At 39.2% G+C, this 60,948-nt stretch overlaps 1 protein-coding gene across 1 annotated transcript; it reads left to right on the top strand.

Annotated features, from left to right (window-relative positions):
- The first annotated feature begins 2,905 nt into the window (after positions 1-2,905).
- LOC146315502 (VPS10 domain-containing receptor SorCS3-like) lies at positions 2,906-59,672 on the top strand. Its single transcript, XM_084736017.1, has 27 exons — positions 2,906-3,691; positions 24,175-24,242; positions 29,744-29,843; positions 30,006-30,164; positions 30,321-30,394; positions 31,254-31,318; positions 31,941-32,059; positions 35,989-36,078; positions 36,351-36,530; positions 38,256-38,402; positions 39,302-39,404; positions 40,433-40,509; positions 40,626-40,717; positions 41,511-41,618; positions 42,594-42,711; positions 43,551-43,684; positions 44,262-44,375; positions 44,651-44,822; positions 47,255-47,441; positions 47,744-47,877; positions 49,908-50,031; positions 50,343-50,455; positions 51,575-51,709; positions 52,857-52,956; positions 53,865-53,970; positions 54,072-54,232; positions 59,324-59,672. Exons 1-27 carry the CDS (start codon positions 3,029-3,031, stop codon positions 59,386-59,388), a joined length of 3,708 nt encoding a protein of 1,235 aa, XP_084592143.1. The 5' UTR covers positions 2,906-3,028; the 3' UTR covers positions 59,389-59,672.
- Positions 59,673-60,948: the final 1,276 nt, after the last annotated feature.

Here is a 60,948-nt window from a genome sequence, read left to right on the forward strand (position 1 = left end):
TCTGGGTGATGGCCATTATGGTTCCTGCTACTGCCTATGCGTCCGCTCCGCCGGGATCACTGAAGTGTTGGAACTAACAAGCTTGGGATGCAGACAGCGGATGCACAAATGGGATTTTGTCCTGAAAGCTTTAGAGTTCGCTCTGTGTCTTCAGTAGAAACAGGAGAGAGGATAGTGCCGTTTGCAGGGACTGTCTGAGTTATGCGCCACCAGAATGAGATGATTACATCTGATAATCTTGCTAATGATCTACACTGGGGAGGAGAGCACATAAAATTGAATGAGCTACACCGATGTACACAGTTTTCAGTCTTGTCCTCTCATCTCTCTTTTTCTCTTATTCTCTTTCACTGTTGCTCAGATTTATCCAGAATCCGAGATGTTCTCCACCCAGAAAGATATGCAATATTCCTTGTCATAGTTTAAGCACACGCAGGATGTGGGGCACAGTCACATTAAAACTCTCCCCTCAGATATTTCCTCTCATATAAAAACAAGTCTCTTTCTCTTCCTTTCTCTCTTTGGGTCTAACACACACACACACACACACACACGCATGCACACGCTTACGCACAAACACACTAAAACCTGCACAATGCTCTCCGGGCCCAAGGTTAGTACAGATTAAAAGATGTGTCATTGATGGAAGAGGCTCCTCCTCCCTCCTCTGCCTGTCACAGTGTGTTTGGGAACAACCCACTTCATTTTAGCAGCATAATGGGTAAACAGAGTGTGATCAGTCCAATTACCCCCTCATTGCAGAGGCGTTCTGGTGGGATTGGCCTGTAGAGAGAGTGAGCTGTCTGGGGTGCGGCGGCGTTGCAACAGTAGCACCTGCTGCCCGGAGCCCTCACTTGTATGAATCTCAATTTGTTTGTACAGACGTGCCAAAAAACCGGGGGACCAAGAAGTGAGCCCTCACAGGAGGAAGGCACTACAGGCTAACCTTCTGATTGCTGTTTTCACTTCAATGTCTAAGGACGTGTGCAAGATCAGAAGGTGCCGTATTCAGCAATGAATTCATGTCAGTATCAGTCCTTCCAGTGGTTTGTTGTGTGCTTGGTTCTTTCTGGGCAGCTTTCAAGGATGGAGAATGTTCTTATCTGCCCATATGTTTTACAGCTCAGTAGATGCACGATCTTGAAGCAGAGAGTTCATCCACAATACAGTAACAAGCTGCACTCCCAAATATGAATTCTGAAATTATATATGATATATTTTTACCTGTTTTGGGTGCCACTATGGTGGATAAAATGTGATAAAATGTCCTCTAGGGTGCCCCTCCAGTGGACTACTAGGTTCCTTTCCAGAGGAGAAAACATAACGTGCCACACAGGCTGCCTACATTTAAGAAAATATTTTTTTTCCCTGTGTGTTTTGTTACAGAAGTGTAGTAGTTGTTGTACTTTAAGTCAATTCATAAAACAAATGGCACTGGTGGCCTGCTACATACAGCTGGTGCCCTTTTTATTTTTTTGGCCCTGCCTCTCAGACAGCCAGAGTCTGCCACTGTTCACTATCAAATGAAGACACAGGACAGTTGGCAACAGTAATATTTCCCTCTTCACTTTTAGAGTTTGCCTCATAATTAACAGTGAGGACTACTTGACACACTCATGCCAAGTTTCGAAGTTCATTCTGACTATCTGCAGGTGCCGGATTGGTTTAACCTTGACAGAAAGCAGTAATTGCTCAAACTTTATCTTAACACATGTTACATATGCCTTCACATTACAGGGACATATCTGGTTACATTTTTCATCCTGTTCTTGTGATCTAAAGATGTGCTTGTCGTCCTTGAAGAAGATGGAAATCCTTCAATTCCCTTTATGGTTCTCCCTTGGGCAGCAGTCTGGCAGCTGATGTGAACGTATCTAACGTGTGTTTTAGCTCCTTATCAGCAGGCATCATAATAAGTTTTTCAAGTGAAAAAAATACAGCTTTTTTTTTTTTTTTTAGACAAGACTGACATACAATTTCTGCAACCACTGACACAGAGCTCTGTCAGCAGGATGTAGGAATTGCCTTTCAGGATTCATTTGGCTCCACTAATTGAAACTAATACCTTTCAAATAGCATATTGATTCAGAGAAAGCTCAATTTTTCCAATTGTGCACTGTAAAAATGAATGAATAACACAAAATGTGAAGGTGCCAAGATTAAAACAGACTTGTTGGAGGCTTGTTTCCTGAGTGGCAACAGAAGTCATGAAGATGACAGCAAACATATCATATTGTGACTTCAGAGCACCTCTTGTCTCCTGGGCTGTTGTGCAGCAGAAGGCCTGAGGCGCGTTGTATTAGTGGCCTAATTAAGGAAAAAAAAAAAAAGTCCAATAGTGTCACCATGAATACAGTCACAGCAGAAAAAAACTGCACCTCTGCAGCCCCGCACATCAAAACGATATCAGCAACACGTCTGGATGTTTATCAGGAAGTCCAACTGAATCTCCCCAAAATTCACTCGCATACATGCGCACGGGCGTGCACGCAGCTGACAGGTGAATCCAGTGTTGATTGATGCAAGCAAATGATGTTTTTTTCCTGTCGTGTCAGATGCAAAACGTTGCCACGGCGTGAGCAAAACACTGTTCTGCAAAAGCACAAATTACTTTTGCTGTCAACCATTCCGAGTCAATCAAGAGCTGTTTTGGATAACTTTTACAGGTTTACACAAATAGCCTGAGACGTGACTGAATAAAAACTCCGCCGTTCCAGACAAAAAATAAAAGCGAGGAATAATTCCAAAGTGATTTCTTGTGATTTCAGCATATTTTTTCTCCAGACATTATCATGAACAATGAGCTCAAGCCGCTCCTGCAGTCACTCTCCGTCGGCGCGTTTGCCTGATGCGCAGCGCCTCCCCAACTGGTCGCTCACTTTGACAAATTCCTGGACGTGAGCGGGTCTGCTGAATGGCTTCTTGCTCGTAAAGATGATACCTTGAATATTTTACAAGTTGAATAGCTCTGCCACATCTTTTTTTTTTCTTCCTCTCCACTGGTAGATTATCAGTTTGGAGGAACACAATGGGACTGTGGTCATTTTGGAGTTTTTGTCTTTTGGCTTTGCTGTACCTCTTTCACCCCAAGTTTGTGGCTCAAGCGGAAATAACTTCTCTCGGAACAAACGACAGATTTTATCGTCTGGAGGTAACACCAGTGGAGGCAGGAAAAGTCTCACTCAAAGTCGGCGATGGCACAAAAGTTTTAAGCGCTTTTGAAAAGGAAGCAGCCGAAGCTTTGAAACCGAACAATAGCAAGCAAGTGGGGGATGAAACACAGACTGGACTGGAGGATGAGGCACCGGTCGGCATCAAAACGGCACCAAACTATCACAAAATACCTGGCAAAAAGTGTTGTAACGTTTCCGAGGATAACCAAAGACGACGCACGGCGAATATAATGTTAGAAAACACATTTTCGGACACGAGAGAGAGGGCAAAAAGGAGCACAACATACACGGAGAATGTGGATAGGAGTGTGAGTGGAGAAGCGCAGTCAAGAGAGAGGTTTGTGGAAACTGCCCAAGGTGTTTCGAACTCCAGAGCCGAGTACCGGCGCACAGCGGACGAAGCCAGAGGGTCTAACCCGAGGCAAAGTGAGCCGCACCTGGACACTTCCACTTTTGCTCTGTCGGGAGACTCGGCACACAACCAGGCGATGGTGCACTGGTCCGGACACAACAGCAGCGTGAGTTTCAGTTTCACAAAAACACTTCATCATATCATCAAGATTTTAGAAAACGTGTATTCACCAAACACTTAGCCCAATGCCTTTTTTCTCTGTGGAATGCATATTTTGAACATTTTTAAATAGATTTACATCAATCTGTCACATTTTTACGCACAGCTGTCTCAGCGCGCACGAGGAGAATTCTCCCCTATAAACTAAATATTTCAGTCTAACAGTCTTGAACCGAACAGTGCGTTCTTTCCTCCTCTCATAATCATGATTATTTGTGGTTATTGCCCACACAGAGGTTATGACTATGCGCATTGCGTGGCTGTTTGTTTGGGCGCCTGACGGATGTGATTGTGCGCTCGCAGGATTCCCTCTTGAAGTTGAATCATTTATTTCAACAAAGTGTTTGTCACCTGAACTTTAAATTAACAGTTCACCTCGCAGGTAAATATATCTGACACTGAGCTATGGGAAGGCGCAGGCATTCTGGCAGCAATCACAACACATTAATTATTTATGAAATAATCAAGTAATGTCTCTCAGGAAGGTGCAGTAGCTACAATTAAAAGGAATGTGTCCAACCTGACCCTTGATGTGACGCTGATGAGACGCAGTCTGACCTTTTGGCAAATGAACCGTGCCTTCATCACTGGCATTTGACTCACACTTTGTTGATAGTTGTCTAATTGCCTGGATGAATACAACATAGCAATGTGTTTGTTGTTGAAATGTTGCCAATCTTTGTACTTCAGAACAGGTTGTTTTGAATGTGCACAACTTAAATGGATGACAAGACATTGCAGCAACCACCCAGAACACCCCCCACCTCCTCACACACACACACATTCACACACCACAGCTGCACACACACGTGCGAGCGTGCGCACACACACACACACACACACACACACACACACACACACACACACTGTGTTTTACCAACACAAAGACAAAGCCATGGAGATTTTATCTCTTACTTTACATATGCAGCATGCAAAGGTGTTTGCAAGCTCTGGCGTTTATCAGACATAAAGATCTTAAAACTACAAACAGCCGTGTACAAAAGAAAGGAGCTACTCTGCCTCTTTGTTCTTCAGGTGATTCAGATCACCTCAGTTTGCTGGGCGAAAGGGTGTGTGGCAGCAACATTAATCTGGGACCACATCAGAAGATTTTTGTCCTAGAAACACAGCAAATATTCATACCTTATACAAAAAAATGCAGATAAATTTCACTGGATGGATTGTATCTTCTTACCTGCTGACATTTTTTGTTTGGTTAAATGTCATATCATGTCATAATGTCAGCACCATCACAGACTTGGACAGAAATAAACCAGAAATGCACTTAATAAAATCTGATTTGTGGGCGTGTATCGTGAAATATGTTGTCGGTTTGAGACGTCTTCACCAACGATGGCCTTTTGTACTGCAGGACACTGTTCACTGGATCATCACTGATGGGCTTGTCACTGCAGCCAGTCAACATCTGAGATTTATACAGTCTGAACCCCTGTCTGCCATCCCCAAAAGTGCGACTGGAACTGCAGAGTTTTAAATTGATGGCATTTTATGACTAGATGTTAGAGCTCAGGCTATATCAGATGTAAATGACTGATAATAAATCCAATCTAAAAGGGACATTTGAAGGAAAATTACTTCATTCCTGTGGTCTAGGGTAGTAGTTCTCTCAAATATTCACTTCTAGACTTTTGCCTGTGATCTGGCCAAGATGTAAAATCCCATTGGGAGTGAAATGAAAAAGATGTAGAAGGTGATGGTGAAAGTGCCAGCAGGGGATCTTCAGAGTTCAGATGTGATAAAAGAATTTCATCGTATAAAACCTCAAATCTGTCCACAAATCACTCTCCCAACTGTTATTTGATTTCTGTGCGATTGTCTGAGACATCAAAGCCTGGAGTCATAGCTCTCCGGTCTCTGACTTTAAGAGAAGATAACATTGATTGGGCTCGACCATGGGAATAAAACATATACTGCACGGATTCCTTTTTAAATCCATGCTTCTTAACTACATGTAGTATTGATTGGCTGTGCAAGTTTCATGCTTCTTAAATGTGTCCTGAATGTGAATGATGATGGAGATATACAGGTTCATGATTTGTAATGATGTGTGCCATAAACATGAGCAAAAATAGACAGGAAATTCATTAAAAATACTAATAAATACACTTGGCTAGGGATGTCCTCTATGGCAAATCAATATTTCAGTCCTTTGCCTCACATGGGTGTTCAAGCTGTGATATGACTGTGTTGGTAATCTTTTTAAACAGCCATTGCAGCACATCCTACACTCAAGGGATGCAGAGTCCCCCCCGCTTCCCACCCCACTGAAGGCAAAAGTCTTAGTGTGCAAGCCAGCTGGTGATCAGGGAGTTATTGGCAGCAAAATGATTTTAGGCTCCTGATTGACCATTTTTGCAAGCTCCTCACAGACAGCTGACCAAACTAGGACACTGTGTTGAAGGCGAGGACCGTTAATGAGCGCCTTTATAATATTGACATCACTTCCCCTGAGCTGCTGCCTCAGAAATGATACTGTATGTTGGTGTAAATAACATTCACCTACTGTACTGGTCATCTTCAATGGCCTGCTATTAGAGGCCTGCTCTTTGAGGAGCTGGACATTGATGAGGCCAGCTGTTCGTCCTGGCTGCGGAGTAAATCTCATTGGATTTTTTTTTGTTATGTCTCGTCTGAGGTGGCGAGAGTCAAAACCAATCTGTCAGCTCTGTACCGTCGTCTTTTTCTGCTGCGACTGACTCGGGGAATCAGACAGGCCTCCTGGGCCACGTTGTCCGCATGCTTAATCAGAACGAGGCAGTTATTGTTGCACATAATCTCATCGGTATAAATAGACAATAAAAAAGAGGAAATGGCACGGCCCTGGGGGACAGTTGTGTTTAAAACCGGTTCATTAGATAGACAGCCATTCCATTTAACATGCCAGAGCCGGTTGCATAGAAACTCCTTGATCCATAAAATCAAATGGAATGGGTTTCCAATCCACAGAGGTGTTTGACCGGAGTTTGCGGGTGTTGTAGGATGATGAAAAGTGCATTAAAAAGCTGCCACTGCTGAGGTGTTCGGATATTACAAAGGGGAAAGTTTCAGTGTGGTTTTGTTTTTCTGATAATTTTCCCACATTTCTCTTTAATATTCTACACACATAGGTGCATTTTCAGTTATAATTTGGGGCAAGATCCCTTTAATAAAGAAGTCACATGGTGTTCAGTCAAAGGGGCTGATGTGTGACCTTGTAAAACCTTTTATTCATGCACTTTTCATCATCCTCTGCCCCCCTGGTTGCTAGCTAAGGGGATTTTGATCAGTCCGACGTTTGATGAAAATCAAAAGTGGTTCACATTTTAACATTTCAGTACAAATTGTTTCTCTCCTGTGACACACTTTGTATTAGAATGTTCTGCAGCACCTCCTCATTTCAGATAACCTTTTCAGTTTTTGTGTGTTGTGTGGCTGCAACTAAGCATTATTTTCATTTTCATTTAATCTGTGGATAATTTTCCCAATTAAGGGGTGTAACGATACATTGATCTGGATCAATATATCAATTCAATATTTAACGATCCAGCATGATTGATGTAAAGTGAAAATGTCAGTCTATATCACAGTCTTTAAGATACGCCTTTATTTTGAAATTGTCATGTTTGTGTCACAAATGTCTGGAAGAGTTCATTCAAAAATTTGTTAAAATCATAATTTAGTTGCTTTTTGTGAGTTGACATAAATGTAACTGAATTTGTTAAACTGACATAAGATATTGTCTGATATCGATTGCAGACCCCTGAATTAACTGAATCGAAATCGTGACAGACTTTGTGATTCCAGCAAATATTGTATCGTTGTTCAGAGAATCAAAATAATATTGTATTGTGATAAAAAACTTTGATTTACAAGTCAGAAAATTACTGAAAAATTGATCAGTGTTTCCCAAAGCCCAAGGTGACGTCCTCAAATGTCAGTTCACCACCATGAATGAGTAAAGAAACTAGAAAATATAAGATGCTGGAATCAGAGAATTATTTATTTATTTATTTTTTAAATACTCAAGCCAATTAATGAATGATCAAAATGGTAGATGATTAATTTAATAATCGGTTCATGATCATAGTGCAGAGTTCAACGTTGATGTTCATGGGTCGGATATCTACTTGCCCAAAGTAAATTTTTACTTGCCCCTGTGCAGATTCTTTCATTAACAGTTATTAAATAACAATAGCTATTAAATAAATAGCAAAGACTAATGTTATTTGTCATGATTAATCTCAGGCTCTAATGTCTATAAGATGTCTAGTCTAATAGTGAAAAATGTCCATCCTGCTCTTTTAGAGTCCCATGTGATGTTAAAAATGTCTCGTTTTGTCAGTCTAAAACAAAAAGACATTTGTTTTAATTTCATAATAAACAAAGAAAACCGGGAGATATCCATATTTGAGAAGGTGAAAACAGCATTTTTTTTGCCATTTTGCATGAAAAATTACTTAAACAATTAATCAATGATCAAAGTAGTTTCATAGTTTCTTCCATTTGCCTGGTCAAGCAAGTGTGTTGCCAGATTTACTTGCCTGACATGGCATTTTACTTGCCCCGGGCAGCCCTGTAGTCTATAGTGTCCTTCTGATTTAGCTGACATGTCAGTTAAGTTTGGAATTTTTTTTTACTAAATATGGATTTTAAAGTGGTTGCCAAATATGAAGGTTATTTTTGTCTACCAGCCGTTTTCGTCCTTTACCTGCGTGTCCCTCGAGGTGTCAGCACCATAAGTCTCTTCATTAATCCAGCCCGTCTTCAGCCTTTAGGGGTGCACTGTCCACTGATGTGATTGTAAGATGCTGATAGAAACTGCAGCAATCCTGCGTGTAAGTGGTAGGCTGCTGGTAGCTACAGCGAAAAACAATTGCTCAGGAGCCTGGATGGGCACTTTTTAAAGGTTTGCTGAGGAAAAGGTGGCATTTGCCATTGTTTTTTTATATATAAATATATATATTTTGCCTCTGTTTTATTTTATGGCACACCGGATACAAGTTTCACCCGCTCTGTAGTAATAATTCAGTGAAATCCCAGTTTTTACTCCTCAAATGACATGCATGTGTGCCCTTTTTTCATGAATCATTTGTGCTTGGGGACCATAATGCATCACATCAACATAGGCTCTCAGCACTTCCTCAGCCGATACACTGTAGTTTTGCCTCACAAAGTGCATTTTGAGTAGCAAGTAAAGGCCTGGCATCACTCGTATGTTCAAGCACAGTGTCGCTGCTTGACTCCTCTCTGTCTCATATCTTTTTTAACACACTTACACACACGCACACTTATATTTCAATTTTAATCAAAGTGACAAAGCGGGTGCAGCATAATATTTGACAGGTTTGCATGTGATTAATTAGTTTAATAACTCGTGCAGTGTGGGTGACACATACTATAGCCGTGATTTAGTTATGAAAACAAATTTATGCATTTTCTGATTGGGAAAATCAGAAAAAAATGAAATTCAAATTGGGAGAAGACTTCTTTATTAATCACCGTGGAGATAAGAGTTAACACAATCTGTGGCACTTAATAAAAAGAAGTTTTTATGCCTAAAGGTCATGGCTGATTTTGTTTAGTTCTGTACTTTCTTGACTCTTAATATCCGGCAAACCAAGAGACCCCGGTTTGGTAGCATTATGCGTTGAGCCTGGCTGGGCCTTGAAACAGCACATAGCCTGGAGCAACACAGCAGTTACTATCATGTTTAAAGATGACTGGGATTGCTCAGGTGACAGTCGGCTTAAATAATGGCTTGACTTGGCAGTTTACAGTGACAGGAATGTATTAGCTGGAGTAGGAAATGGTTTTTCCTATCTACTGAGATAGAAAAGACCCAACTAAAGGGCCACACACACACTGCACAATCAATGGCGATGATGGAAAACTTCCAAACACAAAATGACACGTACAGAATACTCAGTCAATGGGTATCCTGGAACAAATCCTTTAAAATGACTGGCTGCTTTTGCTTTGAACCAAAAAAAAAGAAATTGAGTTATAGTCAAAACCAGAAGCTTCATAAATGGACACATAAATATGGACAAAATATAGCAGTTATTCAGAAATTATGACAACAAAATTCATCAAAATCCTTGCCGAGGTGAGATTTGACAGAAACTACACATCATTTCCATGAGTTAATGATTGAATTGGATTGACATCAATAAGAATGTCATGAGACTGTAAATTATTTCAACAGCTAAGCATTGAATTTGAAATAACATCTAATTGTATTCCAGCTTTACTACTGCTGCCACCACACTCACACCCCCTCTAAAGTTGAAGCCAGTAGTCTTTAATTCGTGATTTCATGCTGTGCTTTTCTACTTGACACTCTCTGATGGTTAAATAGTGCTCTTCATCACCATCTTTGATTATGTTCCCATTCATTTTTTAGCCTTCTCTGCTGTATTTTCTTGCTATTCCTTTCAATGTTTCAATTTTTCCACACAGAAGTAATTGAAATTTCATCTTACATGATGTTCTGGAAACATTTCAGAAAGTCTAGATGGAGTGCTGCAGCTGTCAAGACGGTACGCAACAAAAATTAATCTGATACGGATCAGCCAGTCTCTGAAATTATTATGCTGGGAAATTGGTAGCTCTATGATGATCCAGTGAGCTACTTTTCATCACCAAACCCACAAACAAACAGAGAAAATAGCAAAACAAAAATCTCAAAATTTCCCAGTATACACAGTTCAGGTTAAAGGGCATCTCTGTAAAAGAATAAGGTAAAACTTTATAATGCAGAGCAAATTTATAGTGTAATCATGTTGTATGAATTGTAAGATACCAATAACATATTTGCCGCTACGTGCTAGTGCTTAAATGTAAGTATAGAGGAAGTGAAAACAACTGTGGGCAACAGAGGAGTAAAACTTTGACATTTCAGACAAAAGGAGAGATAATACTTCATTATTTATTATGTATTTTATTGTATATTATGGTATGTTTGTGGTATGGTTCAAAGATTTCTGGTACCAGTACCAATATCTAAGGTTCAGGTCCTGAATAATACTTTCTCCAATACCAAATCCTTTTTACCAAAAAGAAAGTTATGTTACAGATTATGGTACAATTACTCACTTTAAATAAAGAGGCTGTTAATGGCCTGCTGACAGTGATGATATTTACTCCTTAGGTACTGAAATCTGGTACTGAATGACAAGGCATTTTTTGGTACTATAAAGAACGAGAAAATCTTGATATGAAACCATGTGAAACCAAAAACCAATGTTGATTGTGATGTATATAAAGTAGTTTTAATGCCCTTATTTTAAAAGACTGCCCTGATGTTGCATATTTGTCATAGCTAACTTGACCGCTGAGTCCTGTACATGCAAAGCTGATGCGAAAGGACTACCTACAGTGTGCCATTTTTGTTTCATAACCCGCCCTACTCTGACTCTGATTGGCTACTCAGGCATGAGGAGTGTGATTGGGTAGGGTTACGGTAAGAATATCAGGATAAGGCAAACAGAGTCATATCACCTACAGCGTCATAGTTTGAAGCGTAGTTTTGAATAAGCAGCAGTATTTGACAGGCTCGAAGTGAGAACACGTTGAAATTACACTGTAAATCACAGGCTCTAACTGTGTTACCAAAAATAATTATGATGCATAATTTTTCTAAAGAACATGAAATCAAATAAACCCTTGATGAAAACAAAAAAAAGGAATTATTTAACTATGACCCACATTATTAACCCTGTCTTATAGAAGTGGTGTTCATATACAACTCATTTGCTGCAGCAACTACATTTTCATCCTTGATTATGTTTCCCATCAGCACAATGAGGAAAAACCGTTAATTAATGTATCAGGCAAGTAGTAAAAAGATTATTCTGAACATATCTGCAAAGTGTTCAGTCACATCCTTTTAATTTGCTTTCATTCAATTTCCAATCGTAGCAACGGAAGAATGCTGAAACTTTTTAATGGTTATTTTTTGGCCCTCAGAACACTTAGTTAAGCTGAGGGAGAGGTGGTGGTCTTGGTTAAATATTGAAAAAGTTGTCAGTGATTAGAAACACATCGTATTCATTAGTAATAATCAAAGCCGTGCTCTTTCCTAACCCTATCAACAGAGCTTTTGTTTTCTAAATCTACCCACATGTGGGAGTCAGGATGTAAACCCCGACAAAAGTCCTGCGCTTTCAACGCCCACCAGTGTTGCCAGACGTAATGCTATCAGTAATGGACATTATTAGGTTTTCCTTGCGGTGGGAAGGATTTGTGCCCCTCAGAACTCTGTTCAGTTCTGAGGATGAACACGACTGCAAGACGAAAAATAAGGTTCGGCTCTGTTTTATTAGTGTAATTAGGTGAACCCAAAACCATGGTGAAAGTAATGAAAAATTATCTCCACCATGTCTTTCAGATCACGTAACATTAAACATAAAAAGTCATCACTTATATGAACAGATGTAAGCTTTTACACGGCCTTTATCACACAGATATGACTTTGTAACCAAAGTTTCAGCCCTCTTGTAATGAGCTGAAGTGACATTTGGTTTTGTCGGTCATCAGTTATCAGTCACTGCGTGTGGAGCCCATTGAACTCAGTGCCCTGTCAGTCTGAATCATAATACCTGAAGAGAAGAAAGGGACAATTCAATGGATCTTTTGTCTGGGGAAACAGCCCGAATCGTACCAATAGTAGAAGTGCACTGATCCACTTTCTCCTTTCTAATCTGATTCTGATACCTGAATTTGGATATCTGTTGATACCGGTACTCTAACACAGTGGGTTCTCAAACTTTTCTGGTCACGATCCCCCTGAATAATCAGGTTAATGTTGGTGACCCCCCAGTGTTCCTGAGAATCTTTAGGTATTACTTTATGGCACATGAAAGCTACAAAACTCATATTTTTGAGGGTTTGGCCCTCATGTTGAAAGTCCTTTAGGGGTCAAGCTGCTTCCTGGCTCTCATTCTGTGTTGCTCGCCACAATATTTTATTCTGTTTTGTTCTCCACAACATCTAGTGACCCCCAGAAATGATCTCACAACCCCCAGGTTGAGAACCACTGCCCAAACACATCAGTTTAGTCCTTTTCTGTGTTCTGAGACTAAATATATAAGTAAGTACCTGTCCAGTCAGTCAAATGTTCTTAGCTCACTCAGTTGTAGATTGTCTCATGTTACATCATGGTGGGTTCACAAGCTCTACCTGTACGGCTAATTCATAGGATTCTGGGAGACAAAAAAATATGGGGACTTGATATCTTTGAAGAACTGTTTAAAGGACAAATATGTAGCAATATGCAAAAATGAGTCCTGTGGTCCAGAAAGCAAGTTGGAGCCACAGATTGTATATTCAGTAGGTTGAAGCCTTGTTTCATAGACAATCTGTGATTGAAGCAATTTGTTTTCCCCTGCCCTCTCCTCCCCAGGCTTGAAGAAGCTCAGGCAGGCTGCAGGAACTCTGCAGGAGCGCAAGACGAGCGCAACAAATGATGAGCGCAACATTGAAATTTGACAATAACAAGCAATGTCAAGTCCTAAACTGTCGTTTGAACAGCTGTTTATAACTGTCAGTTGTCCGTCTATGTAATGCTAAGCCCGTAATCCTGAAAACAAAAGCCCACTCTGAAAATACACACTCTGGAGTAGGAGTTGAGGACTGCCTGCCAGACTATATTGCTCGTTATAAACATCTACTCCTTCTAATAGATGATTAATGATTTCTAATGACTCATAAACATACACTAACTGATTTGGCAAACAGTGAGCATTAATTTAAGTGTGAAATGGGTAAACAATAACACAAGGTATGTGCTAGAATAGAAATTTCAAAGGACAGTAGAGTTATCGTCAGAGAAGTATTTCAACTTAGCATGTTTCCTTAATTTCTGATGACATACCATGGGCATTTTATGATTAATTGCAGCAAATATATTACAGATTTCCCCTTTAATTATCTATTAATCAATTTGAACTATCTGGCTATGGTCTTAAAATTGGATTATTATATGTTTATAATTCATACAAACGTCAGACTATGTGATCTGGATTGGTCCATGGATTGAGTACATGTCAATTGCATCAGTATCAGCACCCAATACTGATAATGGATTGGAATGTTCCCAAATCTAATAAAGAATAACAGTTTTTACCAGGTCGATCAGCTGGAAAATCACCCAATCTGGCAACACTAAGGCCAGTCTCAACCTTGACTGCCTCCCTATGACTTCAGTTCAATTCAAGACCATTCGTTCCCAATAAAACATGTTCCTACTAAACATAATTCTGGAGGCATTTATGTTTCCCTCTAACTGGCAAAACAAATAAGTAGTGGACTATATAAACGCAATCTGTAGGAGGAGTAGAAACCCCAAACTAAATGTTGACTAAACTTTACAGAGTAGCCAGTCTCTTCCCCTACACATTATGTAAAATGCAAATAAGTGATGAGGGGGGAAATTACAAAATGGAAATATGTGTGACACATTTAGCTCCTGATCTCCGAGTCTCACAGCACTTTTGGCAGCAAAGGGGGTAATTTGAGGTGGAGGGTTTCTCTCTTCCAAACTCTCAATTTGGACCCACTACCGCCTTTGGCTCCAGCTCAGACCCCTGCAGGCAGAAGCCGAGCCATTAGGAGCCAAAGCTGTGAAGGAACAGAAGAGACTGGAAGAAATGTCTGAATGGTGGTGTTCACACTGCTCAAAGTTAGTTTTCCAAAATGCTAACTAGTGTTCAAAATGATAAAAAAAAAAAAACTGTTTTCATATTATCATATTTCACACAGGTAATTTTCCAATCTCTGTTGTAGTCCACGGCTCAGTGAATAACAGGATTACGCACGAAAAGTAGAAGTAGTCATGCTACTGTACCTCCAACCTCTGAACACTAAACATGAACAAAGAGAAAACAAAAAAACCTGTAAGAGTAAAATGCTAATTATGTATTTTTGGCGCTCCACACTGCTTACAATGCATCAAATTAATTTTAAATTGCATGGGATGTGACTAAAACTTTGTCAAATGTGTCAAAACATTCAAATGACTTTTATTTCCATCAGATTTGTCCTTGAATGCTGCGTTCCTTGTTTTTCACCTCTTGTGCAGTGCATTATGCCTTGACGTTAACATCAAAACACAGAGGAAAAAATATTTCTATACCAACTCCATTAAACACAATCCATTGACTTTCTTTCTTTAAAGACATGAAGCAGACCAAACAAAATGTTTTATCCCACTAATGGCAAACAGTATGGTTTTCTTCATTGTTGTTAGCAGCAGAGAGACATAACGTGCCCTCCTCACAATAGAGCAGTAGTCGAAGTGAAGCCCTTTTATAGTCCGCCCATTTTCATTAATTTCCCCCCCATAATGGGTCGAATTGATTGCTGGAACCTCTGAAGCTCAAAGCATCAGGGCTATATGACCAAAGCTCAGGAGTCGGGAGGATAAGCAAACACACAGACAGCAGACTAATGCACAGGGGACATTTCACTGAGGTTTACTTGATGAAAGCAGCATCCCTGGAGTATGTTTTCACCCACAAAAGTACAAACAATCAATTTGGTCCACAGATAAGATGAGGACAGAGTAAGGCCTCTCTTCGACCGAGCGCGCCATTTCTCTTAAAAGCAGTTTGTCTTTACTGCTAAGTGCTCTACTTTGGAGACGTCCTCCCTCACAGAGCCACAATCAAGATGTTGTGTTTTTATCCCTCCACCCACTTCTTGATTTTGCCCTCGCTGCTGTCAAGCCTTAAAGAAATTTATGCAAATTTGCAACCAATACTGTATTTCTTTTCTCTGCAGGTGTTTGCATCAGATAATTTCTAATGGATGCATGAATATATTAATCTTTAATCTTATGAAGAAAAAAAAAGACGTTCCAATTTACGTCTACAGTTTCAGATGTGTTGTGACACTAAAAGTTTTATACCTCATCTTGATACACAGATTACTGCTCTTGTGTGGTTTTCTAAATCAAATCTGACTTCACAAAGGACACAAAACAATCTTTTTTTCTTGTGCTTGGCTGCTGATCTTTGTCCTGCATGTTACAAGAAATGAAAATTAAAAGTGATAGTCGACAACGGACCTGAAATGTTCGCAGTGTGGGTAGGAGATCTAGGACATTAATTAGCCAGTTGACTTAAAGAAAACACAGTGTTTGTCAAATTACTCAAGTGACTCTTCCTTGCCCTTGGCTTCAGTCTTCCTTCCCTTAATGAAGTCGAGAATGTAATGAGCTTAACAACGAATGAAACAGGTTTTTATTTTTATGTCCTCAGGACTGCACGAACGAAATGTAGTGTAGTGAGGTGAACAATGGAGTCCCAGCCTGCTCTCCTCACATTGATATGCCAGCTTTTGGTGTCTGATAATGGCCAGGATGCATTAGGGGACCTCCATGGATCTGCATTATTTGGTAGACTTGGCACTTCCCACTGTGTTCTACGTTTTTTTTACCCTGCATCCTCTTCCAAACCACTTCTTCTGCTTCTTATTCAAAGCAGTAATGGCAGGGAGTCATTTTTTGGGTTTTCAGCATTTTGACACAGGTATTAAAAATTATTTAAAAGCTGGATCCTGGGCTATTACAGAGTCTTGCTCTCAAATGTCTTTCTTTATGGTTTATAGGCTGCTATTTTAAGTACTGTAGAAATTTTAGAATATATTGTATTCATGTTATTGTAATTAATTTGTTGATCTGTGTATATATCCCTTTTAATAGTATACTGTATGTCAATGCCTCCAGGAGGCAATTTTGTCCAGTCACTGCAGCTTTTCTGCAAATCATCGTAGCTTCCCGCAGCACCAATAATAGCAGGCTCCTGAGCAAACGTAATACTTGTGTGGCTCGATGAACCAACTCAGTGTTTTATTATTTATTTCATTTTTGTTTTGGATTTTTTCATTTTATCAAGGGTACTGAAATGAACACAAGGTTTGTCATTGTTAATGATATTTATCAATGCTCTGTGCACTTTTAAATTTTATAATTTTGTGCTTGTTGCTTGACTAAGGTCTTTTTGGATTACTTCTACATTTACAAATAAAGCATATTTTGTTAGATGTTTTTGTAATCCTGAGCCATTTTGGTAAGGTTACTTGAAAGCGAGTGAGCGAGCACAGACCAACAGACATCAACTGTGTGTAATAAAACAGACACCTGACAGTAAAAAACACGGACAGAGGAGATAAAAACATAAAGATTCAGTGTGCGAGACTTTTTAGACCGTCTTTCTCTTTGCTCTCCTGCACACACGAGCTCAGTATCATAACACTCGCTTGTTGGAGGGGGACAGAAAGGAGGCTCACCACCATTGGGCCGCGGTTAGCGTGATGTGACTGCAGCCCGCTTGGAGGTGAGTCGGGCTCGTGGTTCATGTCGGGCGTGGCTCACTGTGAAATAAGCAGTCATGAAAATGTAACTCAGCGGCAACACGGTTTGACTCGCGCGGCTAAAAATGTTAGTACAAAAGCGTCTGTAATTGTGTGTCATTTACTTAACCTGTAAACAGCGCTGTGGGCTCCTCCATGGTGCTGCTGCACACAGGTTTACAAGCAAACATGAAGATAAACCCACTTTTTAATCCCCAAACTTTAAAAAACAAACTCTGAGCTCTCATCTGACTGGTCAGCACATTTGTAATTGTTTCATGTATCACTGCTGCAGAGGGGCTGAAAGGCAGGAGTAAAAATAAATCCACTTTTTCATCTCAGAAGTTTCAAAAACAAATGCTGAGCTCTGGTCTGTCCCGTCCGCAGCTCCATGATTTCTTTGTTGATGCTGCAGAAGGTTGAAGCAGGAGTGAAGATAAATCCTCTTTTTAATCCCAAAAGTTTGAAACATACACCCTGAGTTCCTCTCCTGCCAGTAAAGTAGCCGGCATCACAGCGACTCCGGTGTTAGTTTCCTCCAGAAGCGCCAGTCTGCCGCCAGCCCTTCACTGCAGAGCTCCCCAACTCCGAGCAGCTGTCTGTCGGCTCTGTGTCTCAGCTTCGCCCGGCCCTCTCGTCACTTGGCAAAACTCCGCGATTCACGTGAACACAACTGAAGGTGAACTCAGAAGTAACCAAGTGAGTTGGCAACCTCCTGGGTTGAGCATGTTGCTCATTAGGCTCTAAATTATTACCATCTATTTATTATAATGCCGTTTTATAGTGACTTTTTCTGCAGTAGTTTCCGTCATTCACTCAGGTCTCACTGAAGGAACGTGCACATGCAGTTGCACTAGTAGGAGGAGTCCCGCAGGTCCTAAAAGACCTGTTATTGGTTTAAGTCTACCGTCACGGGGCAGATTCTCTAAATGCTGAAAACTGCGCCACAGAGGAGGTGCATCGTAGATCCAGCGCCTAACATTAGCTTCTGGATGGAGAAAGTCATTACATCCCTCATTCGACTTCTGGGTGTGTATCTTACTAATTACAAATCTTCCCAGTGTCAACTTTCTTGACCTGTAAAATTATCTTTTAAATTGACAAACATCATATGTATAACACAATTCAAATGGGATCAAAACAATGATTTGTCTGATATTTTTTCTGAAGTAATGTCTCATGTTGGTCCACAGGAAGGGGCGTGACTTTCACCTTGTTTATCAACCACATCATAATTATTGGGTTCATGGTTGCCAGCTTGGTGACTTATTCACTACATTTAGCGACTTTTAAGACTTATACAGACCCTAAAAAATGACGAAAGTGACAAATTCAGCACCTTAATCAGACCATCAGGCGAAAGGCAAGAAATATATTCAAATATATTGCATTGTAATTCATTCCCATGCATGCTGCTCAGTGTAATGCAGTCCACGGCTCTTCTGCCCACAGCACCGGGGTCTCTTCCTCTCTTCCTGCGCTGTGCCCAGGCAGTCAGGTGTGGCGTATGGGGCAGCCAGGTTTGAGCTTCTCTTTCACTCTTTCCCTCCAGATCTCTGGACATCTAGTTAGTTTGATCTTCTTCCTCAGTTCATGGATTTTTTAAAAAACTTTTTTACTTGAAATGTACAGTATGATGTCCAAGTAGTGACTTTGTGATTATCTGGCTAAAGATCTCTTTATCTTTTATATGGCTTAAAATGATCTGTCCCTTACTGTGACTGACACAACCACCTGTTACGGTGGATCGCCCTCAGTGTTTTACTCTGTCAAAATGACAGATGGCCTTCAGATTTTTCTCTTATCGTTAAAGAAATTCAGTCAATGATGGAAAGTATTTGGTTAGCACAACTTCTGGTTTATTACCCTCCTGATATTTGATTTACAATGTCTGTGGTATAGTCCGACTGATATAACTTTTGAGGCTGATGCTGATACAGTTCAAGAACCCACTGGCTATCATCTGACGATGATTTAGCCTCTGGGCTGACTTCCGGTGCAAGCAGCGGATATCAGGGTAACGAATATTCGACAATAGGCATTATCACATGATAGCAAATGGTTTCCAAAGCTTCATTTCAGCCAAAGTGTTTCGCCTCTCCTGCTCTTCACACAGACTGTTTATCTGCATGCAACCGAAGCCCACTCAAACATGATCAATACTAACTACAAATGCAAACCAGAATGCTTATGATGCTAAAATCTCACCCTGACCAAAGATTTTCCTAGTTGTTAGTTCAAGCCAATAGTCAACTAGTCATTGCAAGTTTATGAGGTTAATTTAATTATTTAAATATTTGGTGTAGCGGCAACTCACCTATGCAAACAGCAAAAAACGTTAATGACCTTGAATGTGTCGGAAGAATTAGCAAAGAGACTAAACATTTTGTTAATTTCTTTCAACAGTCCTCGTCATAGCTGCTGTAATGCTGAGTCACATTAGTGCTCTATTCCTGGGCGTCAAACTGCCCTCTGTTGGTCTTAGAGGTTGTATCGCAATCTAATAGGACCGCTAACTCAGCTAATGGCAGCTAATGGCACAGTTAGAAGCAGTGCACCAGTGATTACAGTGTTACAAGAGAATAGATCAGTGTTGGGCAGACGGCAAAGCATGTTTTTTTTTTCCTGTGATGAATGAAAAGATGAAAACGGGGTTGACTAAGACTCAGTTTAGTCAACTATTAGGGGGAAGCCCTACCAAATAGCAATTGTTTGCAGCAACAACAGCTATTTATATAACAGTCAAACTTCATTTACTCGCCAAGAGCTGCCTCCGGACAGCCATGCTGGTTTTGACTATTTCTATAACTTATTTCTATGCTGCCTAATTTGGCTTCTTGCCTTCATCCTCTCATGTCGGACTGAGGGCACACTGGATGCTACAGTGACTTCCTGCTCTTGCACAAAGTCCATTATTTTCTCTCTTTTAGCTCTGTTTTGTTCTCTACCAACTCCTGAGGAAAAATATTTGGCTCTATAGCTTCTAAATGCTTCACTGTATTCACCAGCTAGTCATAAACTGTGTAAACTGTCTACTTTGGTGCTGAGCAGTTATTGTACAGTGGGTTTTTAGAACTTTTTTTTTTTTTTTTTTTTTTTTTTTCACTGAAAACAGCTGCCAGTGAAGGTAACAGTGAAATTGCTGGTCAGACTGCTAAACAATGAACTGAAACTTTCTATAGCTCTGTAGAGCTGAAGGTCACTGCAGATTCAACCGCTTTAAAAATTGTTACCAAGATGCGACACAGGGATGCAGCAAACTACTCTGATCTCTTTGAGGCAATTTTATGCTTAAATAAAGTAATTACTGTTATTGTTATTACTATAAATTATGAAATTATTAAGTGTGCAGGGCACGAAAAACACAAACATACATAAACATGCAGAAACATGCACTTACTGTACACTTAAAGAACAACTCAAGGCTTGTCGGGTTGTGTTTAATTCAACAACTTGATGGATTCAAAGCCCGCCTTTACTCTGTTTGTCAAATCGGAAAAGGTCACAAAAACTGACCTTGAGATAGCTGACAGAAGGTGGCATATTTGAGTAAAAAAAAATCAGCTTTTGAAAGCTTGTATTTAGGAAATGATTTAATTAGTGTTGACACATTTCAGCGAGTTGTCAGACATTTTGATGTTGTGGTTGGTAAATAGACAAGGGTGACTCCCGGGAGACAACTCTCTCTGTGTGGATGTGTTTACCCTACAGTACAATATACAAAAAGCTTATGTGTATTCATGAGAATGTAAATGTGTATCACTGAAGCGGTGAACTTTTCACAGGATGCTAAAGGTAAAAGAAAAATAGAGATATGTGTCAATGCTTCTCAGAGCTTGAGCCGTTAGCCATGTTATTACAAAGAGCCTTACATCATTCACTGTTATCAACTTTGGGGGTCCCTTGGAAATTAATTTAGATCCTTCAGTTGTACCCTCCGGTTATGTTCAAAAACAGTACCAGATCTACATGAAAGTGGCTGCATTTCTCACATTTCTAAAGCGTGTTCCTTCTTGCCGGGATGTGTTCCTCCTGAGAAGGAAAGAAACAACAATCTGGAGGTGAGATGTTTCGAGTAAGGATCCCTTTTTTCTCCCTCAACTACCCAATTAAACAAAAATAATGTTTGAGGGGAGCCATCTTAATGATGCTTTACTGTTGGATGAATAAGCAACAGGTTCCATTTGAAGTATGGTGTTAGAAAGCACAATAAAAGTGCGCCGTTGTGCAATCTTTTTCATTTTATTAATAGCCGTATTGCAGTACAGTACACAGAGATGATTCATATCTAAATTGCGAGCTGTGTAGAAAATTTTCTGCCCACCATCATGGTTTTAGGATGCCTCTCACGTCCCACTGAAGCACTCTAAAAATTTGAGCATTTATCTTTAAAAAAAAAGGGGAGAAAAAACAGGTTGATATGGAATTTCTAAAGATTTGATTTGGTCCAACAGTCCGTGTCCATGAATGTGCAGTGTGCATATGCTGCATGCTCGAATGCTTGTGGAAGTGGAGTGTGGATGAGACACTTGCGTCGAGCTGACACAGTATATCACAATGACTTTATGGCTGTAACACTTTTTCAGTCAGAATCTTCACATGGATAAACATCACCTGACTGTGATGTGCCTTTTTTTAAAATATTTTTTTCCTTGTGAAATAGGCTGTATGCAAAGAAAAACACAGCAAAAGAAAGTACCTGGAGAGCGCGTTTTTAAGAGTAAGAAAGAAAAAAAAATCAAAGACAGAGAGACTGAAAGGATGAACGAAAGAAAGAGGGAAAGAAAATGAAAATAAGGGAGGCAAAGAAGGGAAAGTAAGCGACAAGAATAAAATGTTGGGATAAAAGGATGACTAAACCCAACTCCTCGGAGGGTGAGAGCCAATCTGAAAAATGATTGGTTGACTTTCCCGGGGCAAAGCTCTCTTTGCTCACATCAATAAAACATAAACATGAATAAATGCACTGCTTTTGGCCTTGCGGGGTCCTTACTTAATTTCATGTATGCAAGTGAGCGATGATATGCATGGAGAATTGTATTTACCTAGAAGGCTCAAAATAATTCTGGAAGCCATTTTGTGTTTGTTTGTTCCCCAGTATTTACATAAATGCAAGGCTGAACCATAAACTCTTAAAAAATGCGTTTAGTCCAACTTCATTTGTGGTGGAAGTCGCGCATCTGGCATGCACGTCATGTGTGCTCCCCCTGCTCGTTGTCTCAGCATTTGCATGTATAGCGGTTGCTCCCTATTGACGGGAGCCACAGATGCAGAGCCTATCAATAATGCTGAAGACGTGGGAACACACAGTCTCCAGTGATGTACTCTTGATGTATCCACTTAGGGACAAATCATCCAAACAGTCATCTGCCTCACTAGTCCGTTGGTCCCTGAGGTAGATCTTCACTGACCCAATTCAATGGGTCAGCTTTTGTTAATGAGCCAACCACACAAACACGTTGACAACAGTCAAGACAGAGCTCCTAATGGCAATTACAGCTCGGGTGCTAAGAGGCTTTTTTGTTGTTTTGCCATTTGGGGCTATTTTTAGAGTCTGTTTTACATCCTCAACTAAACTGGTGAACATTTGATTAAATTGGATCCATGTACAAAATGGTGCAAGTGATTGAAGCGCTTAGAAGTGTGAACATTTATTCGTCGTTCGCTCAGTTAATTTGCAGCGTTGGATATTTGAATCCCTTTGGTTTGGGAATGAACTGCCTCTAGTTTGACACTGATAAAATCAATTCCAGATTCAATTTACCTCGTAGTATTTATAATGTCCCATGACACGGAGCCATTGTTGTTAGCAAAAGAGAAGCGAAGAGACAAACGACCAACAGTTTGGCAGAGTTTTTCTCTCCTATCTATTTTTCAAAGCAGGCAATTAGGCCAAACATCACAGCCATTTAACTAAGTCTGTACTCCAAATTGATTCGGACTCCAGCGTTGGACCTCGCAGACATGGTGCATTTAGTTATGCAAATGCTTATCTCTCTGTGTGATTGGTTAATTAACCTGTAATGCAGATAGTCCCGGCCATGCACAGTGGCTGTTTGATGGCTAAATTGTGGGTCAATTGGGTTTTTAACATTTTCAAAGCAGACTTAGAGGCATGTCTTTGTTCCTCTGAGTCTTGTGTGGCTTTTCTCGGTTTAATGACTCGTTCCTCGGGTCCCATAAGGTTAATGTGTTTAAACTCACTGTAATTGAGCTTTTGACCTATCTTTCAGGCTTTTTAAAAATTCGTCATATTATGCCATGTTTCTGCTCCTTATTGTTATTATCTACCGTTCCTTCCCCCTCCCTCCATACCCTGCCCCAAACTCACCCTCCTCCAACCCCCCTTTTCTATCCTGAGTTATGAGCATCCCCATGGGAAGTCATTTATAATGCCATTGGAGTGACAATAATTCGTTTGCACACCATTTCACTCTGCCCTCTGCGCCTTGGCAGGCTTTTATGGGCTACATTTTTGTTTCCCGAGAAACACATTGTCCAACGCATCCTCAGAGAACACGCAAAAAGCATTTAGCCGAAACTGGAGCTGGACGTCTTCCAATGAGTAAAATAAGTGACATAACATCTTCCACCAACATTTGAGATCAACATTTGTTAGTGCTTTTCGAGCTAAACTGCGTCACTATTCTGAAGGTAAAAAGAAAGACAGAAGTTAAGAAACAAAGAAAAAGAAATGGGGATTGAGAGAGGGTGGTGCGGTGCAGCCAGCGACTACATTTCTTTTCATTGTTCAGTGAACAATTATGTTCAGATTTTGCTGTCATGTAGGTATCATTCCACATGAGATACAGACACAAGTCTTGACAGCCCGCGTGGATTTTTTTCAGATCCTGCCACCAGCAGACTGACATCCCTTGACAACATGAGGATAACTTGTCACTGGGATAACACACTGTATTAGGCTGATATTTATTAGTAAAGGGATGTAACAGACATGTTGCATTCATTCCACATCATTAAGGAGCAGACAGGTAATGTATGCCGCTGAGGCACTTATGCAAAGGCTTTTTAGTGCAGACGTTGGCATGTAATTACATATGTCTGTTGCTGTTATAGGTGATCCTGATCTTGACTAAGCTGTATGACTTCAACCTGGGGGCTGTAACTGAGAGCTCACTCTGGAGGTAAGTCTTTTTTTAATCACCGCTATTTTTCCTTTCCTGTCTAAATAGAAAAGGTTATGGCATCACTGCAAGAATTTTATAAAAATGCAAAAGCACAGTCCCTAAAAACAATAAGAATAATATATTCATAGAGAGTGCAGTATACTGTGAGCATGATTTATAGCGTTCTCCTCGCTAGGATATGAACAATCAAGTTACACTGGAAGCCAATATAAAGTATGTTTTAATAAAGCAATGTGAAGTAGTTGAGAATGAAGCATCTTCCTCTTTGCTTCCTGCAGTCCCATAAATAACACGACGGAGACTGCAAGAACCGTTTAGAAAAGGCCCTACCTATTTTCTGTCCATCATCAGCAGAGAAACTTTTTGAAAGATAATCTGAGGGATTCTTTGTTTGGATCTGTGCCTCTTTTCCTCTGACCTAGAAACTTCCTGATGGAGTTTTTGATTGATTGTCATCTGTAACCTTTTGTTTCAGAGGCAATTGACATGCAATTGCTACTGTATAGCTGTAGTAATTCCATTCAGTAGGGCTATGTATTGAGAGGTGAGTTACGGTGCCCTGTCAGGTCATAAATAAGAATGGAATTCATTAAGGATTATACCATAGAGCCCAATCCAGCCTGTGATATGGCTTTTTTCTCACCTCTCCCATAGCCTGCAGAGAACTCATTTCATTCTGAAATACACACGAAAAAGAGACCATCAGTCCGCCAAGCATAGAGTTTCAAATTAATATCTGTTTCACCAGAGGCGCCGCTAAGATTTACACCCGACTTGACACGTTTTGAAATCCCATATTGTGTACAGGAGGTCTTCCATCATCAAGGTGTCTGCTTAACAATGGCACCACGAGTAAATTAGAGTGTACCTCGGGGGGTTCACCAAGGCTTTTAGTATGGGTATTAGAAAAGCAGAGATTTGAATGTTATGAAAAGAAACGGGAGTAAATGATTTCTGTGATAACACAATAAATGATTTATGACTACAGCTCCAGGCCACTGTTGGTGGCAAAATGCAATGTGCAGATCAATGGCTGACTTGCAGAACCCATCTAAACACACATCAAGTCCCTTTTGTGTTTAGAGATGGCTGCCTTTTCAGCTAAAGAAACTTCACAACATAATTACATCATTTAAGTGGCTTTCTTCCACAGTCACAGTCAAAGACAGATATGCCAACTGAAAGGAGTACTTAAGCACAAATACGAATGTGTTTAGAGGTAAGTCTTTGAAAACAATGTCAACAGCAAATGGGACGATTCAGATTAATACACAGACAATGATAGCAGACACCGGGTATCTATCCAATTATGCAGTGAAATTACATTCAGAGGCACTCAGGTAGAACCGAGAGCGTGGATTGGCTGTTTGTAGCGAGGAGAAATATGAAGATTGGGATGACAAACACATCTACCCTTGTCGTGGGATGGCAGTTCTGTGAAGAGCAAGTATATTTAATATGTTGCGACACACCTTAAATGTCTTATTCATACACAGCCTATTCAAAGCTATAATATGTAAAGACTAGACATATTTTAGACATATTTTGTTGGGTTGTGTACTTACAATATCCTAAATGTTTTCAACAGTTTTCAAACAGAGAAATCCATAGTTTATTCAAGGTAATGAGTCAGGGTTGGAAGGGTTACTAACCTCATCCAAATATCATAAAATTAAAGTAATGTAACTTGATTACTGTAGCAGTAATAGTAGTATTTAGCTAACTGGATTTTTGTGTTGCTAATGTTAGTTAGTTTATTACCTGTAAATGTTATGTAAATTTAATTTTTAATGTAAATTAAATGTTGCATCCTCAATGATCACAACAGCATTTTTAAAGGTGGAAGGCAGAACTGTCATTGTACTGGGATTTTTGGTCCCTTTTTTTTAATTTAAAGACAAAATACTGTTGAAATTTCCACCCAGTGAAAGTTTTTTTTTCACTAGAGGACTTGATAATGACTGTAAGATTAGCTGGTTTCACTGGAGACCAGAGTGATGCCGTGAGACCTATTAAATATTGTAATGTGTGCATATTGTGCATGGTTCTTTATTTTAAACGTTCTTTAAATTCATAATTCTGCTAAGCCCCATTTTTACTAAATGTATCTATAATCTGTTTATGAAATACAGTTACCTTTTTTTGTATCCTAATTACTTAATCCCATTACATGTGATCCATTCCTGGTGAAGGTGCATTTCCTGCTTGCCATTGTTAGCTAGTTGCTAGTTGCTATAACTTCCAGGGAAATTGGCGATATATCAGATACATCAGAGAGTGAGAAAGGAAGACGGCGCATGTGATATTACGTAGCATGAATAAAACTTTAATATTACCTTGTCTATGAACATGATTTGTGCCTGAGTCACGTCACATAGATTTTCATCAGTTATGGTGGCTGTGATACATGAAGATAACAACTGCCATGATCCCACACCACCTCACACACTACATCTTTTGTTGTTGGTTTCATGACAGAGACCCCTAGCAGTAAATCCTACGTGTGCTTTTAGGTAACAAAGGACTAGAACTGGGTCATTTTTGTTTCTTGTTTTACCTGTTTTTCAAAACAGATTTCATTTCCACCTTTATTTTTTCACCCTTGTCTTGATAATTTGTAACACTATAGCCACAGAACTCCTCACTTAAGCTTTTGCTGCTGAAAAGAAGACTGAAGACAAGAGGATGAAACTAAATATCTAACTTCGATGAAAAAAGAGAAAACACAAAGGCATTCACTAATTACGTATGATAGGGGATTTCACGACTGCATTTAAAATTCTTTTCAATGTACAAACATCTATATTTATCACTCAAACTGTTGTTATATTCAAGGACTATGCTTGTGTTGGATTTTTTTTTAGCCATTTAACTACAAACTGCATATACTTTACGTACTTACCTTCCTGCTGACCATTTTCCAGAGCATACCTGAAGTTCATGAATTGATTTTCTACCTTGCAGGCAGCCGCTGGTTTCATTCCATTTCAGTGTAGCATGAAAATCAGCCTGAAAATACTTGAGACTTGCTTGACATGTATTAAGTGAATGTTTAGTCTGCATAATGTGTGTGTCAGAGCCACATTATTGCTAAATACTATTGTAGTTGCAAGTGAGAAGTGCCTAATAAATATGTCAACCTTTATAATGCAGAAAGCTTGCATTATGCTTCTTTTGATATCCGTATTTTCTTGTTGGTTGTCAAAATGTGATTGCAACGCTCTGTGAATGCTTTTTTAATGTAGTTGCAAGGAGGAGTTTTCAGATTATCCCCTCTGTGTTAATGCATTACCACACAATGACAACACACTTTTTTCAAAATATTATAATATGCTAAAGGTACCCTGTGGAGCTTTCTTGTAAACATAGTTATGTGGTGTGTATCCTTCCTCATAAATCATTTCCAAAGTCGATTTTTTTAAACTTGCATTCATACCCTGTGTCTACATTGGTTAGGAGTCTTCCCTGTCTTTTGCTGGTGCATGGTTACATTTCTCGGAGGGTGATTTCCATCAGTTGTTGATCAGTGGAATTACACCGATGGCCTGTACTGTAGCTCCCCTTTCCATTTGACAGACATGGCCAGTCTTTGTGGTAAATGTTTTTATCTGTTTTGACTGCTGCTTCACCTCGACATCTTGATCTTCTGTGTATTTTACTGCTTGGATGTGCTATACATTTGCATTAAAGTCTGGTTTTAGATGTGCATCCTCAAATGCAAACTGCCCACTGTTCTGATGGCCCGTTATTCTGAAACCCCAATAGAAAAATGTTCCATTGAACCAAAAGCCCATTCAACAGCCCATTATCCTGAAAACAGAAACCTATCATTTCAAAGGCCTCTTCTTCCAAAGATACACACTCTTTTTTTTGCCCCAAATATGTTAATAATAATAATAACTTTATTTGTATAGCACTTTTCATACAAAAGGAATTGTAACACAAAGTGCTTTACAATCATAGCTAAGAGAATACCCCCCCACCCCCAACCCCGCCCACACACCCACACACAGGATCACACAAACCCATACAATCAGCACTCATGTTACATCATGATAATGAGGAAATTAGATAGAAATTATGTTGGTGTATTTCACCATTGACAGTATATTAAATAATGGATGGCGCATCTGTGACATCACCCATATGTTTCTGAAGAGCCATTTTGAAGGTCACAGTGTGGTGGTTGGCTAATCCAAAAATGGACAACAAGGTAGAGCTAAGGAGTCAGAATGAAGCAGCTTCCTAGCAGCAAATTATCTGTGATGGTGTCCACCTGTCACTCAAGCCAGTAAAACATCTTTCAGTCTATTGGGGTTTCGGAATTACGGGCTGTCTAACCAACGGCATAGCAACCTTCAAACAGGCAGAGAGTGTTGCCAACTTTACAATTTTCTTACTATATTTGCTGACTTGGCAAGACAGTCGCCAGTATTTCTAAGTGAACGTGCAGTTGACCAATCTTCAGCCAGACAGAAATATGAATAAGTAGTAAATGCGGTTATATCGACCAATGCCTGATCTCTGGCCCTTTGTACTTCTCCTTATTTTCTCTAAAAGATTTACTTGAATATTTAGAGTCGGGTTATTCCAGTGTTTGGATACTCTCTGTTTATCGGCGGTGGAGTCAGGATGTCTGAGGGGAAGGTTCAAAACAAAGAGAAGGGCACATATTAGAGGTATATTTAGATGCATACTGATATTATGAAAGTATTATCATAATAATACACAATGTTAATTACATTTAGCTTGACTTGACATGTTAGCGCGTGGTGTAAACTTGTGACATCTAACAACTTTTCAAGCAGGCTTTAGATTTCCATTGAACATAGCCAGAAACACTACTTGTAGAGTAGATAGATACAAACAAAATGGGAACAAACTCATCAAAACATCTCAGCAGTGGTCAAAAACGCCACATGATTCCTTCAACAGTAATTTATTTAAGCTGTCTGTACTGTCTGCACATTTTATAAAAAAAAATATCTCTGCAACCTTAACTCAGTATTTGAAAAGGCTGCTTTTTATTCAAACACCAGCATGTGCTGAAAAATGTTGGTTGAATAAAGAGCAGACTCTTCCATAAGTGACTGCGATTTTCTGAGTTATGTTTTTGCATTCGGACCTTTTTATAATTTGAGCATCTACGGTCAAAGACTAGTGGAGTAATGACAGCACACTTTTTCACTGCAGCACATTTCATGCGGGACTGCGAAAAAAGTGCCTTTACAAGAGCAACAAAAACAAAAATAAAACATTAGCATGAAGCAAGTCTCGCTCTGAAAGTTGATTTTCATTCCATTCCAAGCAAAAGGCTGCCCGGGTGGTAGAAAATCAATCTGAAAAACGTATGGTGTGCTTTGGAGATGCAGTCACGTAAAGAATAACTGATTTGCAGTTAATGGGCTAAAACATGCCAAACCACTGGTATGGTGCTCTGTTGCAGGCAGGTCTCTAATGGATTTTTTTCATCAGACATGTTTTCTGTTTGTGTACAGATCCAGCGATTACGGAAGCACCTACACCAAACTCAATGACAAAGTGGGCTCAAGGACAGTTTTAAGTTACCTCTACGTCTGCCCTACCAACAAACAGAAGGTCAGCATTTCTCTGTTGCTTTTATCTCTCTATCTGATCTCTTAAGCTTGACATCAAATTATAGTTGTTTTTTTTTCTTTTAAATTGCTACCAAATGACGGTATCTCTGTCTCTCCCCCCCATCTTAATGCCGTATCCCTTGTCTGGGCCTCTGTACTTTAGATAATGATGCTTAGCGACCCAGAGGTAGAGAGCGCTGTTCTCATCAGTTCAGATGAAGGGGCAAGCTTTGAGAAGCATCCCATTAACTTCAATATCCTGAGCCTGCTCTTCCACCCTGCACAGGAGAACTGGATTCTGGCTTACAGTCACGACAGCAAGGTAGCTACTGAGTGAATCCACAATGAACTTTAAAGGCGGAAATAAGATCATATATGATGCTGAATCCATACTACTGTTTTTAAATGTTGTTTTGCCGCTCGTTATCATCCCTAAAACTTGAAGTGTGATGAAGACCGGCCTAATTTTATCTTGCAGCTGTACAGTTCGATGGACTTTGGAAGGAAGTGGCAGCTCGTTCACGACAACGTGATGCCAGGCCGATTCTACTGGTATGATTATGAAGCTCCTATTTTTGAACTGTTTCGTACAGTGATTGATTGTAATTTGCATAATGATAGTGTTCATGACCCTATGCTGTCAGAAGGATCCAGTGACCTCATGTCAAAAGCAGATCTCTCCCATGGCAGTCAAGCATAAAGCTGCTTATATCCATGTCACGTAGACCTGAAGGAATATTGCTTCTTTTTCCATAGCACAAACATGACATGCTGTTTTTGTTGTCGCTGTCATTTAGTAATCTCGACTGCTTGGGCACACGGCAGTGAATATTGATGTGAGCCCGTTTATCCCTGCTTGTCATGGTATGTGTCAGACCCAAGTGTGTTTTTTAGCCGGGGAAAGAAAGGACATTGGTTGGAGGACATCCTCTCCACATGCATGAACAGCGAGACGTTTGATAAATAAGAGCAGCGCAGCGGGTATAGTGGCACCCGAAACAATGCATTATTTGTGCTCTTGAAAACCATGTCTTCATGCAGATTATGTCAAATACTTATTTTTCAAAATGGTGTTGCCAGCCACCCACTATTTCATAACTGCACACATTTGCTTTGGTAGATATTTATGGAAATAGCTGATGTTTTATTATCCCTCCTTCTTATTGTTTCCTCTGTTGATTCTTTGGTGAATTGAGAGTAATTGCCACTGGTGACGCAGATTCTACACTGACTGATTGAGAAAAAAACATCTTGCTATGGTTTTCACACAATAGGGGTGTCCATCTGCAGCTGTGATACTCACCCTGGCCTCCCCCTCTCTCGTATCTCATTCTCATTTTACCTTTCTTTTTTTCTTCTTCCACCTCTCTCTCTGCTCCTCTCTATCTTCTCCTCCTCCCGCTCTTTCAAGGGCGGTAATGGGGCTGGACAGAGAATCAGATGTGGTCCACATCGAGACGCGCATCGCGAAAGGCCGTGAGTGCTGCACTCCAGTCCACCGCAGTAGCAAGACCCACAGGACCCTTTGCCTCTCATTTAGAGCGAGGTCACAGGGAAGATGAGACCCGTTCTGCTCTTCAGATTGGTCCCTGAAGTCTAGTAAAGCAGAATAGGTGTCTCCTGACAAAAACAGAGAGTTTTAGTGGGTTGATGGATGTTTCTTCTCCTTAATCTATCCCCTGTGTCTCATAGGCGAACCTCAACTCCCCTCTTCTAAACAGCATGGTATATTCTGTCAAACCAATTATAAGGTTTTCTTGCATTGGAAAAGATACTCATATTGCTCCTGTGGTGAGAAAATCTAAATGTGAATTAGCATACAGACTCTTCTTGTCTCAAACAATAATATCCTGAACCTTTTGTTGTAGTGTGTCAGTGCAAGAACTTCTTCTGTAATAGTCTTGGATTTCAGCTAATTTGGAGTGCAATATTGCGGTTGAATATTTTCTTCATTATTTATACCAGCTGTCTCAAGAAGTGTGAACTTTAAAGTATATTTAGCATATGCATACTGTATAGCAGCTCAAGTGCATACAAAGTACTTTAAGGTAAATGGTTGTAATTTACTTCTCATTGATTTCCTTTCGCCTCGTTCCAGGTGCCCAGTACGTGAAGTGCAGAGCCCAAAGATGCACAGAAGGCAACAGACAGTACCTCTTCCCTGGATATGTAGACACCAACTCACTGGTCGTGCAGGATGAATATGTTTTCACACAGGTTTGCATCGTAGTATATTAGTTTTTTTCACTTTATAATAACCATCGTCAATAAATGGTAAATTGATTAAACTTAAGTTAATAGTATTTCACTGTTACCAGACCTTCAAATAATGTTTATATAATAAATAAACCATTTATTATTTACTACTAGTACTCTTTATTAACCATTTACAAAGTTTTAAAAATATCAGTTGCACCTTTATAATGCCCATCTAAATAATGTTTCTGCATTACACGGTATTTATTAACTATTCACAAACAAATTAACATCACTTGTAAGTTTACAGTAACCATCCAGATAATCTCCTACACTTAAAACTATGATGCTTAAGGTACCCTTCGCAATATCTTTTTCCCAGGATGGTGAAGGCATAAGCTGCCCTACTCTACCTATGACTGGCTTACCCTGATATTCTTACCCTAACCCTACCCAGTCTCACTCGTCATGCCTAAACCTAACTAACCCAAACCGACGGAAGCAACAAGTTCTAACCTATCAGAGTCAGAGATGTGTGGGTCATCATTTCACTACCCTGGGGGAAAAAATTGGCATACCACACAAAAATTAATATATGATGTTCGGGTAGACTTTAAAAATAAAGGCAGAAAAACTGCTTGAGTAGTGTTAGGAAAAGATTGTGGTTTGGGTTAAAATAAGTACTTTATGTAAGTTCATGTATGTAACGTAACACACAAGTTGCCTACGTGCATAAGATAGTAGTATCAACTGCAGCTTTATATTAATCCAGCCAAATAATGTTTATTGCTTTGTGACTGAATATACATAAACAGTTTACAAAGTAATTATTAACCACTAACAAAGTGTTAACTAATTATTTTATATTACACAAACTGATTATATGAGATGACAAGTTATAGCATAACTAATAGTCAGTAAACATTAATTATCATTTCATTATTTATTAACTGTGAAAAAATGATTCAGCATCATTTGTTAATGATGGTTATAATAAAGTGTGACAGTTGCATATTTTTTCATCCCTTCACACGAGGCTTCTGTCTCCGTGAACTTTGATTTTCTTGGTCTTTTTGTTCTTCTTATTTTGGTCTGTTGTGCATCCATTTCATGATTTTCCATCAAAACCAACGTAATGGCTTTCCCTAACACACCTGTTCCCCACTGGCCCAATGTGTGTTTTGATTATGTTTTGTCTCGTTCATGTCAAGGCACACTCAGTGTTTGAGTTTCCAAACAGACATGCTCCATGCCTGAAAAATGTGTTTGCTCGCAGAGAGCACACAGCAGAGGAACTGTGAATAGACAGGTTGGTGTCCTTATTACCATTCACTCTGACTTTGACTCCAATTAGACAGCGGCAGTCAGGGTCATTATCAGAAATTTAATTTTCAGATGCCCTCCACTGTCATTGATTTCCATCCACAGCTAAGTAATTTTCTCTCTGCTGGTCAGCCTTGATGCATTTGGTCATCCTTGTTTGACTCCAACTAAGTTTCAGGGGGAAAAAAAAAAAAAAAAAACACATAATGGCAGTTTTCCAGGGCTCAGTGTTTATAGGAAATCATTCAGTCACACTTTATATTACAGTACACTAATTACATTAAAAAAGTTGGACAAAAATTAGAAATAACATGTTCTTTATTAGACTAGATTAGACACTTTATTAGACTATCTCAGAGGGTAATTTAAATTACAACAGAACTGTACTGTGAACTAAAGTGAAATCATACATCTGCTTTATAATAATAATTTATATAATACTTTGATCGAATCACATTATCTGCATACAATATTACAAGAAGTCTGTTCAGTCAAACAGACAAAATTTTCCTCTATCTCAAGAATTTAGGCCTGGACCTGGTGAATCTGGTTCTGTTTTTAATTCCGTGTGATTTCACTGTAGTTCACATTACAGTTCTGTTTTAATGTGCACCAAATTACTTGAATTAATAATAATGAACACACTGCTTCAAGTTTTTGTCTAATTTGATACAAAGTACGGCTTGTTAACACTTGCAGGTAAATTGTAAAATAAAGTGTGATGAATTGTTCGGCGTTCATTTTGAATTAACACTCCTAAATGTTTGCTGTTCATTTTTTAATTTATTTATCCTCAGATTTAATCTTTTGATATGATATGATGTTGCAGCAGGAATACTTTAGCGATGACCCAGTTTCACTTTCAACACACTTAATCCACAGACTCGATTGGAGCGGCTGCAATGTAAGAATGAAAATGTATGAAAAAAATATATCACAGCGTGGTTCAGAAATGGTGATTCAATAAAATGCCCAAATTGCATTTAGCCGAGATGAGATTGACCGTGGAGGCAGAGGCAGAGACATGAGGAAGATGCTGGTGAAAATAACTGGACACTGAGAGCGTCTGCTGCGGCGAGCTGTGGTGGCACAGATGACTTTCTTGTGACTTTCATTGCTTGGGGCAGTTGGATTTAACTTGACAAAGAGTAATGAGGTTATCGATTGGGCTACAACGAAATAAGCAGTCTTCAACACCTCCAAAGTCTCGTGGGAGAGAAGGAACAGCCAAGTGCAACATCCTCAAAAATGTGGCCTGGGAAAAAGCAGCTCATTGATTTTCGATAGATTATTCCATTAGAGCCCTAATGTAGTGTGTTGGGGGACAAACGCCATCCTTCTAGTTGATTAGAAAATAAGCAATCAAGTAGTGTTGCCCTGCCTGTAAGTGGATGGGAAAGTGGTAGTGCATTAAGATCTTCAAGACACTGTAGATAAAGCCAACACAATTTTCAGTGCCTCTTAGACTAATTGAGATAATGATAATAATATCTGTTGTGCTTGTAATTTCAGTCTGCTGTCGACACTGCGTGGAATGCAGAGCAAAATTGCAAGCGTTTTATCAAGTCAGTGATGCGCTGTGAATTAATACACCTCCTCCAGGAGACATTTTAGCTTCATGTCCTCATTTCACAACAGAGTCACATTTGGGATGCTGGCAAATTCTCTCACATATGTCTCATGGAGGCTTTCCATCCCATGTTGTTGTTTTTATCTTCCGGATGGTCTGAACCAGGGGTGTCAAAATCGTTTTAGTTTATGTCCTGCATATAGGCCAATTTTATCACAAGTGGGCCAGACCAGTAAAACCATTGCATAATAACTTATAAACGACAAAAACAAGTTCAAAATTTCTTCCTTAACTTTTGTGTAAAGATGTACAAGTATACTCTTAAAACGCTCAGTTAATGAACCGTCCATTTACAAAAGAATGGATAAACAGCCTGAGAAAAATAAGTGCGATTTCAACAATATGTCTCGCTTAGGGGTGCAACCAATAATTCTTTTTATAATTGATTAATTATTTTCAAGATTAATCAATTAGCTATTTGGTCCATAAAATGTTGCATCACTGTCTTTAAAATCTCAAGGCAACATCCTAAAATGTCTTCTTTTGTCCACAACCCAAAGATACTGAGTTTGCAGTCTTAAATCAGAGAAGTAAATAAATCAGAAAATATTCATATTCGAGAAGCTGAAATCAGAGAATATGGACAATGAACTCTGTTTAGTCCAGTGAATACTCCCACAAATACCTAAAATAAACAGGTAATAATGTATTAAAGGAGGTGTGGCTAAAATTGTAGAAGGCGGGACTAACTGGGTCCAGTCATGCCTCCTACAACAGTCTATGTAAGACAGTAAACTTTGTTACTGTCCACCACTGCATTGGACCCTTTGGTACTGGTCTGACTGGTTCTGGCATGCGGGCCATATGTTTGACACCCCTGGTCTACATAGTCCTGGAAGAGCTCATGTTCATGGCATCAGTCAAAGTGGAAATGTGCAGATAAAACAGTCACTGACCTAAAACAGAGGAAAAACAAGGCGGTACGTGAAGTGACGCTAAAATATGTGCATGCGGCCTATTTGAAGAATGACAAAACCTCTTTGACTTCATTACAAAGGTAACCAAGTCAGGACGAGCCAGCTACTTTGTCTCCTACATGAGAGAATCCTTCAAGCAGATGAAATTACCTAAATATTGTCTACCAAAGGTAAGCGTCAAACACAACAAATAACTGTCAAATAACAAAGGATGTATTATCATAAAGAAACATGATTACTGTTTTTGTTTTGTTTCCTTTTTTTGGTAGAATAAGAGTTGTACAGCAGTGTTATTTTGTGAAGAAATGTCACACTTTATTAAAAAGCTCCTCTCTGGCCCCTCGTTTTAAGTCTCTTTTGTGTTTTCTCGCCTGTACCTGTCATTCTCACCTATTCTCTCTTTTCATCTGTGTCTCTTCCTCTCACCCACACCTTCCTACAGGACATGCATATTATCAGTACAGATGAGAAGCAGGTATTTGCTGCAGTCCAGGAGTGGAATCAGAACAACACTTACAGCCTTTATATCTCAGACTCCCCCGGGGTCTACTTTACCCTTTCATTAGAGAATCTGAGAACCAGCAGAGGACCTGCCGGTAACCTACTGGTTGACTTTTATAAGGTGCGTATTTAGTCTTGTTCATGGGCTGCTGCTGTCATTACACTGACAATTCCCCTTCCAGGTATTTCACATAGTACTAGTAGTTGAAATTGCTATCACATTTTTCAGAGCCTGAGGTGACACATTCAGATTGCTAGCTTTGTCTGACCAAGCAGCGTAATATTCATTTAAAAAAAATATAAAAAAGAGAATAGCAGCAAAACCTCGCATTTGAGAAGCTGGTTGAAGTAACTGTTTGGCACTTTCCTTCAAATGTGACTGCTGGAAGTCCAATTTGGAGGTGCTTTTCTTGAACATTTCCATTTCGTTCCACTTTATACTTAATTTCCTCAACATGTATTTCACAGTAATTGTAGGTAAGAAGTTGTAGTTAAGATAGATTTTCAGATAAATATTTTACTTACAATACATATGATTTTTTTTTTTAGAAATATGGTGCCTAGTTACTTTGTGCAGATTATACTACCCAACAGTAAATAAAACAGTTACAAACAGTGAGCCTATCTTACACCAACAAAACGAATAGCTGACCACGTGTACGTGTCTGTTTGGGATTACACTGCTTGTTACACACACAGGAGCGCACAGCAGCACATATTGGTGCATTTGCTCATATGGAGTCAAATGAGAGTTGTTGATGGGACAGAGGATTGGGAGACGGTGGAGGACGAAGGTGCACCAGCCAAGGACCACATATGTGTCGCCCAGTGAAGACCAATGCCACTACAAACTTTGCTTATCCCGCCAGGCTGTAACAGACATCTGTGATCTCCAGTCAGATGATTTGGAGACTAATGCCAGCTGTCTCTATGCACTCCCCGTTGGTGTCAAAGTCATAGCTGTGCTGCATTTCTTTGCAAGTGGGTCATTCCAGCATCCCGTTAGTTCACACTCGAGCAGATCCGTTTCCTCAGCAGAAAACCATTCGCTTCTCCACTTTGCAGAGTGCACCATTTAAACAGGTGCAGGTACACTTTTCTTTTAAATGGAATAGGCGATGTTATGCACAAAACACACCTATGACTTGCGCCTTACTCAGCGCCCAGATTAGACGCCATTTAACCAGTAGGAGTGGATACATACAAACGACACCACGTCCCCCTCCCCTTATCCTCCCTAATGGTCAGTTACAAATGTACCTCAGCAACTCTCTCAGTCCAAATAAGCCCAGCAGTTCATTTCAGCTCGCTTAGTTGCAAAAACCCAACACAGAAGGTAAAGAACCCCATCATTTCTCTGTCCTTGGTCCCTGGTGGCTCAAACATGTCGGAACATGTCCAATAAAGCTGCTAGATGGAGCTGTGTTTGAGGTTGTGTTCAAGGCAGTGGGGCAGACATGCCCCCAGCATTTCAGAGCAGAGAAAATCACTCATTTTCCTGATTTTGTGACCTAATTTCATGTACTTAGTAATTTTTTTAATCATTCAAATTTACCTAGATGATTAATGTTCCTGTGGTGTGGCAAACTCGGAACACAATTATTGTTGGTTTACAGTACCTTTAAGTACATTTTACTAATAATACTTATGTACTTTTACTTAAGTACTCTGGTTCAATGCAGAACTAATTACATAAAGGCCCTAAGTAGTTCTTCCACCAGCAGCTCAAACAATGACTTGATTACTATTGATTAATTTTCTGTTGCCCGAATGCACCATTATTATGATGGACACATCTGGAAAGTACCTTAAAAAAATACATGCATATTGCTGTTTCCCTTTGTAGGTCGAGGGGATAAATGGCATGTATCTCACCAACAAACTAGTGGACAATCACGTCAAGACTTTCATCACGTACAACAAGGGACAGACGTGGGCCCTGCTGCCGGCTCCTGCCACTGATGTGGCTGGAAATAACCTTCATTGCATCCTGGTGAGCTCGAGCCTTTGGGCAGCAATGAATGAATGCTCTTATTCATGCGAAATGAAGCTTGTGACATCTATCATTCATCAAATGTTTCAACCTCATCAGCTGTGCTTTGGATGTTCTTTGATTCAGAGCCATATTTGCAGAGGGCTAGGTGCCAGCCTCAGCATCAGCGCGCCTTTTTAGCCTCCTAAATGGCTGAGGAGATGCTTGGCTGGAATATTCTTATTATCAGTATAAGGCAGCGAGTGTCATCGCTGTTAGTTACAGGGGTCCAGACTTTCCATTAACCTCTGTGATTTCAATTTACTACCTGTAGTCACACTGGACTAATGAATGTTAGATTACCCTGAATTACATTATGCGGCTGTGTTGTTATTCAGCCGGTATGATATTCACCTAATCCAGTCAGTATGTTCATTACTAATAATGTGTATTGTTCAGTTAACAGCAGGTTACAGTATTTCACTGTCATACAGATGACCATTATGCTCTTGTCTACTTTCTGACCCCTCTCCAACCTCAGCTGTTTGAAAAGCCTTATTGATGTTTTTCACTGTGCTTTAGTCTGCGAGATGAGTGAAAATGATTTGAATCAATTTTGCCAGTTTTATCAGTGCATCTTGGGGAATTTTAATTACATGCCTTGTTTGCTTTAGAATGAAACAATTCAAATGCCCTCTGTGTCCTCCCAGCCATTTTCTGTTTTTTTTTTCTCTTTTCTCCTGGCAGAGGAGATGAGAGGATCTTTGTTTTATAAATGGTCTCTGAGAATGTTAGCACTTTTCTCTCAATGGGAAGAATAGTTTGAAGGCAAAGCTAATTATAATTGCCTCTGTGAAGATTTGCCTGATACATATTGTCCCCACCTGCGCTGTATCTGAATCCGTTTTTTTTGTTGACAGCCATTTTGTTCGCTGCATCTTCATCTGGAGATGTCGGAGAATCCCTACACATCCGGACCCATCACAAGCAAAAAGTCTGTGCCAGGCATCATTGTGACTCGAGGTAGAGTTACCTAAAAGATGTAGATTTGATTCAAGCAAGATTACACAGAAGGGTGTGCTTTGACGTCATTAACACTGTCAGTGACGTTAAAGCGCTCCCTGAAGTGTGATATTGTGATTATACAATAGTTACCAACAAAATGAAAGATATAATCAAAATGTGCTCATATTGTGGGGTAATTTGCTCTCAAAAGAAAAACCTCTTGGGGTGTGACTAATAGCTGGACAACAGTTAGTCACATGTGTTGAACTACTATGTAATAAAACCTAGTTCACTACTCTGGGAGATAAGCTGAGCTTAGTAATGACCTACAAACAGAGGCGATTTCTAGTTTCTGTTGAGTCAGCCAGTTCATTGAGCTATTGTTTATGTTTTCTAGAGATTGTGGGATTTCCTAACTAAATAAATACCCCACATACAAACACAAAACTGCTTTGTTATCTTGGTCTTGGTGTAACTAAGATATCTGCCAAAATCTTTCTTTGTTCCATGGTCAGATTCAGCAACCATGTCTCTAAACTTCACATGCATCTTTCAAGTTTCACCATCACAGACTCTCTTCACAGCTGGTGTGGTGTCATGCTGATTGGAGCACGTTCTAAATGTCTAGGTGACCAATCAGATTGCGTGGTCGGAACTACCTGTTGTGTAACTCTAGTTAAAACTGATCAGTTCAGACCCGACAGACGTGGTGAGACTTTGCTAATTTCACCGGAGGTATCAACACTTTCTCAGATAACTACGTTGGAAGAGTGCAACCAAAAAAAGACACAAAACTAATCTCACAGTGCCCTCTTTCTGTCATTGAAATCAGATACTGAAACTTCAGCTCCTAAATCTCATATTTTGGAGGAGATGATTAGGTTGCAGTAAGTCATAAACGTGTCCTCGGGTGGAAAATGAGGACATGCTCAGATTTGCAAAGCAACTTTAACGATTTTATCAGGTGATTGTGAATATAGGTGTGTTATGGAGTCTTTGCTATGTAAATACACACAGAATGAAATTATTCATCTTTTTGCACACAGGGAATATCGGAACAGAGCTGTCCTCCACCAACCTTGGGATGTTTATAACATCTGATGCAGGAAATAGCTGGAGACAGGTGAGACCTATCTGGGTCTACAGTACACACTGCACACATTCACCCTAAACAGATTATGCATTCATAGTGAAAGTGTGCTGTCATGAGTGGAGAAAATGTGTTTATTTAATGAGCAGATTTTTGATGAAGAACACAACGTTTGGTTTCTTGACAATGGAGGAGCGATGCTGGCAGTCTTACGTGCAGGGGCGCCTATTCGACACTTATGGTAGGTAATAGCCAACGTCATAATTACCGTAGGCAGAAACTGTAGGTGTTGGAGTTGTAGTGGGAAATTGCCTGAGCATAATTGTATTTTTCTGGGTTTGATGCAGCATATGATTATATTTAATGTTTTGAAATGCTGATGGGCCAGGTTTGCATGATTATTGTATCGGCAGAGCAGCTTCAGAACTGTCAGAATCATTTCCAACAGAAGAGAGTCTGTTACAGCTTTGTACTCGTGGTTGGATATGATGCTTTGAGTGCTTTTATGTAAATGAAAAGTAGAGCAGGGTGGAAATATGAGACTGAGAATGCCCTCATAAGTGCCCCATATTGTGTGAGCTTTGTAACACTATCTACTTTGATGTCCCACCTCACTGCAGCCCTGTCAAAAGTGATTAAGCTCTGAGAAAGGTGATTTGAAACCCCCCAAATCTATTTCTAATGTTACAACCTGAGTCATATCTCTCTTTTCTGTTGCTTTGTCACCTTCAAAAATTTACCTGCGCCGAGGACATTTGTTCTGTTGTTCAGCTCGGTGTCAAGATAATTTTTCACATTGAAGCGAATCCAAGGTGCTTCATTTTTCAAGTGTGGCAAAAGCTAAATGACCTGAAATCTTTTATCATATTTCTTTGTGCCTTGTTTTTCACAGCTTAACCCTTGCGCTTGGCATGTTTAATGTTCTATGCACAGAGAAAACAATATATTTAGCCACTACAGATAGATAAATGTGAGTGGATAGACAGACAGATGTTCATGTGCTGACAGCTGTTGTTTTATGTTTCGTTTTGCAGGATCAGTCTAGACGAAGGAAAGAAATGGGACCGTCACAGCTTCTCCTTGGCACCTCTGTATGTGGATGGAGTTTTAATGGAGCAGGAATCTGACAATCACATTATCACGTAAGCAGAGGCGTATAAATACTGTCCAGCAGGAATAAAACAAATATCAGGCTTGAAGAATTATCTCTTCTGCAGGGTTGGGTCAGATTACTGTGACATGTTGTCAGCTACTAAATACAAATTACACTTTACAATTTGTAATTTTTGTAATGAGTAAACTAATTAATTTGATTACAAAAAATGTAATCTCATCTGAATACCTTTGCTAAAATAAAGTAACTAATCCTAACCCTAACTTTTGGATCACTTCAAAATCAAATACTGAAAATATTGCACCTCTTACTTAAAAATGATACAGCCACAAAAAACTGACTTCCACACATTCATTTTTCTCTTTAAACACCTCAAAACATTTCAGTGTAAATAAAATGCATTTTGCATATTCAACATTTACAGCTGGCAAATCAATTACCCTCACAAAAAGAGCAAGAGGAGCACTTGCTCAAAATGTCCATCTTTCATTTTCAATGTAAATTCAATAGAATAAAAACTCCATTATCCACAAATCATCATTAAAACAAAAACAACAAAAAAAAAAAAGTTAAATCACTATTAACAAAAATGGCAATCTGAGAGGAGTAACTGACGTATACATATGATATACAGTAGAAAATATCCAGTATATACCATATTTGAAATGACAGGTTTAATCAAGCAGCTATAATCTAATTACAGATTTAATTTTGTTACCATTTTATTATTAATCAGACAAGATTACATCTTTAAAAATGTAATCTGGTCTGATTATGGTTACTAATTAGTTTGATAGTTTGATTACGGATTCCTGATTTATGTGATCCATCAACACCAAACCCTCCTCTTCTGTGGAAGTAATCAAAGAAAGGTTCACCTGATTTACCTTCAACTTTTCATCAGAGGGGGTGTTATTTTGTCTGTCAGCATAAATGATGGACTTATGTCTGCATCTCAAGATTGTCTGATCTGAAATTTGCATTTTTGTGGATCACTCTCCAGTTTCTTTGGACACTTCAGCCATCGGTCAGAGTGGCAGCTGATCAAGATCGACTACAAGGGCCTGTTTAACAGGAGATGCATGGATGGAGATTATCAGACGTGGCACCTGCACAACAAGGTAACAGGAATATTAAACAATATTGATTTGTTGTCAGCTTCAAGAGATGCACGTTTGTCTGTTGTCACTGTAAACACAGTACACTCGCTCAATGCATGAACTTGCTGGGTTTTTCACCAACAAGGATTCATTTTAAACCTTGATTATGTCACAGCTTAATTTTAATTTATGTTCCACCAAACATTTATACTAAAATTAAAAAAGATTAAATTTAAACCTTTCTTTAAACCTCTCTGTAATTAATAGTCTAAACCTAAATTAAATTTAATTCTGTTGCACCAAAACTTTAAAATACAGTTTAAACTTTTAAAATTTAAACTTAGACTTTTTAACCTGGGCTGCCTTTTTGAGATAAAATAATTATCTGTTGTGCTGCCATGAGTAGGCTAACTAGGCTAACCAAGTTTTTAGCTAGCTAGTAAACAATGTAACATTTTGTTAATTATTTGCTAGCAAGCACACAATATAACATTTTTGTTTTACTTTTTAGCTAGCTAGTGAACAATATAACCTTTTGTATTATTTTTAGCTAGACAGCAAACAATTTAACATTATGCTAAGGAAAATAGAGCAGTCACAATGGTCCCCGACCCCTCTTTTATTTTACATCACTAAACATGGATTTACTAAATAGCGTTTTTAACTGTGCAGCAGAGAACTGCTTACTTATAAATCTGGATTCACTCATTTTAAACTTAGTCGTAGCTAAACTCAACTAGTTAAATAACTAGTCTTAGATCATCAGTCTTGGTGTAGTCTAGTCTATGTCTCTCCTGTCTTTCTGGAGTTTCTTTTCAATCTCGTAGAAAAACTAGTTCATCTTTATCTTTGTTTGATAGGGAGAGCTGTGTGTGATGGGCGAGAAGCAGATCTATATGAAGCGCCGGCCTGGCAACCGCTGCATGCTGGCCCAGGACTACTCAAGGATCTATTCCTCAGAGCCATGTCTCTGCACCGCCTATGATTTCGAATGGTAATGACTTCCCCTCACAGATTTCCCCACTGGGACTTTATAGTGTAACTTTTATCCTCAGTGATCCTTAATTTCTTTCATTGCATGTTTACCAAACAGCCCCCTCTCCTTTGAACATCTAATTCAATTGCACTTAATTACAGCTGCTTGTAAACATTTGTAATCAAAAACAGAAGTATCAGTTTGCAAAACTTCATATGCAGTAATATCCATCTTACATTGCATATTTGCCAGATAACCAATATGACTGTATTCATCGAATCTAATTATAGTTTTGAAATTGTAGATGGAAGTTAGGAACTTTTTCACAGTGCTACTGTAATTTGCATAATGTCAAGTGACTTATTAGAATTCAATTAATAATGAATCGCTAAATGAATTTTGAATATCTTTTATCCATCTGTCTGAAATTCTGTTTGATCCTGCTTGTCTGACAATCAGGTCTCTAGTTATGGTCTTAAAATATGCCATGAAGCTCCGACTGCGAAGCGTTTGCCCCACTACAAAAGCTCGTAGAGGCTAGATTATTTGAGCAGCAGTGTTTATCATTTTATGAAGTGTCGTGTTTTTTTGGCAGTGATTATGGGTGGGAGCGCCAGGCGGATGGGAAGTGCTCCCCTGCTTTTTGGTTTAATCCAAATGGTGCAGCTAAAAGCTGCAGCACCAGCCAAAGCTTCCTTAACAGCACAGGGTAAGTGGGCCCCAATGTTCAATCCATCTCGAAACAATATTATTCCATTCCAGCTTGTTTGTCAGAACACAAACAGAGAATAATGCTTCACTTCCTCAATGGCTCAGAAAAAAAACTTTAGAGTAGAACAAAGTAACCTCAACGGTGTCCCTATTCCATAATACATAATAATGATAGTAAAAAAAAAGTACAAAGATTTATGCAGTTTTATACTATGAAAGTTAACACATAACTCATGCTGTATTATATTAGTGTTTTTACTTTATGTTTCACAGGTATAGGAAGGTTTTGTCCAATAATTGTAAGGAGGGAGGGAGGAACGTATACTCGCCCAGGAGGCAGGCGTGTCGCCCCAGACCACCACGAGGCCTCCGGCTGTCCACCGGTCACGGCGAGTTCAGTGCCACTGTGGGAAGCAACGTTACTTTCATGGTTTACCTCGACGATGTGAGTCAAGGGCAAAATCGTCACTCACTGAGTGGGAAATGAATGAGAGTGTGTGTGCATGTGTGTGTGTAGTTGTAGTTAGCAACCACCTCTTCTGCCTGTTGCTGGAGCCCTGAGTGTTAACAGAGACAGGTGATGACCAGCTTCATGTTACCTGTTATCCAGGATCACCAATGTTAGTTTCAGTGAAGCGAGTGACACAAAGAGAGACGGAGACCTCGAGACGACACCTTTCGATATGGAGATCTTAAACAGCGGTTCTCAACCTAAGGGCCACAACCTCAAAAGAGGTTGTGAGATAATGTCTGGGAATCTCCAGGTGGTAATGTATAAATAACAGAAGTAAAAATAAAAAATGTAGCACCTCACTAATGGTTGAAACTATGAACCTGCACAAAATTACAATTACCAACATTAAATACACTGTTCTGAACAGAAACAAACACCAGCAAAAAGTAACATTTGCATTTTCATTACATTGTGTGTACCAGTGATATAATTTGCCTTAGAAAAGATTTTATTTAGTGTGTTTGTGAGAGTCAAAATGTGCATGAAAATGAGTTCTAATTGGACACACAATCACGAATAAACCTCTTTTATTTTGGTGCTTTTGTGCCACACTATCATGCTTAAATAAACAGCTACAGCCAATTTTGCTAGTTATCACATGGAATGATTACTGTGGAGCAATGGCTTCAGCACCACCGTCAGCAGCATCAAATGAGAAATACAAGGTGAGAGTTTCCAAAAACCTGGACTCTCTGCAGAATGGATGTTTTGTGCGGGTTGTGAACACCAACCTGATTATTCTTAGGGGTCATGACACTGACCACTGGTCTAAAATACAAGACACTGAAATTGTTCCTGTGGATGACAACTTTTTGGGAAGTTAGATTTCCCTCTTTTGTGTGGAGGGATTCATGCATCATGTGAGAATTACTGATCATTTTAAGGGTCAGTTAAATTAAGTCACAGCATGACTAGCAGCTGTAGGCTATGTAAAATTTTATTAGCTAAATCTTAATGCCAACATGCTAACATGCGCACAATGACAATGTTAGCTTGTAAGCCTGGTTACATCTGCTAATTAGCCCTCAACATGAAGTACAGTCCATTATTTTTTAACTTGTTTGGTTAAAACAAGACCTGACCTTGACCTGATGCTGTCAGTGTGCTGGTAGCACTGGAGGAAAAGTTAGAGACCAAAGTCAAATGGATTTATCCTCTGGGATCAATGAATTTTTATTTCAACGTACTTACCAGATGTTGTGATATTTCACTGGGAAACTAAAATAAATAAAATCAGCTGGTGATGCTAGATAGGATATCAGGTAATTACCAAAGTCATTATGAATTCTTCCCTGGAGATCTTGAATGGCAAACCATTAATATTTGTTGAGATATTTCCCACTAAATCAAAAGAGGCAAACACCAGGAGTTGCCTCTTTTGGTTCTGTGTGAAGACGGTGCAAAGAGGAAAAGTCAACGGATCACAGAAGTCATTAGATACATTCTCTAGGAACCATGAATGTGTGCATTGAATAGTTGTTGAGATATTTCAGCGTAGACCAAAATAGTGAACTGACCTAACAATAGACACACACTGTTAGCCCTAGAGCTGTGCACACCACTATCATGACTTATCATGCAGCATGTTCTGTTTTTATTTGACCAGGTTTTGAAATAACCCAATACTACGGTGGTAATTGAAATGTTGTTTGTGGTGAATTACACAAACAGTATCATTACTCTGGATAACTCTCACATCTCACTGTGAACAGTTTTCATTGGAACTACTTTCAACTGAGAGAAAGAATCTCTGTAAAGACTGTTGACAAGATGTTGTTAGGTACACTTGTTAGGATAGCTACACTGTCTCTGGAAAAACAACTTGTTATAGATTCTTTAAGTGTATTTTTTATAATATGAACACTACAGGCCCTTTTAACCTCTTATATTAGTGTGTTGCCAGAAACCTTAAGGAAACAGATATCTCAAAGTGTGTGGGTAAATAAAACCAAAGCTGTCTGGATGGCTAGAGGCCACTGGGGGTTAGTGAGAATGTTTTTATTTTTGTAATTCAGGTGAAAAAACACTTTAATAATGGGAATTTGTTTGTTTGTTTTGGATGATTTTATCAGATGGCAAGATTGCATTAGATTATAAACTGATCCTTCTTACTCTGAGACACTTTCATGACCTCTTTTTGCCTCTGTAGCTCTCTTTTTACTTTTTACTTTTCTTCTCGCGGTTGAATTTCTGTCTCCATCCACTCATATTCACCCACGAAGTGTTTGTGACATAGCATATAGAACATCTCAGCCCAGGCACTTTAGCAGTGGACTGCGCGTACCTCACTTGTATGTGGTCTAATTGAAGTCTCCTGACCTAAGCTGTGGTGACAGAGGCCGTGTCTTACCGCCTGTCCACAGGGAGACTCGCTGAGGACCAACATCCAGCTCGACTTCGGGGACGGCATCAAGATCACATACTCTAACCTGAGCAGGACTGACGACGGCATCAGGCACATCTACAGAACGACTGGGATTTACCGAGTGACAGCTTCTGCCGAGAACGACCAGGGATCTGACAGCAGCACACTGTTTTTACACATCACCAGTATGTGAATAAGAAACATCATTACTCATTCCTGCGGCAGCGCATATAGCATGAACCCCTTCTCTTTCATGGATAGTCACGTCCCCACTCTGCTGAATTCCATTTCAGTCATGGCTGTGTTACTTTAATGCATTGGAAAATGCAAAAACACACTCTTGGAGCTAAATGTATATCAGCTGCAATCGCAATAATACCCCCTTGTTTGCTGAATATGTGTGTGTTTTGTGTGTGTGGGTGCATTTATTGTATGTGTGCACACATGTATGGATATGTGCGTGGTGGTGTATGTGTTATTCCCTCAGGTGCAGTGGAGCGTGTATATCTCTCTGCTCCTATTGTAACCATCCGGGGGAAGGAGGCTAATCTGACTGCGGTGATTTGGCCGAGTCACACCAGAACATTGACCTTCTTCTGGTGGTTCGACAACAGCTCTGAGGTGAGAAACTTCTCCTCCCACTCCCACTATTGTTCCACACACACCATATTGTCCTGTTTGCTGCAGTCTTTTACATTCTCCCACTCTAATCTTGACAGGGTTCCTATGCAGTATAGGAACGTATGGAATTTAATTTTAGTAATATAATCATTTCCAGACTACTGCCTTTATTTTGTTTTCTAAAATATAAAATTCAGAATTTCTTAAAACGAACATCATACAAGCAGAATGTTTTTCATGGCATATATACAGTACAGTATATAGCATTACAAATAACCAAATATTAAGCTTATCAGGACATTTATCAGTTATGCAGTGATGTAGTTGCCGCACTGACACTGAAAATTTAATTATTAAACTTATCTGAACTTATTTTTGGTTCTTATATAAAAAAGAGACTTAAGATATAGTGGGGACAATAATATAGTATTATTTATTCATTGAGTTAAGGGAAAATAATATGAATAGAGGTAGCACCAGTTAGTTTACTTCCTCTTTGGGAAGACATGCTTGGCAGTGGAATTTCATCCAACTTTCAACAATGAGGAAATGCAAGTTTTCTGAGTGCTGGCTTGGTATAAAGCCTGGTTGGTAGGGGTCCCCCCCCACAGTTCAGCCCATAGGTGATCCAGGGACTTAATTCAATCATCATAGTGTGGAACACGGTTTCACACTGTTTTACTGTCGCTTTTAAAAGTAATAATTCCCGAAATCTTGATGCAGAGTTGCAGTGAAAAGACAAGGGTGGGTGACACCGGAGTCGTAAAAAAAAAGGCAGAGCAACTGATTTTAAAGTCATCACTTTCACATACATCAAGTGAAATCCTAACCACAACTTCGAGCATTTTTACTGGTGTAACTGGGGAAACTAGGCATTCTGTCATCATGGAAATAGACCATAATATTGTGATATTTATTGTAACTTTGTCAATATCTGCTGTCATAGCTTCTACACACAGCTCCCTTCAGCTCACTGGAGCAGCTCAGTGTCTCTGCCCGGCTGTAACATAGCCTCCAGCGTTGATTGGCTATGTTTTGTGATGTGTAACCATCAGATAGTGCTGTGGGCATGATATTGAGTGAGATGACAGAGTGTAGAATGATTAAATACAAGAGATCTATATATCAATATACAACAAGGATGTATAGCAAGATTTTGATGCATTTTCCTCTTTGATTGATTGTATTATAATTAATAGTAATTGTAATTGTATTATACTCTGTAGTGTATTATTATTATTATTATTATTATTATTATTATTATTATTATTATTATTATTATTATTATTATTATTATTATTAATATTATTATTATTATTATTATTATTATTATTGTTATTGTTATTATTATTATTATTGTCATTAGTACAGGGGTGACTACAGAGAGAAACTGATCCAATCCAAGACTCAAAACCTGGATATGCTCCAAACTGGGAGTATTGTGAGCTATTGCACGCCTACTAGTTGGTTAAGATTTCCTAATGGGAAAAGAAAGCTAGGTGCAAATCGTTGTACATCTCCTACATAATCCTCTGGCAATTGCTTGGCAACATGATAGCATACATAGTCAGAATGTAACGTACATGTTAACAGTTGGATTTGGAAAAAAAAAAAGAAAATTACATAATGAACATCTAGCTATTTGCACTACAATTAAGGCTTGAAAAGAATCTAGCAAGAAGCCTGGAAATGTGAGTCTGGAAAAGTATGGAAATTGTTGCAAAATGTTTAGGAACCCTGTCTTGAGGTCTTTGTGTTGTTGTTGTTGCCGTTGTTGCTTGCAAAGTGTAAATCTACTGAGCTTTCACACACATCATGTAGAATGTGATTGCACGTGACTGGCCTGTGTCTTTCTGGAGGATCCAGCAAGGATGGCTGGTCATATTTATTTATCACGTTGATTGTGTTCGCTGCAGCACTCCCTCATTATACAGTATGTCAAGGGCTGCATGTACGGAGTATTCTATATTCAGCTGAGAGGATGCGGGTTTTTCTGTGAAATTCTCTGTGTTTTTCCTTTTGAAATCCAGCCCATTATAACCTTGGAGGGAAGCATCCCTTACACATTTCAGAGAGAGGGAAAAAACAAGGTCACGGTCCAGGTTGCTTCTGGGAGCACCATAATACAGGATTCAAAAGTTATAACTGTTAAAGGTGAGTGGGGGAGACAGTCTTCAAAGCACTTTAATTGGTGCGATGCACGTTACATGAATATGCAATATGCTATCTTGGGGAAAGTGTGATGCCTCTTGGTCCACTCTGCAAGCGGAGCCACGTTGATGTCAGCGTGGACTCGTCTAATGAATAAAATGTCACGGTAGGCGAACACGAAATCTTGAGGAGCAATTAACTTCAAGGCGTATGTTGCCAAATGAAAAAAGACAAAACTGCACATCAGATTAATCAAAAACGAAACCGGAGGTAGCATTCATATTCTAACAGACATCACTTCATCTCTCTTCCAGAGTTCTTCAGGTCGCTGCTGTTATCGTTCTCGCCGGCTCTTGATGAGCACAATCCTGACATCCCTGAGTGGAGGGAGGACATAGGGCGGGTGGTGCGGACAGCTCTGTCACAGGTACATCAAGTCCCCATTGCTCTGAGATCTGTCCTGGTGCCAGCATCAGCCACCAGTGGCTTTCAGGGTCATTACTATTTTATACCTGTGTGCAGTACTGATACAGCTGCCATGATGTTTTATGGTCCAAGTGAGGAATTTTGTCTTTTTTTAGTTTACCTTTGATGACAGTAACCAGACACAGTTGCGTAGTGTGAATTCAAAGGTGATGTCAGTATGTTTGCCAAGGGACAGTGTCAGTTTGGAGACTTTGACTTTATTGTCCAAAGTTTAGAAGTCCAAACTTTAACCTCTGCAGTAGAGTTCTGCCTGCTTCTTTGTGGTGCCCTGTCGCTGCAGTAGGGATGCACTCAAATCCAGATCTGTTATTAGGAAAAGCACAAATAATATGATGGAAACAGATACTTGCTGCATCCGTAGTTGATCGTTATTATTTGGAAAAAAGTCAGAGGGGGCAAAAGTACACACATTTTTTATTCAAGTAGAAGAGCAGATAATTGCGTAAATAAACTAGTGAAAGTAAAGGTACTGATTCAAATCCTTTACTCAGGTAAAAGTGAAAAATTACAGTCTCTGAAATGTTCAGTAAAAAGTCACCCTCTGAAGAACATTTCTGCTGAATGTTTCTGTGCAAAGCTAACTTAACCTCACTCATTCTCCACTGATGAGTCTTCCTTCGGTTTTGCCTTTTTGTGCCTGCTTTCATTTTGTTACCTCTTCTTATGTCGATGTTGTTGTGTTATGCCTTTTACATTATTTTCATCTTGTTACATTTTCTTTTTATATAGTTTTTATCTTATTACGTCTTACTTGTTACATTGTTTTCATCATTAAGTCTCATGTTTTTTTGGTCTAGTAGAGTGTGAGGATGTGGAAATCATTATTATATAATTAGAAATCATGAATTATATACCAATCATTTGATGCTTTGTAGGCATGACAGTTGCATTGTCAAAGAACTTGAGGTCAGGAAATATAAGATTTGCCTGATGTAACATGACTTCCAGTATAAACCATGCCAACTTCTCCTGACCTCTCTGAATACAGATACAGAGGCAGATAATTTGGTTGGTTGAACAGATACAGATGCAAATAATGATGTCCCTGTGCACCCTGAAGGTGTCTGGGGTTCCCGAAGAACAGCTGCTGGTGTCTTTATACCCTGGACTTCCGAGCACAGCAGAGCTCTTTATCCTACCTGATGTGCATTCATCAACTGAGCACAAGAGAAGCAGCGAGGAGGCTCTAGAGACGGTAAGAACCATGATATGTAGAAATACTGTGTAAGTAATCATGTGAACTTCTATCAAAAATAGCTGTTTCACCTCTACTAATATAACACATAAAATTATATATTTTTAGGCATGAAAAGAAGTGTATAATAGCTGCTGCCAAATAATGTTGCCAGTATAGAATTAGATTAATTAACCTTGGCTCTAATATTCATGTATTCTTTCATACTAGCTGCCAACAAAGATGATTCAACATTTCTTTAGAGAGTTAGATGAATTACATGTAAAGCTCTAAAGTTTGCTACAGCTAACTAATTACCACATTAGTGTATATTTCATTCATTTATTTATTCTATACACCAGGGATCTACGATGTTTTTCAGGCCAGGGACCCCCTATTTAATAGAGACGGTGGAGCAGGGACCCCCTGCTACATTTTGTATATTGCATTGAATATTTTAGGGTGTTCTCTCGTTTGCATTTACCTGTAGCTCAGGAAGTTACAAAACAAAACATTGTAGTTCACAGCAGTGTCTGTACTCCTGAGATAATAATACAGGTTTTTTTTTTTTTTTTTTGTTTGATTGTTTTTTTTACAATTTAACTTTGCTATGTTGGATTCATGTCAATGTCTACTTTAAGAGATATTTTAATTGGGGGAAAAAAACAAACAAAAGAGGTCCTAGAGCGAGAAGTCCCAGACCCCCTGTTGAAGACCCACGTTGTGCACAACAGAAAAGTAAAGATGACAAGTTAATTAAAGTTAAAACAAGTGTTAATTGGTCAAATTTTTTTAATGGTGGAGAGAGCCGGGCTAACTGTTTCACCCTACTTTCATTCATTGTGCTAGGCTAAGCTAATCACTTCCCAGCTCAAGCTCCAAAAAATTTGAAAAATGTCTATTATTAAAATCGTGTTTTGGCCCAGGATGCTGGGGTATTATTGTCTTCCTATTATTCTCTGTTTTCAGTCACTGTTCGGTTAGGTCAAGGTAACAAAACCTGTTTGTTATGTTTAAGCAACAAAAGTCATGGTTTGTCTCTACTAAGTGCTGCAAATAGCATTGTTGGCTATAAACACCTGGGTGCTAATAGTGTCTGCCTTATTTTTATTTATTTTATAATAATACATCTTTCTCTGTTTGTGTTTTTGTTAAATACCTCAAACAGATATCAGATATTTTTGTCACTGCCCTGAACCAAGGCCTGGTCCAGTTTGAGCTGAAAGCTGATATTCGCATTATCGTGTACATGACTCAGCAAACTTTGGGTAAGTTTGTTTGTGAACTTGGCCTTTTATCTCTGCACACTTGGACAAATGTAATTACTGCATTTAAAACCTTTGGCAAGTAAATAAGAACAAGGCGTTCAAATTTTTCAAAGCTTTAATTTATCCTGGTTTACTACAGTATGTCTGCTCATCCACAGTGCATTTGTTCTGCTTACTGATGTGCTGAAGATAAGTGTCTTTCTTGGGATGATTTGACATTGAGTTTCTTCACAAACACTGAAAAATAAAACAACAGTATTCCCTGAGTGAGATTTATACGATACAGTATATCACAGGATTTAAATATTTTTCACATTGTATCAGTTTTGCACCTGAGGCTGTGAGACAGTAGTACTCTTTGAAATCAGACGATCAATGACGTGATTGACAAAGAAGGCATTTGGTATGCACTGAGGAAACTGGCAGGGTCACCGGGTCATTAGCATATCTCAAAAACGTGTCGATCAACCCTGCGTGGCTTTACCCTTTTCATCCACCAACGGATCTGTCTTCATTTGTGTCTGCATACAAAGGTCTGGGTTGCCTTTAAAATGATCCAGAAAGGTCATAGACTTCATAGGCTTCTCTCTGAAGGAGAGAAAGATGGGCGGTGAGGGGAAATACTTTGAATATTGCATCTCAGCATTTAAAAAGCCATGACTATGCATAAGCTACCTGCATGACGGACCCCAGGGAGAAGCAGGAGACCTCCTGAAGGTTCCTTTTAATACCCTGAGGGGATAACACGCAGAGAGCAGCACTTCAAACTGTACCTGCAGTTGTTACATGACACGGGGTAATGAAAGTAATTTCCTTGAAATTAGACAGGGCTTAGAAAAAAAGAGGAGAGGTTTAACTCATTTGTCTTGGTCGAAATACGATGCTCATTTGACGCGTTTTTCTTTCAGCGCCACTTGTGGATTCAAACGCCATCCACAGCGGTTCAGCCATGCTGATGCTGGTCACTGTGGTGTTTGTCGGTTTAGCGGCTTTCTTCATCTACAAGTTCAAAAGGTGTGTTCACTGAGATATGAACCTGTTAATCAGGAACCAATTTATCTTTGTTGTTGCTAAAAAACCTTACACAGCTGCTCTGTTTATTTCCATGTCATTAGAAAAATCCCCTGGATCCACGTTCAGACTGAGGATAGTCATGAGAAGGAGCCGGAAGTGATCAGTACCGTCGGACAGAACGACAACATGTCCAAGGTCAAGCTCAGTGAGTTTCCCTCTCAGAAAGAACTAATGGAGAAGGAGCTGGAGGCCAGGAGCAGAGGTACACTGCCTACACATGTACTGTTTACCAGCATTAACAGTCATTATGTGTTGTACAGAGCAGCACTAGAATAGTGGTGGAAAAAGTTTTGAGTGTATGTATGATTGTGTAACATCTGACACTCTGTCCACACTAAATCTGGTAAATATGCACTGTTATGAGATCTAATCAAACCACGTACCAATCAATTGTGCGCTCGACATCTGATATAACCACCCTAGTAAATAGTGTTTGAGGCTACTGGCTATTTGCCTATGCTTCTAATTTTTCAAGAGAAAACGTTTTATATTGTGACACAATGACGTACAATATAGCCAACAACAACCAGGTTGATATTAGAGATGGTCAATTAACTTGATATGGCAGCTTTTTGTACTTAAATGAGGAGGTATTGTACAGATAACTACTTATTTCAGCTTCATGGATCAACAATTTTGTTGCACTTTCGATGCAAGGAACAGGAATAAATAGAAACAGGGCAGACCCTATCTTCCACCCAGCGTATGGCCCTGGTTGTCGTTTTTGCTATGTCTGCAAAATTGCAAATGAACTTGAGCATAGTCTGTGTGCCCATGGACGATAGGTCTAAAAATGAACACAAAATGAAAGCATGGCCATGCACACGTCTTGTGCATTAGACCAACACCTGGTTTCCTCCTAAAACTTTATTTTAGGAGGATATATTTTATGACGTGGAGTCAAAACTACAGTACACAGCTGTGGTGCAATGTTTTATTCTGAGACTAAATTAAATACAGAATATTAATATCTGCGTACTACTCAGACACATTAAAGGGGAATTCTGTTTTTTAGATGTGGTCCCTGTTGTTTTCACAAATTTGGAGGTCTAAATGACTAATAGCTACAAAAAATTTTGAAATTGTCCACTAGATCACCTGAGCTGGCAGCTGCAAAATGAGCTACAATGGCTGAGAGCATTATGGAAGGGATCCCTACAGAGATCACTGGACAGACGGCCCCTTTCTGACAAGGAAGTGAAGCCGTTATATCACTCTATTCAAGTCCACTAAGCACTAACTTAACCTCAAAGAAAATGAGATTTGCTGGGTGACTCTCTCACAGGATGAATTCAGATCCTGCAGCCAGTTTTGCAACTCCCAGCTGAGGTGCCCTTCTGGACTAATTCCAAATCTTTTTGTACCTATTAGACACCAAAATATGTAAAAACATGGGCCAGGTTTAAAAAAAATACTTCAATTGCCCTTTAATATAGGATTTAAAGTATAACTGTCAACTACTGTCATGAGACTGATGCTGATTAACATTTTATTGCCCTAAAAACACATCACTGAACATCTGTTTTGAATAAACTATTGTATTTAGTGTAGACACAAAAGACAAAGACATTTATTGTTTCAGTTTTATTTAAATGAGGTTCCCTCTGTGTGACTGTATCTTGAAGGGCGGCAAACTTCTGCCGTGCTGGACTGTTGTTTTCAATGCAAAGTGTCATATTTTTACATATTGCACACCACAAGCACAACTGCAGTGCCGTAACCAGACATCACGATGACAAGTTAACTTTTTGATTGCTCTGGCTGACATCCACTGTGATGTCTTTTAGATGAGAGCTATTTGGTCCCTGCAGACAGAGTGGATTATTTGACAAAAGTAGCATTGCAGTGCTCCTGACACAGACATGTGGGCTGCAGGCCTTTTTTTCTGGTCACTCAGCACTTTCCGCTATTCTTCATTTCTCAGCTGTTTCTACCTTTCCGAGGCCTTGCTGATCTGAAACAAATTAACTCCTTTTTGGTTACATTCGAAAAGTGTTTATTTATAAAGGGGCAGAGCAGCATGGGACCTTTTGATTTGGGGCTTGATTAAGTGAATTTACAACCTGCTGTTTAATGACTTCATTAATACTATGAGGCTTGGTTTGTTTCTCATGCAATCTGATTTTGGCTGAGATACAAACACAAAGCTGAGTCTGTTGTATCCAGCTTCCATCCATTTTACAAAAATATAATAAGATGTATCTTCTGCAAGTGCAAATCACTGTCCAGATGCAGAATTAATAGTCATCATTCATCTTTTTTCAATAATGCCCTCAATTACTTTTCACTATTACACTGTGAATATTCAGATATGTAGATGTAATTGCATTTAAATATACTTTCCACCGTATAAACAGAATAGTATAAAATGTTCCAGTGCCTGTAAGTTATTCTTGCTCTAGCCAGTGGGAAACATGCCCCCTACCAGAGGAAATTAACCAGTTTTAATTTAATTAATGTCTGTGTTCACTGATTTTATGTGTTCTCATTTTACTTCAAGTGGCTTTAAAAGCTCTGAAAAGAAGGAGAATCTGTCTAGTCGTTGATACCTGTCTCAGTGCAGTGAGAGCTATGAAGTAAAATCTCAGTCAAATTTCATAAAGGTTGAAGCGAACATTTGAACATTTAAAACCGGATTTGAAGGATTAAAATGAACATTTAAATGCGCGTTTAGTTAAGGATCTTAATTTGATTTATGTTAATACAAATTGGTTCTGAATGATTAACATGACAGCTCACATGGGCTCATGTTTCATAATAAGTTTGCAGTTCAAGAATTTAAGCTGCAAAAGACATTCAGGATCCCCCTGTATGATGCACCACACAAGACAGCAGATCGCCAGAAGTCCACCTCGCCATCAGGTCAGGATTTCTCAACACTCGAGACAAAAATGAACACTGTAGGGAAAAAATTGTTATATTATTTACATAAGCACAGGTCTACGTGTCAGGTCAACGTGACAAACACAGGAATAATGGAGGATATCAAAGAGATGGCTGCTTGTCACAGCAGGGAGACAAACTTTGTCTCAGGAAAGGCTGAAGGCAGCGAGACAAGAGACTGATAAATAAAACAAACAGGAGAGTTTGGGAAATCCTACATTACAGCACCGATAATACTTCCTCTGTGTCACGCAAGTGATGATTGTCCAACTTCTACTATTGGCTCACCTAGCCTTAAACCTCAACTGAGGTGATACCAAAAAAAATAAATAATAATAATAATTAAATAAAATCACCAGGTACAAGGTATTATACATAATCATTGCCAGTTTCAAGTTGAGTCAAATTGAGCCAAAGCCCATATTTATGAAACCTCTAATGGTCAAACAAACAGAATCTGGCAAATTTCTCATTTTACAGCTAAACGGTACACTAAAATATGTTAGTGAAAACATCTGAGATGAGAAATAGGCAATGCTTGAGCAGAATCTTTCTTTATATTTGATCAGCACTCCTAGTTTGACAGTTTCATCTGAATTTCGGATGCCTGCTATGTTGTGCTGGACGGAATAATTTGCATAAAGTTGAGGTCGAGTGGTGATTATGCAAATACAGATACAGCGATTGGTCCGTCAGCTTGCTGTGCGCTATCCATCATGCACCTCATGGCTGGATCTCCTGCTTTCTATAATAGGATCCATCGACTTGATATCTGTCACCAGATCCAGTATGTCTGTACCATTAGAATTACACTTAAGAATGGTCTTAGGAGCCAATTTAGGAATGAAAACATCATAATCTGAGTGTGAAGAATAAAACATTTATCAAGAGACATATGCCTATATACAGTAAAGTGTTACTGTAACCTTTAAGAGCAATCGCACGATTAATCACATGCATTAACAGCACCTACATCCGCTTCATTGTTTATTCCTTTAAAGAATTCCCTATATTTCTTCACATTTTTATTTGTGTGAGATGCCTAAAGTGGCCATAATCAATATTTTTATAATAATGATTAGTGATAAAGCTCAAAAATCTCCAGCATGCACCACCTGCTGAGGACCAGATGGCATACACATAGAAACAAACTGAGCAACTAACTGACAGACACAGTGGAGTAATGTTGTCAAAAACATGAATATTTATTTAATAAATTGTGTTCACGTGTTTCATGGTATCAAAATTACCAAAGCTATAAAAAACAAGTACTCATTCATGACCTCTGTTCAGGTCAGTCTTAATTGTTCTGCCTGAAATTTGTCTTGCAGCAGAGAAACAACAGACGGTGTTCAGTGACTTTTTATGTACCAGCACCGTGTGCAGGTTGTTAAATTAGTTTTGTTGTGCATAGGTCTGATGAATTATTTTTATTTACGAGACCTTTTGAGTTCTCTTTAATTCAAGAGCATTTTTCACATCGCAGTAGTTTGATATATAGCTTTAAATCTTCGGTTTGTGAGTAGTGGTAAAAGTGAAGTATATAACTTGTATCTTTCATTTGCTGTAAGGACCAAATTATATTTTTAGCAGTGTGATAAACACAAGCAAAGGTCTCTTCCCTCCTGGACGCTCAGCTCTTTGAATGTAGCCCATCCTGGCTGGCATAGGCTGATAAAGTAACTTCTGTTGAGGCTCACAGGGAAATTAAAATTTTGCCGCAGACGAGATTTTAAGTCTTAAAATATACTCCATGTGAAAGCAATTTAAATCTCATAAATCATATTTCTTTAGCAAATCTGAACTGACTGCCAAATCTCTACCTTGATGAATTTACTGCCAGGTTATTAGTTATATGGGCGAACATGAAATTAGCTTCATGCGGCTTTGTACAAATCACAGAATTTAAAACTACTGACACAGTTGGGAGATAAAAGTGGCACCTTTGAGAGAGGCAGTGTGTGCACAATCTGAACGACCCCTCTTGTCACAGCGATCCTATCTTATCAGCCCTCCATCACCAGCTCAGCCCTGCTTGGATAGGCCACGTTCCTTTGAGACAACAGGGGGCTTTTCAACAGAAATGCACGGCTGATGACTTTATAATTAAGTGTAAAAGCTTATACAAACCATTTGATCTTCAAGTGAAAAGATTAGAGGAGGCAAGAATGAACTTTGAATTGTTTGGTTGATGTTAAAAGCTGTTAAAGGTTAATACTTCTCCTCAAAATCAATGTCATGTGGATAAAGACAAAATATCACCAGTTCCAGCTCAAAGTTGCGTTTGCAGAGATTCTCTTTCATAATTCTTTTATCCTCAAAACAAGCAACCTGTTATGTGCATGTGATGACAAAGCAGTTGACGCTTCCTGTATTTAGTCTGTTTTATTATTTGTTTTCATGTTTTCAGGAGGAATTGGAAGAAATATGGAGAGAATTGTCACAAGAGAATTTCCAAACTGTACAAATGTGTAAGACATGCGCTCTGTTACTGAGTAAGTACAGATTGATGCGTTACAATTGTGGTTAAAAATTGTTTGCTTTGTTGGCATTGTTTTTTTTTTTTTATTTCACGCTGATAGCTGCTATCGTTCAAAGTCATGTTTTTAACTCACATGGATAGAGTTAGTATCTACTTTTTAATATCTGATGAAGATCAATCCATCGAGCCAGACTCTAGGGCCTCTAGTTTGAGGGCGGTGAATTGCTGAAACTGGCTGATAACTGTGGCACCAAGTACAAAATGTCGAATTAGCATCAAGGTTTATGTCCACACCATGAATATTCAGATGCTATTGTGTAATTTTGATAAATGTTTTACTGCCTGTGACATATCATCCTTCCTCTTAATTTAGATGTCAGAAGAGGAAAACACAGACTGACATTCAGAAACAAAATACCTCAAAAACTATTTAAAACTGAGAAATATATATCAATATAAAATAAATGAGAAAAGTACCATCAACTTGTGGGTCAGTACAAGAGAAAGAATGTATAGGTCTTATTGTTTATGTGTATAAGTTTGATAACTTAAGCATTAGAGAATTATCATGTCTTACTATGATGATATGTAGGCCATTAAAAATACAATATGTTAGAATTTTAGTTTAAAACATTCAGAAATGAGCTGAAACCATCAACAGGATATGAACACAAGGACAGTTTTGACGTTATGATAAAGATGTATATGTACTGGGTTGCAGAGATAGTTACTGAAGTTAGGATCATAACAAGCTGGCCCTGGCCCGTCCAGTCTTGTAAGAGAATGCTGCAGGAAGACGTATGTTTGTTGGCCAACCCAGAAGTTAACCTCGTTCTGGTTCCCTGCACAAAAAGCCAATGGGATTTTTCCATTGGATTTTGGATTAGTAGAAAAAATAAGCTCTGTGGCAAATAAAAGTTTGTTCAGCATGATAATTTCCACTGATAAACACCACGTATATGATTTCTGAAGTGTAAAGGCAATCGCCAGAAGCAGCACTCAATCATTCTGGGTTTTAGGACTCATTCCTGCAGCACTGTATACCACTTAGTACATCGAAAGGCAATAGTGAGTCACAGTAGTCCAGCAATGGTGGTTTTCTTGCTGGGTTTGAGTCCTGTCATCCCAGGACTGAGGAGTCAGAGTTCTGGTCGGAGCTGCTGTTCACCTCTGTGCTGTTTTCCCTGTCCTCAAATCACCCTCCGGCTGTGTTCAGTCCGGGTTTGGTCATGTTCACTGGGAAGCTGCTGAGCTCAGTAACACTACCTGAAAACCTCCTGCCAGTGGTCCAAAGCTCCTGTGCTAAGGGTGTAAACACCAACACTCCCCAGGCTGTCTGCATCGCTACAGTAGGCACCCTGCTAACTGAGCTAACTAGCTGCTGAGCTAACTAGCAGCTACAGTTGGCAGCAGTTAGCTGTTGGTGGCCTCTGGTGATATGCTGCCCCCTGTTTGTGTGGAGTACATTAACAGGTGGCCAAATCTTACATATTACACCTCTATGGAATATTCTGATATTATAACACAGGGCCTAAAATTATAAGCTAATTATT

The sequence above is a fragment of the Lutjanus erythropterus genome, chromosome 14 (genome assembly GCF_056507025.1).
Source record: "Lutjanus erythropterus isolate fLutEry1 chromosome 14, fLutEry1.hap2, whole genome shotgun sequence".
Taxonomy (NCBI): domain Eukaryota; kingdom Metazoa; phylum Chordata; class Actinopteri; order Lutjaniformes; family Lutjanidae; genus Lutjanus; species Lutjanus erythropterus.

Coding starts and splice junctions, on each gene's coding strand:
- LOC146315502 (XM_084736017.1), top strand. CDS start 3,029: ATGGGACTGTGGTCATTTTGGAGTTTTTGTCTTTTGGCTTTGCTGTAC. Junction 36,531..38,255: donor TACTGGTTGACTTTTATAAG/GTGCGTATTTAG, acceptor TTCCCTTTGTAG/GTCGAGGGGATAAATGGCAT. Junction 40,510..40,625: donor CAGGAAATAGCTGGAGACAG/GTGAGACCTATC, acceptor TTTAATGAGCAG/ATTTTTGATGAAGAACACAA.